General features: G+C 39.4%; 4 protein-coding genes across 12 annotated transcripts in view; all 4 read left to right on the top strand.

Annotated features, from left to right (window-relative positions):
* The first annotated feature begins 2,299 nt into the window (after nucleotides 1-2,299).
* On the top strand, nucleotides 2,300-7,183 carry LOC127508141 (nuclear factor 7, ovary-like). Of its 3 annotated transcripts, none has more exons than XM_051885820.1 (6): nucleotides 2,300-2,910; nucleotides 2,988-3,083; nucleotides 3,318-3,548; nucleotides 3,626-3,648; nucleotides 3,730-3,905; nucleotides 6,144-7,183. In XM_051885820.1, the coding sequence occupies exons 1-6, from the start codon at nucleotides 2,515-2,517 to the stop codon at nucleotides 6,632-6,634; spliced, it is 1,413 nt and encodes a 470-aa protein (XP_051741780.1). In that variant the 5' UTR covers nucleotides 2,300-2,514; the 3' UTR covers nucleotides 6,635-7,183. The 3 variants fall into 3 exon arrangements, with proteins under 3 accessions (XP_051741780.1, XP_051741782.1, XP_051741783.1); XM_051885822.1 differs by having other exon boundaries at nucleotides 2,306-2,910; nucleotides 3,730-3,848; XM_051885823.1 differs by having other exon boundaries at nucleotides 2,534-2,788.
* Nucleotides 7,184-16,155: 8,972 nt separating this feature from the next.
* On the top strand, nucleotides 16,156-31,541 carry LOC127508146 (nuclear factor 7, ovary-like). 5 transcript variants are annotated; one of them, XM_051885834.1, is made up of 6 exons: nucleotides 16,156-16,769; nucleotides 16,847-16,942; nucleotides 17,177-17,407; nucleotides 17,485-17,507; nucleotides 17,589-17,707; nucleotides 30,379-31,541. In XM_051885834.1, exons 1-6 carry the CDS (start codon nucleotides 16,374-16,376, stop codon nucleotides 30,864-30,866), a joined length of 1,353 nt encoding a protein of 450 aa, XP_051741794.1. In that variant the 5' UTR covers nucleotides 16,156-16,373; the 3' UTR covers nucleotides 30,867-31,541. The 5 variants fall into 5 exon arrangements, with proteins under 5 accessions (XP_051741794.1, XP_051741793.1, XP_051741791.1 ...); XM_051885833.1 differs by lacking the exon at nucleotides 17,589-17,707 and adding an exon at nucleotides 30,123-30,241 and having other exon boundaries at nucleotides 16,157-16,769; XM_051885831.1 differs by lacking the exons at nucleotides 17,485-17,507; nucleotides 17,589-17,707 and adding exons at nucleotides 30,019-30,041; nucleotides 30,123-30,241 and having other exon boundaries at nucleotides 16,157-16,769.
* A 6,713-nt stretch (nucleotides 31,542-38,254) lies between these two features.
* On the top strand, nucleotides 38,255-43,835 carry LOC127508144 (E3 ubiquitin-protein ligase TRIM35-like). The gene is made up of 6 exons (XM_051885827.1): nucleotides 38,255-38,874; nucleotides 39,110-39,205; nucleotides 39,440-39,670; nucleotides 39,748-39,770; nucleotides 39,852-39,970; nucleotides 42,770-43,835. Exons 1-6 carry the CDS (start codon nucleotides 38,479-38,481, stop codon nucleotides 43,273-43,275), a joined length of 1,371 nt encoding a protein of 456 aa, XP_051741787.1. The 5' UTR covers nucleotides 38,255-38,478; the 3' UTR covers nucleotides 43,276-43,835.
* Nucleotides 43,836-55,188: 11,353 nt separating this feature from the next.
* The window catches only part of LOC127508097 (TRIO and F-actin-binding protein-like), a 17,526-nt gene continuing 1,708 nt past the window's right edge, over nucleotides 55,189-71,006 (top strand). Inside the window, exons 1-17 of one of the 3 annotated variants that reach the window (XM_051885704.1) lie at nucleotides 55,189-55,381; nucleotides 58,713-58,858; nucleotides 59,099-59,286; nucleotides 59,481-61,758; nucleotides 62,078-62,183; nucleotides 64,035-64,094; nucleotides 64,171-64,239; nucleotides 66,971-67,027; nucleotides 67,114-67,182; nucleotides 67,261-67,350; nucleotides 67,441-67,550; nucleotides 67,632-68,058; nucleotides 68,503-68,740; nucleotides 69,073-69,175; nucleotides 69,297-69,456; nucleotides 69,579-69,689; nucleotides 70,239-70,325. In XM_051885704.1, the coding sequence (XP_051741664.1) occupies nucleotides 55,199-55,381; nucleotides 58,713-58,858; nucleotides 59,099-59,286; nucleotides 59,481-61,758; nucleotides 62,078-62,183; nucleotides 64,035-64,094; nucleotides 64,171-64,239; nucleotides 66,971-67,027; nucleotides 67,114-67,182; nucleotides 67,261-67,350; nucleotides 67,441-67,550; nucleotides 67,632-68,058; nucleotides 68,503-68,740; nucleotides 69,073-69,175; nucleotides 69,297-69,456; nucleotides 69,579-69,689; nucleotides 70,239-70,325 (4,482 nt within the window). In that variant the 5' untranslated portion in view covers nucleotides 55,189-55,198. Of the gene's footprint in view, nucleotides 55,382-58,712; nucleotides 58,859-59,098; nucleotides 59,287-59,480; nucleotides 61,759-62,077; nucleotides 62,184-64,034; nucleotides 64,095-64,170; nucleotides 64,240-64,694; nucleotides 64,921-66,970; nucleotides 67,028-67,113; nucleotides 67,183-67,260; nucleotides 67,351-67,440; nucleotides 67,551-67,631; nucleotides 68,059-68,502; nucleotides 68,741-69,072; nucleotides 69,176-69,296; nucleotides 69,457-69,578; nucleotides 69,690-70,238; nucleotides 70,326-71,006 lie in introns of those variants that run through there. The other 2 variants (XM_051885705.1, XM_051885706.1) reach the window with 2 other exon arrangements.

The raw sequence follows: 71,006 nt of genomic DNA on the forward strand, positions 1-71,006 counted from the left end.
ATTTCATCACAACATACCAGCAAAAATGAGATCAATAATGACTTTAAGACACAAGCATTTACTCAGTTTTCATGCATTCAGTGACCTCATGCTCTGTGAAGTGAATCAAGAGTTTAACCACATGTTTGTTGATCTTCAGGAGCTGAGAGTGTGAAGATCAGAAGCTCCAGAGCAGCTGCAGTGAGTTCTTCTGCTGACCGCAGTCATAGTGCCGTGTGTCACGTTCACTCGAGACAGACAGAAGTTCATATCCAAGATTAACAACCTCACCAATGAGAGAGACCAGCTCATATTCATGAATGAGAATCTGACTAGAGAGAGAGACCAGCTAAAACGGTATTTTGATATTCTTGGTAAAATGTTTCTCTGGTCATTTTAATAGTCGATACACAGCAGGAATATGATCTGGTTAGCTACAAAATAACCCCTAATGTAAAAACCATTTAAAATGTAAAATGTAAAGTGATGTGTACTTGCCATATAGCTTACTACTTGCATGTAAAGTTCCTGTTGTGTTGGGTTTAAGTGACTTCAATTAAAATAAATATAATTTAACCTCAAAGACAAGTGAGTCAAGTTAAAAATCCAAATGAACAACCTGACCAATCTAATTTGGAAAACTGCTGCATGTGATTGTGAGCGGAGGCTTATGCCACCTAAGATGTAGAGTATTGTACATTTTCACTGCCGGTTTTCCAAACAAATGAAAGAACAAGCAGAGATGTGCGTAAACAATCCTCTTTATTTGACACTTAATTAAAAATATTTAGTATAACATAAGTATAATCACATAAAAGACAATACTTTGGAAAGAAAATACACAAGGTGAATCTGCAGCTTTAAAGAAATTTTCATTAAAAAAACCTAAGCTCTTTTATTCTACAAGATAAACTTGTTACTTGAATGCTATGTAGTTTCACTGAGAATGAACTGAGCCATAGTTCAGAGGTGTTTATTCCTCTTCATGAGGAGTTTAGCTCCATCAATAAACAATAAATCAATAAATAAAGATAAACTTGTGTGGAATGATTGGACACTTTCCCATAGTGTTATTGAAGTGTTGGTAACTAGAGTAAATGTAAAAACTGAATCATATTGTGTTTAGCTTGACGTTACTCAAGAGCAAGTCAATTCAGTTGTCATAGTCACATTCAACAAAGTTAATATACTTTCTTTTTCAGATTTCAGAGAACCAAAAGGAAAAGAGGCAGTAGTCTGATGTAAGCCAGATTTTGAAAACCTGAACCGTTGGTCCGTTTGTAGTTACAGACTTCTATAAAGTAATGTTGTTTTTAAAGGTTGTAATGCTTTTGTTGACTCAGTTGCTGGAAAGGTGTCGTTTATGTTTTAAAGGTTTTCTCAAAAACAGAAATATGTTGACGTACCATTGAAGTGCAGCTGAACTATTAATGTTGTTCAGAACATTATTTTATGTTGATATTTCAGTTCAATCAATATCACATTTGTCACAGTTCCCTCTGTTCCTGGACTCCATTACCCATAATCCTTCGTGTTTCCACACCTGCACCTGGACTTCATCATCTGCACTCCCTTTATTATGGACTCACTCCCTGCACTCCTTGTCTGTTCTTATGTTAAACTAATATTAGTATATGTGTATTGGTTATGTTGATCTCCTTCTTTGTTAATAAATGCTTATCTTTTGTGGATATCCGTGAACGCCTCATCTGTACAACAACCAACCGTAACAACATTAACATTGACCAAACAATATTACCATTGATTGTTTTTGTTCATTTCAATATTACCATTGATTTGAGGTTGAAATCTCAACATTGCTTCAACAGTAACTGAGGGTGCAAGAGTGAAACTGAAGCAACATCCCTTTGTAACGGTAATTCAATGCAATTAGCATTGAGAAATCAACACTGACTCAACATTGTTTCAAAGATTACATGCTATCTGGGATACTATATACAAATCATGCAGTTAGGTAACAGTGTATTAATTTAAACAATGTATTAATTTAAGGTAGAAACAATGAGCTCATAGAAGTAATTACAGTTTTTTTTTTTTAAACTGCTTACACACAAAATCAATTTCTGAAAGCTGACACTCACACACCAGAACCACAAACCAAATCTGCAAAACCACACACTAATTCTCTGCCTTCGACTCAGTTTTCAATTTCATGAAACAGTTTTTGTAAAACACAATGCCATTTAATTTTGAATGCATTTTGTTAAAATTTAACCTGAAGAAATCCTGATATTGTTTGAACACACCCAAAGCTGATCAGAAACTCCACCCTCTTACAACACTAACCAAGAAGAGACTGACTCATTTCCACATTTCTGTCAAGCTGACCCAAGTCTCAACAAAACCAATAAAGAATCAGCAATCAGTGGAGAATGAAGAAAAATGCTTAAGAGAATTTTTGAGACATTTGTTTCTAAACAGACAGCAGATCTTTGTGATTCTCGTGGTTATTTCTGAAACTGTCGTTCAGGAAGTTAAAGTAAAGTTAATATCGCTGGAGCTCAAACAGTGAAAATGGCTTCAGCAGCTGAAGATGATTATATTTGTCCTGTATGTCAAGAAATCTTCAAGGCTCCTGTTCTTCTATCATGTAGTCACAGTGTCTGTAAAGAGTGTCTTCAACAGTTCTGGAGAACCAAGAAAACTCAGGAGTGTCCTGTCTGCAGGAGAAGATCCTCAAAAACTGAACCTCCTGCTAATCTTGCATTAAAAAACTTGTGTGAGTCGTTCCTGAAGGAGAGAAATGAGAGGCGTTCATCAGGATCTGAGGAGATCTGCAGTTTACACAGTGAGAAACTCAAACTCTTCTGTCTGGAGGACAAACAGCCTGTGTGTTTAGAGTGTATGAATTCACAAAAACACGACAATCATAAATTCAGAACCATCAGTGAAGTCGTTTCATTATATAAGGTAAGACAAATGTGTCTTGTTTCACATGTAAAGGGATAATTACTTTATGTATTTTCTGTGTTTTTGTTCTATTCTAGGAGGATCTCAATACAGCACTGAAGTCCTTACAGAAGAAACTTCAACACAATGAAGAAATGAAAGGAGAGTTTGAGAAAACAGTTCAACACATCAAGGTGAGGAAACAGAATCAGAGTCATTTTCATTACAGCTGTAGGATCACTATATACAGTTATGATCTGATATATTTAATATAATGGATTCCAGTTTATTATTTCTGTAAATGTCGAGCATCAATCTGCTTCTGGATCTGTTATATGTCAGTATCTGAGTTTATCTCTGGTATTAATGATGTGAAGTGTTGATGTGTGTCGATTGAGATGATTGAAGTGAATGTGATTTGATTTCAGTCTCAAGCTGAGCACACAGAGCGTCAGATTAAACAGCAGTTTGAGAAGCTTCATCAGTTTCTCAGAGATGAAGAAGAAGCTACAATCACTGCACTGAGGGAAGAAGAGGAGCAGAAGGAGCAGATGATGAAGGAGAAGCTGGAGGAGATGAACAGACACATCTCAGCTCTTTCACACACAATCAAAGACATGGAGGAGATGATGAAAGCCAATGACGTCTGCTTTCTGAAGGTCTGATTTCAGATCATTGGTTGATCATTGGTTCATTGATTGAGTTCTTGATGATAAATGGTGTGTTTGTTCTGCAGGAGTTTCCAGTCTCAAAGGAAAGGTGAGTGATCTGCTCCTGTCTCTGGTCTCTCTGGTTCTGATCCAAAGCCACTGCAGTTCTGACTCCTGAATGTTCTTTCAGAGTCCAGAGCTCACAGCCGGATCCACAGATGGCTTCTGGAGCTTTGATTCATGTGCCACGTTACTTGGGCAACCTGCCGTTCAGAGTCTGGAAGAAGATGCAGGACATCGTCCAAAACAGTGAGTCTGACTGCAGAAGATCTGAGCTGGAAATGATGGATGGGTGGAGAGCTAAAGGTGCTTCATGATAGATAGATAGGTAGATAGATAGATAGATAGATAGATAGATAGATTTAAATTTTTGTCAGTTGGAGTTTGAACAGTTTTGGCTCTTTTGAACATTCCATTTTGATCGTCATTTTTAGGAAAAGCGTGAGTCTGATCAGTTATAAAAGATAAGGTCTAAAGGTCTGAGCCAAGTTTGGTAATTGTTAGGAGGAGTTACAACTAGAAAATGTAGTCTCAGATTAATAGTATTAATTTCACAAGCCAACATAACTCAAACACAACAGACAGTAAGAATAAACTACACAGACTATATGAGGCAATAAAATGAAGATGATCAGATGCTGCTGAAGATCAGACACACACTTACAGTTTTTCCATCAACAACATAAATCTCATCAGATCTCATTGATTTATTGCTATTTTAACTTTCCCAAAGGATCAGTTTCTCTTGATGGACACAAATGTCTGAATCACACATTTAATGTTTGTAGTTGATGATGAAAATGAGTGTGAAACTACATTGAACAAAATTATAAATGCAACACTTTTGTTTTTGCCCCCATTTTTCAAGAGTTGAACTCAAAGATCTAAGACTTTTTCTATGTACACAAAAGGCCTATTTCTCTCAAGTATTGTTCACAAATCTGTCTAAATCTGTGTTAGTGAGCACTTCTCCTTTGCCGAGATAGTCCATCTACCTCACAGGTGTGGCATATCAAGATGCTGATTAGACAGCATGATTATTGCACAGGTGTGCCTTAGGCTGGCCACAATAAAAGGCCATTCTAAAATGTGCAGTTTTACTGTATTGGGGGGCCGAAAACCAGTCAGTATCTGGTCTGACCACCATTTGGCTCACACAATGCAACACATCTCCTTCGCATAGAGTTGATCAGGTTGTTGATTGTGACCTGTGGATTGTTGGTCCACTCCTCTTCAATGGCTGTGCGAAGTTGCTTGATATTGGCAGGAACTGGATCACGCTGTCGTATTCGCCGATCCAGAGCATCCCAAACATGCTCAATGGGTGACATGTCCGGTGAGTATGCTGGCCATGCAAGAACTGGGATGTTTTCAGCTTCCAGGAATTGTGTACAGATCCTTGCAACATGGGGCCGTGCATTATCATGCTGCAACATGAGGTGATGGTCGTGGATGAATGGCACAACAATGGGCCTCAGGATCTCGTCACGGTATCTCTGTGCATTCAAAATGCCATCAATAAAATGCACCTGTGTTTGTTGTCCATAACATACGGCAGCCCATACCATAACCCCACCGCCACCATGGGCCACTCGATCCACAGCGTTGACATCAGCAAACCGCTCACCCACACGACACCATACACGCTGTCTGCCATCTGCCCTGTACGGTGAAAACCGGGATTCATCCGTGAAGAGAACACCTCTCCAAAGTGCCGGACGCCATCGAATGTGAGCATTTGCCCACTCAAGTCGGTTACGACGACGAACTGCAGTCAGGTCGAGACCCCGATGAGGACGAAGAGCATGCAGATGAGCTTCCCTGAGACGGTTTCTGACAGTTTGTGCAGAAATTCTTTGGTTATGCAAACCGATTGTTGCAGCAGCTGTCCGGGTGGCTGGTCTCAGACGATCTTGGAGGTGAAGATACTGGATGTGGAGGTCCTGGACTGGTGTGGTTACACATGGTCTGCGAGGCCGGATGGATGTACTGCCAAATTCTCTAAAAAAACTCCTTTGGAGACGGCTTATGGTAGAGAAATGAACATTCAATTCATGGGCAACAGCTCTGGTGGACATTCCTGCAGTCAGCATGCCAATTGCACGCTCCCTCTAAACTTGCGACATCCGTGGCATTTTATTGTGGCCAGCCTAAGGCACACCTGTGCAATAATCATGCTGTCTAATCAGCATCTTGATATGCCACACCTGTGAGGTGGATGGATTATCTCAGCAAAGGAGAAGTGCTCACTAACACAGATTTAGACAGATTTGTGAACAATATTTGAGAGAAATAGGCCTTTTGTGTACATAGAAAAAGTCTTAGATCTTTGAGTTCAGCTCATGAAAAATGGGGGCAAAAACAAAAGTGTTGCGGTTATAATTTTGTTCAGTGTAATAACAGCACTGACAGTGATCAGAGGAACATGTCTGATGTGTTTGATCAACAGGACGAGTGTCATAATTCATAATAATCTGTGTTGGTTCACTCTTGATCATTATATGAACATCAGAATAAAAGCATCTGTTGATTGTGTCTCATCAGCTCCTGTCATTCTGGATCCAAACACTACGAATCCACGTCTCATCCTGTCTGATGATCTCAACTGTCTGAGATTCAATGGGAACAAACGACCTCTTCCTGATAATCCAGAGAGATTTGACCATTATGAGTGTGTTCTGGGTTCAGAGGGGTTTAACTCAGGAACACACTGCTGGGATGTGGAGGTTAAAGAGAGTAAATACTGGATTCTTGGAGTAACTACAGCATCAAACCAGAGGAAGGGACAGGATTTATTTGACACTGATGTTTGGTGTGTGACATATGGATGGACTGTAGGTTCTGGTTTTCTTGTTAAACGTAAACTTGATCGTGTAAGAGTGAATCTGGACTATGACAGAGGAACGGTGTCATTCTCTGATCCTGTAACTAACACACATCTACACACATTCACAACCACCTTCACTGACACACTCTTTCCATTCTTCAGTTGTTATGATGGATCTCTGAGGATCTTAGCGGTTAATAGTCAGTAATCGTTACTCCTGTAGGTCTGGATCTTCCTGCTTTCATCATGTTTAATCCAGATCACACGAGTAAGAGTGCTGTTGATCTGAATATCAGATCAGAATACAAGTACATTTATTCATCTTTTTAAAATGATGTGTCATGAATCTCCACCCATAACAGTATAGTAACTGCCTAGCAACCACCCAGAACACCCTAGCAACCATGTAGCAACACCCTGGAAAGCACACAAGAACACCCTATCAACTGTATAGTGATGTGTGTGTGTGTTTGTGTGTCTGAGAGACAGCATGGACTCAAAACCTTCACACTTAAATCATTCAGACTTTCAAAAGGATAGACTTTCTCAAGCCAACATGAAAGTCTACTTACATTATAATATCATATTTTTCTAGTATTGTACCACTGAAAGAGTTCATTCAACACTTTTTTTAGTTTTTGTTCTTGATGAATAATTGTTTATTTCTGTTCTAAGGTTGAAATGATCATTTGTTGATTTAAGTAAATGGATGTAAAAGGTTCTTGCTGATCCACAATAAAGTTCAATGAAATATAAACACTTAATCTGATCATTTGTTCTGAGGCATACCTTTTTGCCGGCATGGGCTGAAGATTATATGATTCAATTTTGGTGAAAATTGGACAAACCTTCTAGAAGTAGTTCAAAGAAATATGATTTTAAAGAATATCATAATGGCAGACAGGAAGATTGGCTGACTATGGCAAAATTGGCATCGATGTTCTCAACATGACCCACAGAATCAATTAAGATCAGTCTCATTACAATAGGCCACATTTATATAAAACTATTAGCATTTTTTAAAATACCATTATGACATGGTACCTTCAGAGCATCTGCCGATGGCACATACTGAGTTTTGTAATGGTACACCAATGCATTCATAAAATATAGAATTTTATATCTAATAATAATAATAATACATTTATTTTATATAGCGCCTTTAAAAGTGTTTTTCTCAAAGCGCTTTACAAGAAAACATATATTGTTCCGCCGGGTTCTTTATTTTAACGCTGTTACATGCACTCGTCTCACTGAACGTCTTTTTTTTCGTTTTTTTTTTATTCTGCTATTTATTCCATTCAATTTAAGGCGCAGACGTCACGTAAATCACGTAAATCATGTGTGGCAGTGAAGTGTCGAGCCAGACGTCACGCGTGATTCACGTGTAGCAGTAAAGTTGTTTTTTGTTGTTGTTGTTTTTTGCTAACACACTACTCACACGGCTCAGTGCAGTGTGTGAGCTAATTCACAATTTACTTGTCCTTCATTCACTCCTCTTATTGGACGTGATTTCTGCGTCTGACTTATAACATGACGTCTGCGTTTTTTTTTTTTTTTTTTGCAGTTTTTAGTGTGTCTTTCTTTTTCCCGGCTAACGTATACAATATACATTAATCATGTTGTCATGAGTCGGGTTTTATATTTTCCCTGTTTCTCTTTCTCCTATCATTACTGCTACTTAGACTCAGCTGTTCGTTATTGCAATCAGCGCTCGTGCTGATCATCTCCACACCTGTTCTTTCTCTACTCTGATTTTCTCTGCTACATGTGGGTTTCAATGAACCTGCCTTGATGGCACGCTTTTTGGAGAGTTTGAACTCCGATCTTAAGGATGAGATTTATGCCCGTGATTTTCCCATTGGCCTGGATCAACTGGTGGAGTTGGCCATCCGTCTTGACAATCGTTTTGAGCTGCGTCGCAGCGCACGGGGCGTGGTTACTGAGACACCTGCTCCCCAGACTACACCTGCTGTCTCCTTTGAAGCTGCGCAGTTTCCTGAGCCCATGCAGCTGGGAGGGATACAGATTTCTCCTGCTGAACGCCAACGTCGCATCCTTTACAGACTCTGCATGTACTGTACATCTTGTCGCTGTGTGCCCGCTAAAAGACGATGCTCGTCAGTAGATCGGGAAATACGCAACCGCTCTCTCCCCTTCTGGAAAGACTCGCACCACTTTCTCAGTCATTCTTCGCTGGCCTGGCTCTTCTGCTTCCTGCTCAACTCTCATCGATTCAGGAGCTGAGGGAAATTTCATTGATGAGACGTGGGCGCTGGAGAGGGGCATTCCTTTGCGTAATCTTAAGGATCCTTCCACTGTTTTGGCTCAAGATGGCAGTGTTCTATCAAAGGTCCATCGAGCCACCGTTCCGGTGAGTCTCACCATCTCTGGCAATCATCAAGAGATGATTTTTAATTTTTCCTTCTCCTGTCACACCTGTAGTTTAGGGCCATCCTTGGCTTGTGCAGCATAATCCTCAGATTAATTGGACTGAGGGGACAATTTTGTCATGGAAGTTGTCTTGTCATGTTAAGTGTTTAGTCTCTGCTGTCCTTGCTGTTTCTTCTGTGTCTGTGTTTCAGGAGGAACCCGGTGATTTGTCTGGAGTGCCGGAAGAGTACCATGATCTGCAGGCTGTGTTCAGCCGTTCCCGGGCTGCTTCTCTTCCTCCCCATCGACCATATGACTGCAGCATCTAGGCCCTTAGGGCACTTTGAATATCGGGTTTTACCGCTCAGGCTGGTCAATGCTCCCGCCATTATTCAAGCCCTTGTTAACAACGTTTTAAGAGACATGCTCAATATTTTCATTTTTGTGTGTCTGGACGTCATTTCTATCGTCTCTTCAGATGCATGTTCAACACGTCTGTCGTGTATTACAGCATCTCCTGGAGAATCGTCTCTTTGTAAAGGCAGAGAAGTGTGCTTTTCACGTCAGGTCTGTCACATTCCTAGGCTCGGTTGTGTCTGCAGAAGGAATCCGTATGGATCCTGCTAAGGTTCGTCCGGTCATTGAGTGGCTAATCCCTGAGTCTCGTACCGCACTCCAACGATTTTTGGGGTTTGCAAATTTTTATCGGTGTTTCATTTTATTCAGGTTGCCACCCCCTTGACTGCTCTCACCTCGACTAAGTCTCGTTTTGTCTGGTCAAAGTCCGCCCAAGATGCGTTCAATTACCTTAAGAGATCATTCACCTTCTTATTACACCTGATCCTAGAGACAATTTATCGTAGAGGTGGATGCCTCCGATGTGGGAGCAGTGCTGTCACAGCGCTCTCCACTTGATGAAAAGGTTCACCCGTGTTCGTTCTTTTCCCATAGACTCTCGCCTGCCGAACGTAATTATGACATAGGGAGCCGTGAACTTCTAGCTATTCGCTTGGCTCTTGGAGAGTGGCGCCACTGGCTAGAGGGGTCCTATGTATGTCTGGACAGATCACAGAAATCTCGAATACATTCGTTCAGCTAAGAGATTAAACACCCGCCAGGCTCGTTGGGCTCTTTTCTTTGGTCGTTTCGATTTTTCTATTTCCTTCAGACCCTCTCTTGCCAGTTTGGTTCGTCGGAGAGCGCCACGACCACGGAGACGATCTTACCAAGCAGCTGCGTGGTCGGGGCCGTTGTCCTTCCTGACATATGTGCATATTTAATATAAACATATTAATATATAATAATAATAATTTAGACATTTTTTGACGTTTATTTTTATTACACTCTTTGTAAAAGTATAAAATTACATAAAATGTATAAAAAGTCTACAACATATAACAAATGTCTCCGTAAGGAATCCTTGAGTGAAATTTGTGTTGCTTATAGGTATACTCATATAAACATTTTATTATTCATTTTTTCATTCAACATATTCTATGTTTTGAATAATAATCTGCCAGGATTCAATCAATCAATCCTGTAAAAAATATCACAGAAAAAACTTTAAGCAGCACAACTGTTTCCGACGTTGACAATACATTAAATAATCGTGTGACACAGAAGACTGGTGTAATAAAGCAGAAAATTCAGCATTGCATTTCAGAAATAAATATAAAATATATTAAAATAGAAAACCATTATTTTGAATTGTAATGATATTTCACAATATTAACCAGGCCCCGCCCCTTCAATAAATAAATAAATGTGTTGCGCTGCACAGCTTATTTTGATATTCTTCATGTTCTGCGTGGTCAGTTCACAGCAGTGATAGAAATTAATATTTTCCAACAAAAGTTATTTTTATTGCCGCTTTATGGGGATTTTTAATTTTATAAAGCCTTTTTTTTTATTTCTAGAAGTGTGCATTATCTTTTGCGTCAAATTCTTATATTTAATCAACAAGGTGAATTAGAATAATAAGACATTTGGGGCTGTTACCAAACCAATAAAATCATTATAAACAAAATTCATCTTTGCCATGCAGGAAACACAGAAGCTGCATCTGAAGAGGCATTTAGATGCATTTACACACTTTAATGCAGGACATGAATGTTTAACAGAAATAATGTTTTGATATTTTAATTCTAAAACTTTGAATAGCCTACTGATATTTGAAATATTTTTATTATTTTTTTTAAATTAAAATGTGCTTTAAATGTAAAATTAAAACCGCCAGTAGGAGGCAGCAAGTCACTATTAATAGTGATTGCTTATTTAAACGGTTGATTCATTCAGGGACAAAACACTGTCATGTTGCTCAGAGACGCAAAATAGTGTTGGGGCTCTGTTTGGAATTAACTATTTTTATTGGCGAAATAGAGCAAAAATAGGCAATAATATGGTGTCTATAACGTAAGTCTGTTAATATTAACGTCTTGTTTATTTAACTGTTGTATAAAATCAATATCACATTTGTGCGATATTATGAAATAAGTATATGGCTTACATTTTCTGTCCACATATCCTGAATTTTGGGAGCATTCTAAATGCATTTTATTAGACTGAACCATGCAGTGAAAGAAAACACTCTAAATGAAAACAGTCAGTAAAATACGATAACACGAGCAGTTCTAAATTTAATACAGCAATTGAATCTTTACATTTAATTTTCTTTTTCACTAGTTTCATGTTTCAAGTATATTTTAGTATATTCAAAACATTATTTTGGGGTGTTATAAAAGAAGAGGCAAGAAATCTTTCACCTGCACTCAGTGTGGAAACAGTTTCACAAACAAACATAATCTTGATTGTCACATGAGAGTTCATACTGGAGAGAAGCCGTTCACATGTGATCAATGTGGCAGAACATTTTTTTGGGTCATCAAACCTAAAGTCACACCTGACAGTTCATATGAAGGAGAAGCCACATTCATGTTCTGTGTGTGGAAAGAGTTTTTCAGTGCTGCAAAGTTTACATAAACATCAGAAAATTCACACTGGTGTGAGAGAGTACATGTGCTTTGAGTGTGAGAAGACTTTTACTACAGGGATTTAAAACGTCACCAGAGGATTCACACTGGAGAAAAACCTTACAAGTGTTCACACTGTGACAAGAGATTCAGTCTGTCAGAACATCTGAAAACACATGAGAAGATCCACAGCAGAGAGAAGCCGCACACGTGTGATCAGTGTGGAAAGAGTTTCACTATTAAAAGTAACCTGAAGCGACACATGAAGATCCATGCAGTGGAGAAACCACATCACCACAGACTGAGATCACAGTAAGTAGTTCATCTTTATGTGCTGAACAACAGAAGTTGCTTTTCCATCGTCAGGCTGAACAGTTCATAGATTGGGAAGGCACGGTTCCAGTTGTGTTTCCACTTGAGTCTGTTCTCGGTGTGGAATTCTTGGCAGGCTACCAGTTTCTCTGTAGCTGGCTAAGCAATTGTTAAAAGATCAAAAATCTGTTCAGTCATTTTTGTGCGGCTCGGTCCAAAGATCATCTGAGCTGACTTTGGACAAAAGTGGGCAAAATTTGTTGAAGTATCGAAAAAAACAACGTTTTTATTTGCTTCAATATGGCAGACAGTCACATTGTTAGAAAATGACAAATGAGATATCGTCAGAATTGGCATGAACCAAGGAACGTAATGACATCAAAAGCAAAAACATACATCTCTGGAACACTAGGTGGCGTTGTGTTCATTTTTCTCAGGTGTCTTCAGGACATGCTGTTGATGATCCCTACCAAATTTTGTGAAGATTTGTCACATTTTAAAAAAGATATGTGAATTTGACAGAATTCAAAATGCCAAACACCTGGTTTGTCCAATCCTGGCAAAATCGATATCCTCAGATTCAGCATGACACAAGGAATCCATATACATCAAGTTCATGATTTTCTAACAAACTGTTCAAAGTTATTAGCAAAAATAGTTTTAAAAATAGTCATAGTCATATCTCATGACCTGTAGGTGGCGCTGTTCCCAAATTTGGCATGGGACCTCAGATCATGGTTTCGAATAAGCATACCAATTTTCTAGGGGTGCAACGGTTCAGATTACTCACGGTTCAGTTTGTATCATGGTTTTAGGCTCACGGTTTCAGTACGGTTCGGTATGTGCTATGTTCAGGTAAAAAATACTACTGTCAAATAAAAATAAAGAAAACAAGAACAAATGAAGAGTTTGGTTCCAAAATGTGATAAACGCCATTTAAAAAAAAATTGAGTTCTTGCCAAAATCAGTATTGTATCTGGTCGGCATTGAAAAGTCATTCATTAATTTTACTCAAAATGCAATATTTGTCATGTTATTCTATCATGTTTTCTCCCTTTCTTTCTAAAGTCAAGTCAAGTCACCTTTATTTCTATAGCACTTCTTACAATGCAGATTATTGAATCATTCCATTGTAAAAATCAATAATTAGTTAGTTTATCTATATATCAGCACTGTAGAAATCAGTCATCGTCATCGTCCAGCTCAGTTGTGTTCACATACAATGGTGTCAATGCAGGCAGATCAAAAACATTTTTGAATATCAAACCAAAACGCGACAAACGCCACTCTCCCTTCTCTGCAGAATGCAATATATCCGCGTGATCCAGTGATCTTGACTTTGAGCTTCACTTTTCATTACACGTTGTCTCTCATTTGAAATCTCACATGATTTAAATGAACGAATCAATCTCTGAGAAAACTCGCTGTAAATAACTAACTTTGAATTAGCTAAAATTAGTCACTTTGAAATAGCTCTTAAATTTAGCACTTAATTAAAGCTTTGTAGTCTCACCAATAAGTCACAAAGACAATTCAAACATTTTCTTTGACTTTTACTGTGCTATGGATGTGAAAAACATAGTATTAGTATTTACAGATTTGGCCCAAATTTTCACAGATCTTTAAAAAGTAAATCCTTTTTGAAAATCACTCAATAATTTGCACAGTTATGGATGATGTTGCCACTGCTAAAACCATATAACATTTAACACCACTCAAAGAGACCACAGACTGTAACTCAACGAGAATCCAGTCATCTGAACTCGCAGGTATTGAATCATTTCATCACAACATACCAGCAAAAATGAGATCAATAATGACTTTAAGACACAAGCATTTACTCAGTTTTCATGCATTCAGTGACCTCATGCTCTGTGAAGTGAATCAAGAGTTTAACCACATGTTTGTTGATCTTCAGGAGCTGAGAGTGTGAAGATCAGAAGCTCCAGAGCAGCTGCAGTGAGTTCTTCTGCTGACCGCAGTCATAGTGCCGTGTGTCACGTTCACTCGAGACAGACAGAAGTTCATATCCAAGATTAACAACCTCACCAATGAGAGAGACCAGCTCATATTCATGAATGAGAATCTGACTAGAGAGAGAGACCAGCTAAAACGGTATTTTGATATTCTTGGTAAAATGTTTCTCTGGTCATTTTAATAGTCGATACACAGCAGGAATATGATCTGGTTAGCTACAAAATAACCCCTAATGTAAAAACCATTTAAAATGTAAAATGTAAAGTGATGTGTACTTGCCATATAGCTTACTACTTGCATGTAAAGTTCCTGTTGTGTTGGGTTTAAGTGACTTCAATTAAAATAAATATAATTTAACCTCAAAGACAAGTGAGTCAAGTTAAAAATCCAAATGAACAACCTGACCAATCTAATTTGGAAAACTGCTGCATGTGATTGTGAGCGGAGGCTTATGCCACCTAAGATGTAGAGTATTGTACATTTTCACTGCCGGTTTTCCAAACAAATGAAAGAACAAGCAGAGATGTGCGTAAACAATCCTCTTTATTTGACACTTAATTAAAAATATTTAGTATAACATAAGTATAATCACATAAAAGACAATACTTTGGAAAGAAAATACACAAGGTGAATCTGCAGCTTTAAAGAAATTTTCATTAAAAAAACCTAAGCTCTTTTATTCTACAAGATAAACTTGTTACTTGAATGCTATGTAGTTTCACTGAGAATGAACTGAGCCATAGTTCAGAGGTGTTTATTCCTCTTCATGAGGAGTTTAGCTCCATCAATAAACAATAAATCAATAAATAAAGATAAACTTGTGTGGAATGATTGGACACTTTCCCATAGTGTTATTGAAGTGTTGGTAACTAGAGTAAATGTAAAAACTGAATCATATTGTGTTTAGCTTGACGTTACTCAAGAGCAAGTCAATTCAGTTGTCATAGTCACATTCAACAAAGTTAATATACTTTCTTTTTCAGATTTCAGAGAACCAAAAGGAAAAGAGGCAGTAGTCTGATGTAAGCCAGATTTTGAAAACCTGAACCGTTGGTCCGTTTGTAGTTACAGACTTCTATAAAGTAATGTTGTTTTTAAAGGTTGTAATGCTTTTGTTGACTCAGTTGCTGGAAAGGTGTCGTTTATGTTTTAAAGGTTTTCTCAAAAACAGAAATATGTTGACGTACCATTGAAGTGCAGCTGAACTATTAATGTTGTTCAGAACATTATTTTATGTTGATATTTCAGTTCAATCAATATCACATTTGTCACAGTTCCCTCTGTTCCTGGACTCCATTACCCATAATCCTTCGTGTTTCCACACCTGCACCTGGACTTCATCATCTGCACTCCCTTTATTATGGACTCACTCCCTGCACTCCTTGTCTGTTCTTATGTTAAACTAATATTAGTATATGTGTATTGGTTATGTTGATCTCCTTCTTTGTTAATAAATGCTTATCTTTTGTGGATATCCGTGAACGCCTCATCTGTACAACAACCAACCGTAACAACATTAACATTGACCAAACAATATTACCATTGATTGTTTTTGTTCATTTCAATATTACCATTGATTTGAGGTTGAAATCTCAACATTGCTTCAACAGTAACTGAGGGTGCAAGAGTGAAACTGAAGCAACATCCCTTTGTAACGGTAATTCAATGCAATTAGCATTGAGAAATCAACACTGACTCAACATTGTTTCAAAGATTACATGCTATCTGGGATACTATATACAAATCATGCAGTTAGGTAACAGTGTATTAATTTAAACAATGTATTAATTTAAGGTAGAAACAATGAGCTCATAGAAGTAATTACAGTTTTTTTTTTTTAAACTGCTTACACACAAAATCAATTTCTGAAAGCTGACACTCACACACCAGAACCACAAACCAAATCTGCAAAACCACACACTAATTCTCTGCCTTCGACTCAGTTTTCAATTTCATGAAACAGTTTTTGTAAAACACAATGCCATTTAATTTTGAATGCATTTTGTTAAAATTTAACCTGAAGAAATCCTGATATTGTTTGAACACACCCAAAGCTGATCAGAAACTCCACCCTCTTACAACACTAACCAAGAAGAGACTGACTCATTTCCACATTTCTGTCAAGCTGACCCAAGTCTCAACAAAACCAATAAAGAATCAGCAATCAGTGGAGAATGAAGAAAAATGCTTAAGAGAATTTTTGAGACATTTGTTTCTAAACAGACAGCAGATCTTTGTGATTCTCGTGGTTATTTCTGAAACTGTCGTTCAGGAAGTTAAAGTAAAGTTTATATCGCTGGAGCTCAAACAGTGAAAATGGCTTCAGCAGCTGAAGATGATTATATTTGTCCTGTATGTCAAGAAATCTTCAAGGCTCCTGTTCTTCTATCATGTAGTCACAGTGTCTGTAAAGAGTGTCTTCAACAGTTCTGGAGAACCAAGAAAACTCAGGAGTGTCCTGTCTGCAGGAGAAGATCCTCAAAAACTGAACCTCCTGCTAATCTTGCATTAAAAAACTTGTGTGAGTCGTTCCTGAAGGAGAGAAATGAGAGGCGTTCATCAGGATCTGAGGAGATCTGCAGTTTACACAGTGAGAAACTCAAACTCTTCTGTCTGGAGGACAAACAGCCTGTGTGTTTAGAGTGTATGAATTCACAAAAACACGACAATCATAAATTCAGAACCATCAGTGAAGTCGTTTCATTATATAAGGTAAGACAAATGTGTCTTGTTTCACATGTAAAGGGATAATTACTTTATGTATTTTCTGTGTTTTTGTTCTATTCTAGGAGGATCTCAATACAGCACTGAAGTCCTTACAGAAGAAACTTCAACACAATGAAGAAATGAAAGGAGAGTTTGAGAAAACAGTTCAACACATCAAGGTGAGGAAACAGAATCAGAGTCATTTTCATTACAGCTGTAGGATCACTATATACAGTTATGATCTGATATATTTAATATAATGGATTCCAGTTTATTATTTCTGTAAATGTCGAGCATCAATCTGCTTCTGGATCCGTTATATGTCAGTATCTGAGTTTATCTCTGGTATTAATGATGTGAAGTGTTGATGTGTGTCGATTGAGATGATTGAAGTGAATGTGATCTGATTTCAGTCTCAAGCTGAGCACACAGAGCGTCAGATTAAACAGCAGTTTGAGAAGCTTCATCAGTTTCTCAGAGATGAAGAAGAAGCTACAATCACTGCACTGAGGGAAGAAGAGGAGCAGAAGGAGCAGATGATGAAGGAGAAGCTGGAGGAGATGAACAGACACATCTCAGCTCTTTCACACACAATCAAAGACATGGAGGAGATGATGAAAGCCAATGACGTCTGCTTTCTGAAGGTCTGATTTCAGATCATTGGTTGATCATTGGTTCATTGATTGAGTTCTTGATGATAAATGGTGTGTTTGTTCTGCAGGAGTTTCCAGTCTCAATGGAAAGGTGAGTGATCTGCTCCTGTCTCTGGTCTCTCTGGTTCTGATCCAAAGCCACTGCAGTTCTGACTCCTGAATGTTCTTCCAGAGTCCAGAGCTCACAGCCGGGTCCACAGATGGCTTCTGGAGCTTTGATTCATGTGCCACGTTACTTGGGCAACCTGCCGTTCAGAGTCTGGAAGAAGATGCAGGACATCGTCCAAAACAGTGAGTCTGACTGCAGAAGATCTGAACTGGAAATGATGGATGGGTGGAGAGTTAAAGATGCTTCATGACACAAACTGAAGCTTGTTTGGAGGAGTTACAATAAGAAAACTTAGTCTCATATTATTATTATTATTATTAATTTAATCAGTCAAACACAACAGACAGTAAGAATAAACTATTTTAAAGCAATACACAGACTATAAGATGCTACAATAAAATGAACCCACCGACTACAATAAAATGAAGATGATCAGATGCTGCTGAAGATCACTTACAGTTTGACCAGTGACGTGTCAGAAGCTATATCCATTCCGTTCATGTCACGGTCAGTCTCTGAAGTCAATCTCTCAGTCCGAGTGAAATGAGACAGTCGAACATAGTGGAAGACGAATACAACCAAGTCACGAGGACTACACCCACCTAAATGCTGTCCGATAATACAGCAGAACTGACCAAAGGAATGGGGGCCACATTGATTCTATTAAATTTTGTGAATGTGCAAGGTCCTTCCGAACTGGCAATGGTTGTGGGGGACCAGTCGTAACTGCCAACAGCAGACTGAACCACGGCCTTGCTGGCCAGCGGAATAACTGTCTGAAGTGTCTTAGGGTAAGAAGCACTGCCCACAGCTCCAAGACATTTATGTGAGATGTCCTCTGCTGCAGGGTCCAGCTGCCTCGTACACCCTGATGTTGCCACAGTCCTCCCTATCCGGTGAGGGACGCATCTGTTGTAACCACTCCCATTGGTCCGCCCCTTTGCAGAAATCGTTCCTGTCTCCAAAGCCTCAGGGAGACAGAACAACTGGCTGTCACCCAAACCGCGGTGTGTCGGTTGTGGACTGCTGACAACCGTCTGGCTATCAACCAGCGCTGAAATAGGCGAAGGTGTAAAAGCCCTAATTGAATGGCCAATGAAGCTGCCGTGAGAAGGCCCACTAGCCACAGGAAGCTGAGATAAGATAGTTTGCGTCGAACATGGAAATAAGGTAGCTTGCGTCGAAGTATAGCTCCCCGTATAGCCTTCCTCCTGCATGCTGTGAGGGTGCTGTGAGGGTGGCCCTCATCCCTCTGGAGTCTAGATGTAATCTAGACATCTAGATTACATCTAGAAAGCATATTGACTGGCATGGAGTGAGGCAGCTCTTCTGTAGGTTTACCCTCAGTCCTAAGGCAGTGACATGCTTTAGTAGGCGCTGTGTGTTGTTGGCCGCTTGTTGCGGTGATCTGGCACAAAGCAACCAGTCATCCAGGTATGGGAGAATCAACATGCCCTCACATTGTAGAGGTTTTAATGCTACTTAGACACATCGTGTGAATACAAGGGGCAAGAGGGAGAGGCCAAATGGTAGGACACAATATTGGTGTATCCTGCCCTGGAACGTGAACTGAAAAAACCTTCTGTGATGAGGTGCAATGGAGATGTGGAAATATGCATCCTTCAGGTCCACAGAAGTAAACCACATGCCATGTTCAATTGCTTGTAGGACATCTATGACATGCAGCATGTGCAAAGGAAGGTGTTTGAGACTCCTGTTCAGGTGCCTGAGATCCAAGATGGGCCTGAAACTTCAATCTTTCTTTCGAACGAAGAAGTATTTTGAATGAAATCCCCCCTGGGTGGATTTGGGGGTTACTAACTCTATTGCACCCTTTTCCAGTAGCCTCAGGACCTCGAGAGATAGAGCAAGAGCTTGACGAGGGTTCCAAACCACTGTGGACTGAGTACGTGTGCATAATGGGAGGCTGTGACGGAACTGAAGACAGTAGCCCTTCTCGAGTGTGTCGAAGAGCCACTTGTTGTCTGTAATCCCTCTCCAAAGCTGTAGTTGAGAAGCTGTAAAGTGTCCCATCACAGACCATGGACCAATGCCTCGCTTCTTGAGTCAGGACCAGGTCGAGCAGTCTGCTGTGCAGGACTGTAAGACTGTCCCTGCCTGTGTTGGAGCGGATTTGTGTGATTAACAGGCATTCGCTGTATGGATGGCCCATAATAATTTACAGTGCTGGGAACGAGACTCCACTGCACGAACCATGCGCTCAAGAGCTTCTTGAGCAGCTGGACCAAAACCTTGTGAAGGTACCAGTGGTAGCTGATGAAGATTGTTACAGCAAGCCTCTGAGAGTTTAGACTGTGCTAGCCAAACCTGCCCCCTAGCTTGTGTAATAAGCTCAAGAGCCTTTCCGCTAGAGAAAGCAATTGAACCCAAAGCCTGCAAGGAAGCATCAAGCAACTCTGATGTGGTATTGTTCGGTGGGTTAATGCTCATAGTAGAGTGAAGCACTAACAGAAGATGAGCCATGGAATTCCCTACACGACTCAAGCCTGAGACGGTGTTTTAAATCCTGACCAACAGATCATCCGTGCATCTACACTCCGGGCTAGGACAGTGAAGAATCTGTCTAAGGGCTTCATCTGGTGATACTACCAGTGAAGAAATTCATGGTTCAACTGGAGGCATGTTACCAAGGCAATTTTCCCAGGCCTCAGCCATTGCTGCTAGCGTGCGAGCCACGCAAATCTGGTCTGGATGAGGAAGCGGACTGAAACACAGAAGAAACAACATCTGTAAAGTTAGGACAGCTTGGCATTAGGAAATCCTCTTGCTGAGAATCTGAATAATAATCCTGCTCATCCTTATCTAATGAGTCAGAGGCCGAAAGAGACAAGGTGTCTGGTTCCCCTCTGGAAAAACTGGATGTCAACTCACACCTGGGAAAAGGAGAAGCCGATACATATGCCCTTGTTCCCTCGCTCACACTCCGATGAGTAGGGGGTATAGATAATAAAACTTTAATGCACTGAACTGTGTTTGCAAGCCCAGCTACTTGATGGGCCAATGTATCTGACTCTGAGGATGTATCTGACTCTCACCAAAAAAGCTGTGCAAGCTCAACTGAGATCTCTTTGCAAGAATGACAAAGAGACTGACCATGACGTGAATGGAACGGATATAGCTTCCGACACATCACTGGTCAAGGTTGCAGGTGACAAATTAATACGGGATTCTCGATATGGCTCATGAAACACAACTGCTTCCACTACGTTCGACCGTCTCTGGTGGTCTGAAACAGTGAAATAGAACAGCACTGACAGTGATCAGAGGAAAATGTCTGATGTGTTTGATAAACAGGACGCGTGTCAATTCATAATAATCTGTGTTGGTTCACTCTTGATCATTTAATGAACATCAGAATAAAAGCATCTGTTGATTGTGTCTCATCAGCTCCTGTCATTCTGGATCCAAACACGGCTCATCCACGTCTCGTCCTGTCTGATGATCTGACCAGTGTGAGATACAGCAGGATAAATCAACCTGTTCCTGATAATCCAGAGAGATTTGACCAGCATCTCTATGTTCTGGGTTCAGAGGGATTTAACTCAGGAACGCACTGCTGGGATGTGGAGGTTAAAGAGGGTTCATGGTGGACTGTTGGAGTAACTTCAGCATCAAACCAGAGGAAGGGACGTGATTTCTTTGACACTGATGTCTGGAGTGTGAGTTATGATGAGGATGGAGAGTGTGAATCATCTATGAATGAATTTTGTGTTAATCAGAAGCTTGATCGTGTGAGAGTGAATCTGGACTATGACAGAGGAACGGTGTCATTCTCTGATCCTGTAACTAACACACATCTACACACATTCACAACCACCTTCACTCACACACTCTTTCCATTCTTCAGTTGTTATGGTGACTCTCTGAGGATCTTAGCGGGAAATAGTCAGTAAACGTTACTCCTGTAGATCTGGATCTTCCAGATTTCATCATGTTTCCAATATTTATTGCAGATCACATGAGTAAGAGTGCTGTTGATCTGAATATCAGTACAGTGGCTGTGATTGGGCCGTGATGATCACATGACTGATATCCAGCACTACAGCAACACCCACACTCTCATATTGCTTTAATACAACAGATCAATAAACAAGAAGTTTTCATTTATATTCCACTTCACACAATTAGACTGATTAGAAAGCATTTTAGCATTCATGTTTTCAGGCAAATTACCATTTAACTGATTATTTCAGTCAAGTGTGGCTCTAATTTTCCCATGTTAATCAAATATAATTTTATCGTTCTAGTCACTTAACCAGTTAATTTTATACATGAAAAAATTTCAGTTTTGTTGTAAATGAATGTTTATTTCAGTTATAGAGGTTAAATGATCATTTGTTTGTTGAAATAATCCACAAAAGTGTTAATAAAATATGAATGCTTAGTATAGAAATACTTGATTCAGCCGTTACTACAAAACATATCTTAAATTAAGTCATGTTTTGTTTTTAAGACCAGTAATGTTTTCACACCAGTAATGTTTTTTTCTAAGGCATATTTATAAATGTTACTTAAATATCCTAATTAAACTAAGGCCTAATCCTGGCTTAAAAATGGTATTAAAAGTATTAAATTGGGGTCAAATTGAGCAACTGACTTGCCAAAATGGCTTCATTACATCATGACAGTCGACAATAATAAACATGGCAGAGGCCACAGAGAGAACAGCATTGAGTCTTGAATTTCAAATGAGCTTATTTAGTTGCGACAAGTTCATACATGTAAAATTTAAGTAATCATGTTCAACTAATGTGGTTTCATTACGTGTACATGCAACCAAATATTTCATTAGTAATCATTTTAAGGCTCAATCAGACTGAAAAGCCTTTGTGTAAACACCTTAATCGATCTGACTGAGCTCCAAATTTTGATTGGATTGGAAGGAGTGGTTTATTCCTGTTCTAATCCAAACAATAGGACGTGTAACCAAACATGAATGAACATTAGAAGGTATGTTGAACAGGGGAAAGAGGCCAGTAAAACAGTAGGAGGACAATATGTGTAAGATAAATCACATTACATGAAAGTGTCATTAACACTTTACATACTTTAAAAGAATTAATTTTCCTTAAGAAAAACAAACATTGTTGAACCTTTTTACAGATGGCATCAGTATAATCATCAAAGTTTAATTTATTGTCAATCAGTGTACCCAGATATCTATACCCATCTTTTTAAATTTAGACCACAATTTGCACACCAAGAAACAAAATCCTCCACCACAGGTCCATGAGATGTCTCCTCATTTGCTAGGAGGCTCACAATGACAGTGTCATCTGTGGACTTCAGTATATTGTCAAATGTGTTACTGCAATCATTAGTATATAAAATAAAAAGCAGAGGGGAAAGAACGCACCTTTGAGGGGAACCTGTAGAGCAGTGGTCGGGAACAGGCCCGCCAATTTGATAGCGGCTGGTTCTGAAATAGATCTTCGTCTCGTGGTGCAGTCTAATATTATCACCGCACTTGGACTACGTTAGAAATAGAACGGGGAATCCATTTACTGTCAGGAATTTGTTGTGTCGCGTCACGTCTGGTGTAGACACGGTGTTATATTCTTTGCAAACAGCGACAACTTCATTGCAGATAAGACACACTGGCTTTGTAGGCTACGTCAAATAATTGTTACAATAAGTTAGGTTCCATTGTGTAACAAAAAAATTATTCACAATATGGAAAGAGGAAATAAAACATAGTTGGTTAAGAGCATGACTCAAACACATATGTGTGTTTTAGTAAGGCGGTCTGTGTTGCAAGTTGGTTAATGAAGATGCTTGCCAGGTTTTGTGTCACTACTCTGCTTTATTAATTTATCCAGTGTAAAACCCGGTAAAAAATGTAAAATGGCTTTTTGTTAATGACTGTTCTACTACAGGATTTAACACAGAGTAACAGCTTACCAGTTACAAAAGACACTGTAACAGTCTTTCACAGGCAATTCTAGTTGCATTTTTCATCAATTAATTTAAATTATTCTTTGACTATGTTCTGGCCCACCATCTAGTGGCGAAAACTTTTTTGGGCCCGATGCCAAACTTACTTGCCGACCCCTACTGTAGAGGAACATAACTTAGAAGATAGCAAACCATTGACTCGCACACACTGAGTCTTGTTTGATAAAAAAATCTACTATCCACCTTACCAAATTAAGATCCAGGTTAAATAACTTTTCAGCTAACACATGTGGCCTAATTGTGTTGAACGCACATGAGAAATCAATAAAAGCCAGCCGCGCCCTTGTTTCCAAATGTTGAGCTACTAAATGCACAAGAGTAGTTATGACATCCCTGCCCTATACGCAAACTTAAAAAATCGAACTTATCTTCTACATGCTTCAATATTTCCACTCTCACAATTTTCTCAAATGTTTTCATCACCAGTGAGGTGAGGGCTACTAGTCTGAAATCATTTAAAACCTTTGGGGTCCTACATTTTGCCACAGGAACAACTGTGGCATGTTTCCAAATTTGCGGTTGGCATGCAGTGTGAGCGCTAACCGTGCCTGAGCATGGAACAGTTACTACTTTTGTGTGCGCTACTGTCATCATTATGACGGCAAACATCTTTATTACTAACATATATATATTAGGCAGTATCTTAACGAAAGAGCGTTAAGATACCGCTTCCTGTTCTTCCTTCCATTCTTCCTGTTTTCTTCCATTCAAAAAGTTGCATCGTATATAACGTAAGCGTACTTCGGCCCAGAGGTGCGTTTCCCAAAGCGAACTATGGTCGCAAGTTCCGTCATTACCAATAAAGTTCAATGGGACTTACGACCATAGTTGGCTAACAATGCTTTTGGGAAACGCAAAATCTGTACACTCCCCGTATGGATCTGTAACATAAGTCAAGAGTCTTATTTCCACGAGTATTACAAGTGATGTACTGATGCAAGTGGCTTAGTGTTTTATTGCAGTTACTATAATTAAAATCACCCATAACAAGGCACAGGGCATCAGGTGAGATAAACTAGTATGATGATAATATTTCTGAGATATACACGCGTAGGTTGCCAAATTTATGGACATGCAAAAGAAAGCCTTGTCTAGGCTCTGCTTCAGTATGGTTTGTGTCAAGGCATTCGTTAGTCTGGCTGTTTGACGAGAAAGAGATTGAATGTAGTTGCAATAAACGCGTTAAGAATCCACAGCAGCGAAGGACTGTTATTCTGCTGCGCTGAACTGCGGAAGAACCGTTGACGGCACTGTTTAATGTTTGGTCGACCAATCAGCGGAAAGGAGTGTTTCATTCCCGCCCACATGTAGAGATCAAATATTCAAGTTGTTGATTCATTTTCTACCCCTGAACGAAAAGCTGAATTCTTGTTTTTCCTTTTGTTTGAAAAAAATAAAAAAAACGAAAATGGTGCCGTTTTTTCATTTTCCAATTTCTGTATTAAATCAAAAAACGAATGACCAAAAGATACACTGACCCCTTACACACTTAATTAATTTCAAAGCCTTAAAATTCGCTCATTAAAACAACACACATATAGCGTGACTGTCCAAATTAGTCCGATTTAGCGATTCTTGATGAATAGCCTATCAATTGCTACCTAGCTAATTGCCGATACTTACCCACACAGCAGGAGACTCCTAGGCGGATCCGCATTCAAGTCGCCAAACCCGCGTGACTGTCACATTCGTTTTGGTGCCGCCCAGAGGATCAGCTCCACCTCCGGGCAGCGCCGTAAATTCTACTGTCAATCAGCGGATCCTGAGCGGACCCATGTCGGATCCGTGGACGTGCATGCGCCTTTACTGTAACAGTTGTATCAATTTGCGGGTCCCAAACGGACCTGCTGCGGAGGTAAGGTTTTAATCGCGGATGCGGAGTGGATGCGGAGTGGATGCGGCGCGGAGCCACGGGCGGGTCCGCGATCCGCCTTCTTTGCAGATCCGTCACTGAGCGCAAGTGGACGCCGATACGGGTCCGTTCGCGGATACGTTCTGGAAGCCGCGATACCTCCGCGGCCGATCTGCCACGGAATACTTTTGCTGTGTGGGTAATTTTACAGAGAGAAAAGTCATGAAACACATCTGTGGTTGAATATTATGTCAGAATTAAATAAACGAGAAAGAAGGGATTCTTTAATGAATTCATCCCACGAACATACACAACACAGCGCAGAGTAGCAGCGGCGGTGCTAAAGACACGCGGAGAGAGAGAGAGGGCTACATAAATGTTACATTAATACTCTGAGTGTGACACATATCAACACCAGCAGTGAAGAGCAATAAATAAAACACAAAAACAAAAGGCTTTAAAGGTATCTATTATCAATATATGTGATCTTGTGTTCTTTTTGATCAAATGTTTTCTAGCATTATACTTGAGGGACTGTCGATGCTATTACATTTTGTTAATATTTAACCTGAATAAATCCTGAAATGGACCTGTTTGAACCACATGATCATAAACTTTATCCTCTTACAATACCTACCAGGAAGAGACTGACTCATTTCACCTTCCTGTCAAACTGACTTGCGTCTCGACAAAAGCAATAAAGAATCAGTGGAGAATTTTTGAGACATTTGTTTCTAAACAGACAGCAGATCTTTGTGAATCTCGTGGATATTTATTTTTGAAATCGTCGTTCAGGAAGTGAAAGTAAAGTTTAGATTGCAGGAGCTCAAACAGTGAAAATGGCTTCAGCAGCTGAAGATGATTATATTTGTCCTGTATGTCATGAAATCTTCAAGGCTCCTGTTCTTCTATCATGTAGTCACAGTTTCTGTAAAGAGTGTCTTCAACAGTTCTGGAGAATCAAGAAAACTCAGAAGTGTCCTGTCTGCAGGAGAAGATCCTTAAAAAGCAAACCTCCAGTCAATCTGGCATTAAAAAACTTGTGTGAGTTGTTCCTGAAGGAGAGAAATGAGAGGAATTCATCAGGATCTGAGGAGATCTGCAGTTTACACAGTGAGAAACTCAAACTCTTCTGTCTGGAGGACAAACAGCCTGTGTGTGTAGAATGCTTTACTTCACAGAAACACGTCAATCACACAGTCAGACCCATCAGTGAAGTTGTTCCATCATATAAGGTAAGACAAGTGTCTTGTTACACATATACAGAATACTTAGTCATAAACACAGATATCACATTAGGGGTTTTTGCACCAGAGGAACATTTTCATAGTTCCTGTCCTATTCAAGTCAAGTCACCTTTATTTATATAGCGCTTTTTACAATGCAGATTGTGTCAAAGTAGCTTTACAGTGATAAGCGACAAATAAATTTGGCTGCACAGCAGCTCCAGAAGAAAATGGTGTCATTGTCCAGCTTAAGTAAAATCACTACTGATTCATTCCGTTGTAAAAATCATTAATTATTAATTGAGTTTATTTATCTATACAGCAGCTCTGATGTCATCGTCCAGCTCAGTTCTGTTCACATACAAGAGTGTCAGTGCAGGCAGATCAAAAACACTGCTGAATATCTAATGGTACTATTACTAGTACTATTGGTGGAAGTACCTGCTTTGGGGTATGTCCACACTGCAGGAACTTTGAACGATTTTAGTTTTAGGAATGCTTTTGGGAAGACTAAATTAGCTCCTACTTCAGAGTAGTGTCTAACCCAGCTCAATATGAACTACCAGTGTCGTAAGTGTATGTTGATTGGCTGAACGCATGCCATACGAAACACTGACACCCAATGTTTTTAAAAGCCATGTAAACACACAGTTTACATATACTTACACAAACTCCAGGAACATGGAAAACAGTGATAGGTAGTATTTACTGGTCATCACCGGTTCCCCCTCAGATGAAATCACGGAGGCTCCTAGAAACATCACAAACTTCCACCCCTCCAGCGATGTTCCTGCTCCCTAAAAAAGTAACTAATTGTGTTACTTGTTATGGAATGTAATGTGTTACATAATCACAACTTCAGAAGTGGGGATTTATAGCACGTGAAGGCAGCATTACTCCTGATTTCTCTCAACATGGGGGCAGGAGAGCTGTCAGTCAATACCTAGGAAACAAAGTAACTTGTGTTATTTATTTGAAAAAGTAACACATTTTGTTGCAAATTTAAAAGTAAAGCATTACTTCATTAGTTACATGAAAAAAAAAAAGATTACGTAACTCACGTTGTAATGCGTTACCCCCAACACTGCACATGACCTACACTGTGCTGTGAAAAAATATTTGCTGATTTCTTTTGTTTGTGTGTCTCATATTAAATAGTTTTAGATGTTCATATAAAATGATTCAACACCTATCACCCATGCAATCACCAATGCAATAACTGCAATAACTGCAGCTGAACACTTGTGATAACTGGAGATCAGTCTTTCACAGCGCTGTGGTGGATTTTAACCCACTTTTCTTTGCAGAACAGCTTTAGTTCAGCCATATTGGAGGGTTTTAAAGCATTAACTGCCTGTTTAAGGTCCTGCCACATCATCTCAATTGGGTTCAAGTCAGGACTTTGATGAGGACACTCCAAAACTTTAACTGTGCTTTTTTGAGCCTTTCAGAGGTGGATTTACTCCTGTGCTTTGAATCATTGTCTTGATGTTTGAGCTTCAACTGAAGATCAGAGATCCTCCTTTACGATTTTCTGAAAAGCAGAAAATAGAAGAAATGCAGTTCCTTCAGTGTTGTTCTTGGCTCTTTTTTGACTTCTTGGATGAGTATCTTCTTTGAAGGTTTGATACTGTGCCGAGTGTTTTCCATTTGGAGATAATGGCTCTCACTGCAGTTCTTTGAGTCCAAGAGCCTTTGAAATGTCTGTGAAGATGGATGTATTTCAATCACCTTCATTATTTCTGGTGTTACTTTCCCCTTTGTCATAGTGTGTTACTGTTTAAAACCTTTTAACCAACTTCATGCTGTTGAAAACGTCCTATTTAAAGGATTAGTTCACTTTCAAATAAAAATTTCCTGGTAATTTACTCACCCCCATGTCATCCAAGATGTTCATGTCTTTCTTTCTTCAGTCGAAAAGAAATTAAGGTTTTTGATGAAAACATTCCAGGATTATTTTCCTTATAGTGGACTTCAATGGCCTCCAAACGGTTAAAGCTTCAAAGAGCTTTAAACAATACCAGACGAGGAATAAGGGTCTTATCTAGCGAAACGATCGGTCATTTTCGAAAAAAATGTAAATGTATATGCTTTATATAAACAAATGATCGCCTTCCAAGTGCTTTCGCCAAAACCATACTTTCGTATTCTTCAAAAAGCTTATGCTGTATGTCCTACACCTTCCCTATTCTACTTACGGAAAAAATGGAACTGGTGCTGCGTTTGTTCTGTAAGTAGAATAGGGAAGGTGTAGGACATACAGCATAAGCTTTTTGAAGAATACGAAAGTATGGTTTTGGCGAAAGCACTTGGAAGGCGATCATTTGTTTATATAAAGCGCATACATTTACATTTTTTTTCGAAAATGACTGATCGTTTCTCTAGATAAGACCCTTATTCCTCGTATGGTATCGTTTAAAGCCCTTTGAAGCTGCACTGAAACTGTAATTTTGACCTTCAACCGTCTGGAGGCCATTGAAGTCCATTATAAGGAGAATAATCCTGGAATGTTTTCATCAAAAACCTTCATTTCTTTTCAACTGAAGAAAGAAAGACATGAACATCTTGGATGACATGGGGGTGAATAAATTATCAGGAAAAGTTTATTTGAAAGTGGACTAATCCTTTAACTGTTGATTTGATTGAACAGGGCTGCAGTGATCAGGACTGGTTGTGTTTGGTTCAACTGAACCACATTATAAACACAGTTCCATAGATTTGAGGAATTAGTTACTATATGGAGGCAAATACGTCAATATGCTTCAATAAATAACATTGTTTTATGGTAGGTTTTAATTTTTGAATCGGTTTAGTTTGAGATGTTCACAAAAACAGAAGAAATCAGGATGGGTGCAAATACTTTTGCACAGCATCATATGATCGTATATTATTTTTGTTCAATTCTAGGAGGAGCTCAATACAGCACTGAAGTCCTTACAAGAAAAACTTCAACACAATGAAGAAATGAAAGAAGAGTTTGAGAAAACAGTTCAACACATCAAGGTGAGGAAACAGAATCAGAGTCATTTTCATTACAGCTGTAGGATCACTATATACACTTATGATCTGATATATTTAATATAATGGATTCCAGTTTATTATTTCTGTATTTCTGTATTTCTTGATTTCAGTCTCAAGCTGAGCACACAGAGTGTCAGATTAAACAGCAGTTTGAGAAGCTTCATCAGTTTCTCAGAGATGAAGAAGAAGCTACAATCACTGCACTGAGGGAGGAAGAGGAGCAGAAGGAGCAGATGATGAAGGAGAAGCTGGAGGAGATGAACAGACACATCTCAGCTCTTTCACACACAATCAAAGACATGGAGGAGATGATGAAAGCCAATGACGTCTGCTTTCTGAAGGTCTGATTTCAGATCATTGGTTGATCATTGGTTCATTGATTGAGTTCTTGATGATAAATGGTGTGTTTGTTCTGCAGGAGTTTCCAGTCTCAAAGGAAAGGTGAGTGATCTGCTCCTGTCTCTGGTCTCTCTGGTTCTGATCCAAAGCCACTGTAGTTCTGACTCCTGAATGTTCTTTCAGAGTCCAGAGCTCACAGCCGGATCCACAGATGGCTTCTGGAGCTTTGATTCATGTGCCACGTTACTTGGGCAACCTGCCGTTCAGAGTCTGGAAGAAGATGCAGGACATTGTCCAAAACAGTGAGTCTGACTGCAGAAGATCTGAGCTGGAAATGATGGATGGGTGGAGAGTTAAAGATGCTAGATAGAGAGATAGATCACTCTTGATCATTATATGAACATCAGAATAAAAGCATCTGTTGATTGTGTCTCATCAGCTCCTGTGATTCTGGATCCAAACACTGCTGATCCACGTCTCGTCCTGTCTGATGATCTGACCAGTGTGAGATTCAGTGGGAAAAATCATCCTCTTCCTCATAATCCAGAGAGATTTACCTGCCATTACGGTGTTCTGGGTTCAGAGGGGTTTAACTCAGGAACACACTGCTGGGATGTGGAGGTTAAACAGAATACAGACTGGGAACTTGGAGTAACTACAGCAACAACCCAGAGGAAGGGAGAGGATTTCTCTGACACTGTCTGGAGTGTGTCAAACAATGCGTTTTCACCGTCTGGTTTATTTGTTAATCAGAATCTTGATCATGTGAGAGTGAATCTGGACTATGATGGAGGAACGGTGTCATTCTCTGATCCTGTAACTAACACACATCTACACACATTCACAACCACCTTCACTCACACACTCTTTCCATACTTCTGGTGTCATGATGGATCTCTGAGGATCTTAGCGGTCAATAGTCAGTAAACGTTACTCCTGTAGGTCTGGATCTTCCTTTTCCACATGTTTCCAATATTTAATCCAGATCACACGAGTAAGAGTGCTGTTGATCTGAATATCAGTACGGTGGCTGTGATTGGGCCGTGATGATCACATGACTGATATCCAGCACTACAGCAACACCCACACTCTCCTATTGCTTTAATACAACAGATCAATAAACAAGAAGTTTTCATTTATATTCCACCTCACACAATTAGACTGATTAGAAAGCATTTTAGCATTCATGTTTTCAGACTAATTGACATTTACCTGATGATTACCGTCAAGTGTGTGTGTTTGTTCATTTCAGAACTTTTCACATCATAATTATATATAATATCATAATGTTTTTCTTGTATTACATCAAATCACTGAAGCAGTAAATTCAGCATTTTCATTATGAGACTAAATGAATAATAATTTCAGTTCTAGAGGTGAAATGATCATTTGTAAATTGAAGTAAATGGATGTAAAAGGTTCTTGCTGATCCACAACAATGTTGAATAAATTATAAACACTTAATATAGAAATACTTGATTCAGCTGTTCATAAATCTGATTCTCAGAACAAATGACTCACTAAAATCTCTGACAAAGATTGACTAATATTGATAATCCCTTGAACTATGTTTTTTCTTTAAATAAATATTATGTGATTTCAGTATCATTTTCATAATGTGTTTCATAGTGACTCTTAATTCAATAATGCAGATATCTTCAACAGTCGGACACTGGAAGACTGAAACCAGTGTCATCTTCACCTGTTAGAGAAGTTTTTCACAGTTAACCCAGTCCTCTAGTCAGGAAAGTACAAAATAGGCCTTCACATTTAAAGGCTATTAACAAAAACACACATCCATATCAATGCAAAATCATTTCTTTTAGATAGCACCTGATTTGTAAAAACTTTCACAATCACATTTTTTCACGTTTCATTGATTCTCAGTGCTCTGTCGTCTTTGTCCTGCGTAATATTGGCATACAGGCAGTGCCGATGAATGAACAGTTCAAGCCATCAGATAAATCAGCTTTATAAGACAAGAAACTGACATCTAGACGGGCGATACGAGGCCCAAATAGACTATTCTGATTTGTGAAATATTTCACAGGACAGTTTTGGTCTGTTAACCCTTGCTTGAGTCTTTGAGTAAACAGCTTTACAGAGAATCTCTTAAGTATTCTTCAAGTTCATTTTATTAAGTACACTTAAGTAAAGTTCAAGTATATTTTTAAGTATTCTTTATGTAGTAAGGACACTAAATACTTGTAGCACATTCTTTAGTTTATGAAAATACTCTCAGTAAATACTCAGTATACTCAGTAAACTACTAGTTTAGTAGTTTTAAACTGCAGGAATACTTGTAAGATTTCTAAGAACTTTTACATCGTACATATATAAATATTTATAGATTATTTTTGCACTTAAAGTATACTACGTTCCTATTATCAATTTTTATACTTGAAATATACCTTTAACTGTACTTTAACTTTTTCTGTACTTTAAGCCCAGCCATCGGCTGCATTTTTGATCAATTTCACAAAACTTTCATGGCCCCCAGAATATTTTGTTGTATTAAAAATAAATTTTATTCTAGCTTCATGCATTCTTTTTTTATAAACACTCTAGTGTGGGTAAGTTTCATTAAAAAAGCAACATTTTTAACAAAAAGCTGAAAAAATCATGTTTTTGTCAAAGACTTCATCCAGATTCAGAACGGTGATCAAAACACAGATGGAGTAGATTGAGTCCATCAACACCCTCAAAGCTTCACAGTAAGTTTTCATTCAGTAACGTTAGGCAGTTCATTGTACTCAATTATTACTGAAAGAGTGAACTCAATAACTGAAATAGAACTCAAACTGAATAAGTTATAGCAATTTTATAGTTCCCAACATGATAATGGATAATCATTGATAATCATGATAAGTGGATAATCATTGATAATCATGATAAGTGGATAATCATTGTATAATTAAGTTATTAATTGAGTGATGATTGAGCCCAAGATCCTCCAGAATTCAGCCCAGAGCCAAGCTACTAGGCAAGGCACTTTTATTAATATAGCACATTTCATACACAATGGTAATTCAAAGTAGGGCTGCATGATATATCGAAATTTTCGAAATATCGCAAATGTACATATGGCAATATGTATATCGCAATGGAATGCGATACATGAATGATTTTAATAGGCTACTACAAAACGTTGCGAAAAGTCAAAGTTTTAGGTCAACACATATAGCAGTGAATAGACTGGGCACACGACTGTTACTTACGTGATGTTAAAAAGAGTTATTAACCGCAACAAGTTGCGGAAAACAACTCCTTTTGGTCTCAACTCCTAACCCTGTCTGCTGTCCGACACACACCCGAGAAATTCACTCACTGCCCTTGACCGAATAACTTTTGTAGCTTTATGATGAATCAATGTATATTTAATTAATGTGAAGACAATGCAGTGTTTTAGATTTACATTCAGTTTCTGTATCGTTTCTTGCTTGAATGGTATTCAATGGTATTCGCGAGGAAGATCTGTTTAGATCCGCTCTGACAGACAACAATGTTGAGTAGAGTTATCCCTAGCTGGAGCTCTGGGTAGAGTTAGTCCATGAAGATCTGACTGTAAGGTAAAAACATTACCCTTACAGACAAATCTTCATGGACTAACTCTGTCAGAGCTCCATCCAGGAATAACAAATGCTTACTTCCTAATTCTCCCAGCTCTTTCAACCATATAGCAAGATTTAAAATTCATTAAAAGTCAGAAATACTATAATCAATGATGTGAAATTTATAACATGTCATCCATATAATCATAGAATAGACTCAGAATGAGATCAGTTAATCAGGTCACTACATGATGATTATATCTTTTTCATCAAGAAGTTGTCATGGATGCTCTGAGAGTTGTTTAAGATCCAAGTGCAGTTTTATTTGGATATCCAGAATTGTTGTACACAGCCAGGCAAGAGTCATAACCCATAAATCCATCCAGAAAAACAAGAAAACAAAACCAGAGAAATGCTCAGAAGTACAAGTAACAAAATACAAAGCCTCCATGATGATGACAGAAACAAACCGGGTATAAACAGACAGACACAAATAACATAAGTGATGACGGCTGTGTGTAATGAACAATGATGAGACTGGGACAAAGGATTATGGGAGATGGAGTCTGTGATAGTGAGACAATAATCCGGGGTGGAGTGCCCTCTAGTGGCTAACCAGGCCACTCCAGAGGGTGATCATGACATTACCCCTTCTCTAAGGAGTGGATTCCAGAAGCTCCAAAAAGGCAACAAAAAAACAACAACAACAAATAACCATAGAAGTATGACGGCATAAAATGCTAAAATGTAGTTTATTGCTGCTCATTATACATCCAGTGGATGTGGTGTAGCATAATGACTGTGTAGGCCAGTGATCCTCCAGGGGGGTTGGAGATAACATTTTTGAGATAGCTTAAAATTAATTTAAATATATTAATATAATTCATTAATTGTATTATTAATATGTTAAATTAAATATTAACAATCACCACCTCTCTGTGTATTCTGCAATTGTTTCGGAGCAGCCCAAGCCGTGCTGTGTGAAATACAGACTGAACGGCGGCCCAAAACACCCAACCGCATTATGAACATAGCATATGCAAACTATCTCTCAGGTAGATAAAGAAAACCAGTGTCGCTAAAAAGTTTTGATGAATGACAATTGTAATGAAGGTAAAGACGATTACAGTGACATACAGGAGTTGTACATCAGGCATCCACGAGTCCATTATTATTGATGCGCAAACAAACCGTGTATGTGCGCTCGCGGCTCACTGATATTTCTGCATCAGTTGCTTTGTCTTTCCCGCGCACTCATCCGGCGCATTCTTTCTCTTCTCCGACCCTGAAGCTCTCTCGGTTATCTTAGTGTTAGCGTGGCACCGGTCCATGGGTTTTTACAAGTGCTGAATGTTCCCTCAGTGCAGCACATAGCTTGCAATATTGCATTTGTCTGTTACGTTCTTGTCCTTTTCTCTGAAAATAATGGGAGTTGAAAAAACCAGCATATGCTGGTTAAGGTAGGTTTTGAAGCTGGTATGCTGGTTTGAGCTGGTTTATGCTGGTCAAGTGCTGGTCCTATGCTGGTCCTATGCTGGTTCTGTAGTCGTCTCTAGACATACTATTTTACCCTTGGACTTTTTTCTCTGGTGCTGGAATGTCTTGCGGTGTTGGTAAAAAATAAAACTAACAACACTTAATTTTGGGTTAAAATGCATAATATTACCCAAATTTTATTAGTAATGCGTTATATTACTGCGTTACAGCAAAAAGTAATATATTACTGTAATATAATTACTTTTGTGATGTGTTACTCCCAACACTGGTAGCCAAAATAATTGTTGCTGATTGTGGAGTTGTTTAATCCTGTGCTGAGATCTTGAGATATTTAATGCCGTACAGTCTGATATTAATGACAACTGAGATCCCACAGTGAACATGGCTTACAGCGCAGATCATGTTCGTACAATCGTACAAGACTATTATAAATCATACAGTATGTACCCAGCTTAAGGCTGTGGCTGGAAGTCAGTTGTAGTTCTTGTGTTTTTGCATGTCTCTTTTCTTTTCTCTTTCTCTTTGTCACGATCACCAGTTTGGAGTGCCCTGGTTCACCACTAGAGGGCACTCCATCCCGAACTATTGTATCACTCTCAGAATTTCATTTCCCATGACCCTTTGTCCCGGACTCATCATCTCTTCATTGCACCCAGCTGTCATCATTTATGTTGTTAGTGTCTATTTATACCCAGTTTGTCTTGTTTTGTTTTCTTGATTTTTGTATGGACTGGATTTATGTTTTTTTTGACCCTTTGCCTGGCTGTGACTACGATTTTGGATTTCCCTTAATAAAGCTGCACTTGGATCTTACCTGCAAGTCTCAGAGCAACCGTGACATAAAACTCAATCACTACAGATCCAGCAGCAAGTGAGTTTGGAAGTCTTTTTGGACTTTGACAATATGAGTTTTCATTTTGTTCATCCTTCTACTAAGAAGGAATTAAAAGCAAGGCGTCAGGCATTGGCTGCCTTGCGTCAAGAGGGACTTGGGATCTCTGGGTTTTCCCAGATTTTTTGGACTTTGACTTAAATATCAAGAATCAGAAATTGAAATTTAACAATTGCTTGGATTACCCCTTACCGTCATGTGAAATGGGTGAACTTAAAACTCTGGGCTACAGGGGTTTTATTGACTGCCTGATCTATTGTCACCAGTTGACTCAAGTTCTCATGACTTCTGATTCTACAGTCAACATGGCTAACATACACGTACCTCAAGCCAACATGGCCACCACATCAGAATCTCCAGTTGGCAAGACATGGATGTCTTGCCAGAGTCTCCAGCCATCGTGGGAATTACGCCAGAGCCTTCAGCTGTCATGGATGACCCATCAGTGTTTCCGGTCATCATGGACGTTGTGTTTGAAGACAGGATGGCAATTCCAAGATATTTGAAAATGGCTTCTAATCTAGAAGAGACACAGATGACGTCTGTTCAAGCAGCTGGTATCTCAGTGGTGTTGTCGAGCATGGGGGTCTTGGAGGTGGTAACAAAGTCGACGATATTTCCCATCACTGACGAAGGATCTAATCCTAATCTCACTCCAGCCCAAGAATCCACTTCAGTGTCTTCTCCAGTCCCTGAGCCCGCCCCAGAGCCCGCCTGAGCCCGCTCCAGTCCCTGAGCCCGCCCCAGAGCCCGCTCCAGTCCCTGAGCCCGCCCCAGAGTCCGCCTGAGCCCGCTCCAGTCCCTGAGCCCGCCCCAGAGCCCGCTCCAGTCCCTGAGCCCGCCCCAGAGCCCGCTCCAGAGCCCGCTCCAGTCCCCGCTCCAGTCCCTGAGCCCGCTCCAGAGCCCGCTCCAGTCCCCGCTCCAGTCCCTGCTCCAGTCCCTGAGCCCGCTCCAGAGCCCGCCCCAGAGCCCTGAGCCCGCTCCAGAGCCCGCTCCAGTCCCTGAGCCCGCTCCAGAGCCCGCTCCAGTCCCTGAGCCCGCTCCAGAGCCCGCCCCAGAGCCCTGAGCCCGCTCCAGTCCCTGAGCCCGCTCCAGAGCCCGCTCCAGTCCCTGAGCCCGCCCCAGAGCCCGCTCCTGTCCCTGAGTCCATTCCAGAACCCTCAGCCGAGATGGCTGCCACACCTGAGCTTTCAGAAATTGTAGCACTGGCCATTATTGCCACAGCCATTTGGTGTGTGTGTGGGCTGTGCACACATCAGCTCCAGTCTATGAATTCACTTCAGAGTTTGCCTCTGTCCTAGAGCTCATCCTTGTGATCTATGAACTTCCTGTCTGCCCTGATACGATCACAGAGGTCATCCCTGAGTGCTCTTTCTGCCCTGATGTGACCACAGAGGTGGTTCCTGAGTTTCCTGTCTACCTCGACACGACCGTAGAGGTCGTTCCTGAACTGTGTGCCTGCCTCAACACGACCGTAGAGGTCTTTCCTAAAGTAACTGCCTGCCTCAATACAACCAGGTCACTGGAGGTCACTCTGGACAATGCCTTGAAGGGTGTTCCTGAGATCCCTGCCTGTCCTGTTGTGGCCCTAGTGGTCACCCCTAACTTCTCTGTGTTTAATGTTTCAGTTGGTTTGGGGGGGGGGGATTGGTAATGTCATGATCACCAGTTTGGAGTGCCCTGGTTAGCCACTAGAGGGCACCCCGGATTATTGTATCACTCTCAGAACTTCATTTCCTATGACCCTTTGTCCCGGACTCATCTCTTCATTGCACCCAGCTGTCATCATTTATGTTGTTAGTGTCTGTCTATTTATACCCAGTTTGTTTCTATCTGTGTCATCGTGTTTTAGCAATTGTTACATGCAGTTCTGAGCACTCTGTCTTGTTTTGTTTTCTTGCTTTTTGTATGGACTGGATTTATGTTTTTTTTTTTTTTTTTTTTACCCTTTGCCAGGCTGTGACTACGATTTTGGATTTCCCTTAATAAAGCTGCACTTAGATCTTACCCACAAGTCTCAGAGTAACCGTGACACTCTTTCCTTCAGTATTTCTGCTTGTTAAGAGCAGGTGTTCGTCACTAATGCTCAGTCATCACTTGATTAATCACTTAATTATGTAATTAACTTCAACACTGCTTCAGGGGCCGTTTACACAACACCAAGAAAGGGCCTTGAGTGTTTTTATGATCAATATTTGTCATGTTCTTTTTGATCAAATGTTTTCTAGCATTATACTTGATGGAGTGTCAATGCTATTTAATTTTGAATGCATTTTGTTAATATTAACCCTGAAGACATCCTGATAGTGACCTGTTTGAACACACCCATGTGATCATTAACTTCACCCTCTTACAACACTTACCAGGAAGAGACTGACTCATTTCCCCTTCCTGTCAAACTGACTCTCATGTCTCGACAAAAACCATAAAGAATCAGCAATCAGTGGAGAATGAAGAAAAATGCTTTATAGAAGGATTTTTGAAACGTTTGTTTCTAAAAAGACAGCAGATCTTTGTTATTCTTGTGGATATTCATTTTCGAAACCACCATTCAGAAAGTGAAAGTAAAGTTTATATTGCTGGAGCTTAAACAGTGAAAATGGCTTCAGCAGCTGAAGATGATTATATTTGTCCTGTATGTCATGAAATCTTCAAGGCTCCCGTTATTTTATCATGTAGTCACAGTTTCTGTAAAGAGTGTCTTCAACAGTTCTGGAGAATCAAGAAAACTCAGGAGTGTGCTGTCTGCAGGAGAAGATCCTCAAAAGATAAACCTCCATGTAATCTGGCATTAAAAAACTTGTGTGAGTCGTTCCTGAAGGAGAGAAATGAGAGGAGTTCATCAGGATCTGAGGAGATCTGCAGTTTACACAGTGAGAAACTCAAACTCTTCTGTCTGGAGGACAAACAGCCTGTGTGTTTAGTGTGCTTTACTTCACAACAACACGTCAATCACACATTCAGACCCATCAGTGAAGTCGTTTCATCATATAAGGTAAGATAAATGACTCTTGTTTCACATGTAAAGGGACAATTACTCAACCTTCTGTCCCTCTAGTGATGTCCCTGCTCCCTAAAACAGAAACCATGTTACTTAGTTACTTGTTATGGAAAGTAATGTGTTATGTTACGCAAATACATTCAAATATGTTTCCACATCATTATATGATCATATCACTGTCTTCTCTTCACTATAATCTGGTGTTTTATGTGTTTTTGTTCAATTCTAGGAGGAGCTCAATACAGCACTGAAGTCCTTACAGAAGAAACTTCAACACAATGAAGAAATGAAAGGAGAGTTTGAGAAAACAGTTCAACACATCAAGGTGAGGAAACAGAATCAGAGTCATTTTCATCACAGCTGTAGGATCACTATATACAGTTATGATCTGATATATTTAATATAATGGATTCCAGTTTATTATTTCTGTAAATGACGAGCATCAATCTGCTTCTGGATCCGTTATATGTCAGTATCTGAGTTTATCTCTGGTATTAATGATGTGAAGTGTTGATGTGTGTCGATTGAGATGATTGAAGTGAATGTGATTTGATTTCAGTCTCAAGCTGAGCACACAGAGCGTCAGATTAAACAGCAGTTTGAGAAGCTTCATCAGTTTCTCAGAGATGAAGAAGAAGCTACAATCACTGCACTGAGGGAGGAAGAGGAGCAGAAGAAGCAGATGATGAAGGAGAAGCTGGAGGAGATGAACAGACACATCTCAGCTCTTTCACACACAATCAAAGACATGGAGGAGATGATGAAAGCCAATGACGTCTGCTTTCTGAAGGTCTGATTTCAGATCATTGGTTGATCATTGGTTCATTGATTGAGTTCTTGATAATAAATGGTGTGTTTGTTCTGCAGGAGTTTCCAGTCTCAAAGGAAAGGTGAGTGATCTGCTCCTGTCTCTGGTCTCTCTGGTTCTGATCCAAAGCCACTGCAGTTCTGACTCCTGAATGTTCTTCCAGAGTCCAGAGCTCACAGCCGGATCCACAGATGGCTTCTGGAGCTTTGATTCATGTGCCACGTTACTTGGGCAACCTGCCGTTCAGAGTCTGGAAGAAGATGCAGGACATCGTCCAAAACAGTGAGTCTGACTGAAGAAGATCTGAGCTGGAAATGATGGATGGGTGGAGAGTTAAAGATGCTTCATGATAGATAGATAGATAGATAGAAAGAAAGAATGCAGATTGTGTCAAAGCAGCTTTACAGTTTGGGTTCCTTGCTGCTGTCGCCTTTGGCTGGCTTAGTTAGGGACACTTGATATTCAACAATGTTTTTGATCTGCCTGCATTGACACCATTGTATGAGAACTGAACTGAGCTGGACGATGACATCACTGTTTTCTTCAGTGCTGATATATAGATAAATTAATTATTTATTTTCAGTTATCACTGACACAATCTGCATTGTAATAAGCGCTATATAAATAAACGTGACTTGACTTGACTTGACTCGGTAATAGGTAAATAATTTTGGCTGCACAGCAGCTCCTTAAGAAAATGGTGTCATTGTCCAGCTTAAGTAAATTCAGTATTGATTCATTCAGTTGTAAAAATCAATAGTTACTAATTTAGTTAATTTATCCATATATCAGCGTCCAACATGCCAGGTTAAAGAGATGCATTTTTAGTCTAGATTTAAACTGACAGAGTGTGTCTGTTTCCCGAACAATGCTAGGAAGATTGTTCCAGAGTTTAGGTGCCAAATAGGAGAAGGATCTACCACCTGCGGTTGATTTTGATATTCTAGGTATTATCAGCTGGCCTGAATTCTGAGATCGCAATAGACGTGAAGGACTATAATGTGTTAAGAGCTCGCTCAGGTACTGGGGAACTAAACCATTTAGTGCTTTGTAAGTAATTAGCAAGATTTTAAAATCTATACGATGTTTAACAGGAAGCCAATGCAGTGTTGACAGAACTGGGCTAATATGGTCATACTTCCTAGTTCTAGTAAGAACTCTAGCTGCTGCATTTTGTACGAGCTGTAGTTTATTTATCAGGCGAGCAGAACAACCACCCAGTAGAGCGTTACAGTAATCTAGCCTTGAGGTCATGAACGCATGAACTAACTGTTCTGCATTTTTCATTGAGAGCATATGTCGTAGTTTAGATATATTTTTAAGATGGAAGAATGCGGTTTTACAGATGCTAGAAACATCTTCAAATGAAAGATTGGTATCAAAGAGCACACCCAGGTTCCTAACTGACGACGAAGACTTAACAGAGCAGTCATCAAGTGTTAGACAGTATTCTAGGTTATTACGTGAAGAAGTTTTTGGTCCAAAAATTAGAATCTCTGGTTTTTTCTGAATTTAGTAGTAGGAAATTACTGGTCATCCAATTTTTTATATCAGCTATGCATTCCGTTAATTTTGTGAATTGGTAAGTTTCGTCAGGGCGCGAAGAAATATAGAGCTGAGTATCATCAGTGTAACAGTGAAAACTAACGCCATGCTTCCTAATGATATCTCCCAAGGGTAGCATGTACAGAGTGAACAGCAACGGTCCTAGTACTGAGCCTTGCGGTACTCCATATTGAACTTGTGATCGATATGACATCTCTTCGTTTACTACTACAAACTGATAACGGTCAGATAAGTATGATTTGAACCATGACAATGCAATTCCACTAATGCCAACATAATTTTCGAGTCTATTTAAAAGAATGTTGTGATCAATAGTGTCAAATGCAGCACTAAGATCCAGTAACACTAATAGAGAGATACAACCACGATCTGATGATAAGAGCAAATCATTAGTAACTCTAATGAGAGCAGTCTCAGTACTATGGTATGGTCTAAATTCTGACTGGAAATCCTCCTTTCATCTACAGCATAAATCACATCAGATCTAATTGATTTATTGTTATTTTAACTTTCCCAAAGTTTCAGTTTCTCTTGATGGACACAAATGTCTGAATCACACATTTAATGTTTGTAGCTGATGATGAAAATGAGTGTGAAATAACAGCACTGACAGTGATCAGAGGAAAATGTCTGATGTGTTTGATCAACAGGATGAGTGTCATAATAGGTCGTTTGCACATGACGTCACATGGTGGTGTGAAATGCAGATAGAGGGCAGGAAGCGATTTTCTACATACACTGTAAACCTAAACAGTATAACTAACTTATAATGGAAAGTACATTTTACTGAAAAGGTGCCAAAAAGTTTAACTATTATTCTTGAGTTCATGCAACATCTATCAGAGATTTAAGTTAACACTAAATATTTTTTTTAGATTTTACAACTCCACTAAAGTTTAGCATTCAGGGAACTTGAAAAAATAGATTCAACCATGATCAAATATTTTAATGTCAAACATACGCCCTCTAGTGGTGGTTTTTTTTACCAAAATGTGAAGTCACATTTTGGTATATTTTAAGTAAATAGATTTTTTGATATATTTTAAGTAAACTGAACTGTTTCATAGTTTTGAGTTTTATGAACCTATTCCTTTTAATTTAGATTAACTTAAGTTTAACTGAAGTGGCCTGCGGGCCGGCAGTTTGAGACCACTGGTTTAAGGGATTATATCAAAGACTTTATATATTATATAGACATATAATATAGACAATCCCATATTTATATAGACATTCCCAGAAATTATCCCTTAAAGTCTCATACTTGAGGTGTTTTATGCAACCATATGTTGTGATTTTCTGTCTATACCTCTCTTGTAATAGTGTCTAAACCAGTACATTAAGCACTTTCCTCCATCTCATCCATTCTGCTTTTCACTTCCTGCCCTCCATCTGGATTTCACATGTCACCAGGACCATGTGATTGCAAAAAAGCTATTCATAATAATCTGTGTTGGTTCACTCTTGATCATTATATGAACATCAGAATAAAATCATCCGTTGATTGTGTCTCATCAGCTTCTGTCATTCTGGATCCAAACACTGCAAATCCATGGCTCATCCTGTCTGATGATCTGACCAGTGTGAGATACAGCGGGATCAATCAACCTCTTCCTGATAATCCAGAGAGAATTGACCATTATCCCTGTGTTCTGGGTTCAGAGGGGTTTAACTCAGGAACACACTGCTGGGATGTGGAGGTTAAAGAGAGTTCAGAGTGGACTCTTGGAGTAACTACAGCATCAAACCAGAGGAAGGGGTGGGGTTTCTACAACACCGATGTCTGGAGTGTGGAGTATGATGTGGATGGAGAGTGTGAATCATCTATGAATGAATTTTGTGTTAATCAGAAGCTTGATCGTGTAAGAGTGTATCTGCACTATGACGGAGGAACGGTGTCATTCTCTGATCCTGTAACTAACACACATCTACACACATTCACAACCACCTTCACTCACACACTCTTTCCATTCTTCAGTTGTTATGATGGATCTCTGAGGATCTTAGCAGTTAATAGTCAGTAATTGTTACTCCTGTAGGTCTGGATCTTCCTGCTTTCATCATGTTTCCAATATTTAATCCAGATCACATGAGTAACAATGCTGTTGATCTGTATATCAGTACGATTGGGCCGTGATGATCACATGACTGATATCAGCACTACAGCAACACACACACTCTCATATTGCTTTAATACAACAGATCAATAAACAAGAAGTTTTCATTTATGTTCCACTTCACACAATTAGACCGATTGGAGAGCATTTTATTATTCATTTACCTGATTATTTCAGTCAAGTGTGTTACGACCTTGTCTTTTCCTTCGTCACCTGGTGGTGGCATGTCAAATTGGATAATTTATGGGTGGAGAGTATAAATATCTGGCTGATCTACTCAACCGTACTTCCTCTGGTAGAACGTGTTTCTCCAGAGAAGTCATTTGCTCCAACCTGCTTTCATTTTGTTCTTCCCAACCTTTCTTACCCATTGGATTCTTATTTTCTTTTGTTTATTTAATTCCCTAGACATTGTGCTATTTTGTTTGGAACAGATAATTTTGTAATAAACATGGCAATTCAAAGAACTCATTTGTTTGTGTGATCCTCTTTATGTGGCGGTCAAGAACGAGCTGGCCGTGACATAAATTGGGGGCTCGTCCGGGATCCTTTGGAGTAGGAAATGTTGGTGAGTATTTAACTATTTTTGTGAATGGTCACCTTTTTGAATGAGAACTCTGGTTAGGAAGAGTGTATCCAGCTGGGTTGTGTATACAATCCTTCCGACGGAACACTGGTTGTTGTTTTGTTTATTATTTTTCCTTTTTTATTTTTGAGGGTTATTCTGGGTGGAGATATAAATCTCTGTTGGGGGTACGCTTTCGGACTTTCAGTTTGACTGATCGGCACTGAGTTTAGTGTTTAATGCCGCCCCGAGCCTGGTATATCCTTGAAGACTAGATAGGAATTAGTTAGTGATTTATTTCAGGTAGGAGCTGGAGTGTCTCAGTTCATGGAGGTGAACCTATTCAGCAAAACTTGTGAATAATTATTTGTTTTTTAGTGCGCTCTTTTTTTTTTTTTTTCCCGCGAACCTACAACGTGTTTTCGACTTGTGGTAAGTCTTTGAAGTTTTCGTGAATGAGTAGGTTACGTAACGGACTGACGTAGATGAAGCAGTGGCTTATGGGAGGTGTAGTTCTAGTAATCACGAGCGTTCATTTCTGAACTTTTCACATCATAATTATATATAATATCATAATGTTTTTCTTGTATTACATCAAATCAATGAAGCAGTAAATTCTACATTTTCAATGTTTGTTCATTATGAGACTAAATGAATAATTATTTCAGAGGTGAAATCATTTGTTCAAGTAACTGGATGTAAAAGGTTCTTGCTGATCCACAACAATGTTGAATAAATTGTAAATACTTAATATAGAAATACTTGATTCAGCTGTTCATAAATCTGATTCTCAAAAAAAGAAAAAAAAAAAAAAAAAATTATATATATATATATATAATAATTTCAGTATCATTTTCATAATGAAAAGTTACATTTTTACAAAAATTATTTATACGTCAAGTTCATTTTATTAAGTACACTGGAAGTTCAAGTATATTTTTAAGTATTCTTTATGTAGTAAGTATACTAATATCAGTGTACTAGCAGGTATATTGATAGTTTACTACTTGTAGCACATTTTTTAGTTTATGAAAGTACTCTTTGAAGTATACTAGCAGTCAACTGAAATATGAATATCTGAAGTCAATTTATTAAAAGAAAAAAACAGACCCTCTGCTTTTAAACACACACACAAAAAAAAAACATTTTATTTTAGATTCATGCGTTTATTTTTTTTATCAACACTCTAATATGGGTAAGTTTCATTAAAAAAAAGCAACATTTTGAACAAACAGTTGAGAAAGACTGCATCCGGATCAGATTCAGAACAATGATAAAACATAGAGTAGATCGAGTCCATCAACAGTCGTTTCTTCTTCCTGCGTTCAACATTTCATTTAGTAATGTTAGGAAGTTTTGATTTATATGCTGTTTGATGGTCTCGTTATTTTATATGTGCGTCAGCAATGCTTCTGTCACTCGTTTCTGCTTCTTCTTCATCTGTGTTTTGATCTGGAGATTCAGTACTCTTTCAGAAGATGCATAGTAGCGCCCCCTACTGTATAACAGTGAAAACATGGATTTCAATTCTAACCATGGTGGGAAAGAGTAAAGTGGATTTGAAGTAAATTGCTATGTACACTACCAGTGGATTAAACAAAAATTCACATACTCAGAATTAGGAAAATATCTGTTTTCTTTATAAATCAATATTTTCAAACAACATAAATTTATAATACATTATATAAAACAATGTGGAAAAAGCTGAATCAAGAGATTAAACAGAACTACAAGCCAAGTATACTTAGAATGCTTAACTACCTCAATCAACAAGTATAGGCCTAATATACTTAGACCTTTCTGTCAGTGTAATTTTAAGTATATTTCTGAGAAGTACATTAAAAGAAGACAAAGTAAACTTTCTTATTTTTTAGTGCACACTTGAATAAACTTGTTTTTGTGAGGGTTTACTGAATGAGCACTTTACTATTCAATTCAATTCACATTTATTTGTATAGCACTTTTCACGATACATATTGTTTCAAAGCAGCTTTACAGAGAATGCATGTCAACATTACAATTTGGAGAATTAAGTTAGCTAACAATGTAACAATTTAGGCAATTAATTTACAATCACTGTTAGCAATTTAATTGAAGGTAGACGCAATGAGCTCCTGGAAAAATGAATTACAGTGGGTACGGAAAGTATTCAGACCCCTTAAATTTTTTACTCTTTGTTATATTGCAGCCATTTGCTAAAATCATTTAAGTTCATTTTTTTCCTCATTAATGTACGCACAGCACCCCATATTGACAGAAAAACACAGAATTGTTGACATTTTTGCAGATTTATTAAAAAAGAAAAACTGAAATATCACATGGTCCTAAGTATTCAGACCCTTTGCTCAGTATTTAGTAGAAGCACCCTTTTGATCTAATACAGCCATGAGTCTTTTTGGGAAAGATGCAACAAGTTTTTCACACCTGGATTTGGGGATCCTCTGCCATTCCTCCTTGCAGATCCTCTCCAGTTCTGTCAGGTTGGATGGTAAACGTTGGTGGACAGCCATTTTTAGGTCTCTCCAGAGATGCTCAATTGGGTTTAAGTCAGTGCTCTGGCTGGGCCATTCAAGAACAGTCACGGAGTTGCTGTGAAGCCACTCCTTCGTTATTTTAGCTGTGTGCTTAGGGTCATTGTCTTGTTGGAAGGTAAACCTTCGGCCCAGTCTGAGGTCCTGAGCACTCTGGAGAAGGTTTTCGTCCAGGATATCCCTGTACTTGGCCGCATTCATCTTTCCCTCGATTGCAACCAGTCGTCCTGTCCCTGCAGCTGAAAAACACCCCCACAGCATGATGCTGCCACCACCATGCTTCACTGTTGGGACTGTATTGGACAGGTGATGAGCAGTGCCTGGTTTTCTCCACACATACCGCTTAGAATTAAGGCCAAAAAGTTCTATCTTGGTCTCATCAGACCAGAGAATCTTATTTCTCACCATCTTGGAGTCCTCCATGCGGGCTTTCATGTGTCTTGCACTGAGGAGAGGCTTCCGTCGGGCCACTCTGCCATAAAGCCCCGACTGGTGGAGGGCTGCAGTGATGGTTGACTTTCTACAACTTTCTCCCATCTCCCGACTGCATCTCTGGAGCTCAGCCACAGTGATCTTTGGGTTCTTCTTTACCTCTCTCACCAAGGCTCTTCTCCCCCGATAGCTCAGTTTGGCCGGACGGCCAGCTCTAGGAAGGGTTCTGGTCGTCCCAAACGTCTTCCATTTAAGGATTATGGAGGCCACTGTGCTCTTAGGAACCTTAAGTGCAGCAGAATTTTTTTTGTAACCTTGGCCAGATCTGTGCCTTGCCACAATTCTGTCTCTGAGCTCTTCAGGCAGTTCCTTTGACCTCATGATTCTCATTTGCTCTGACATGCACTGTGAGCTGTAAGGTCTTATATAGACAGGTGTGTGGCTTTCCTAATCAAGTCCAATCAGTATAATCAAACACAGCTGAACTCAAATGAAGGTGTAGAACCATCTCAAGGATGATCAGAAGAAATGGACAGCACCTGAGTTAAATATATGAGCGTCACAGCAAAGGGTCTGAATACTTAGGACCATGTGATATTTCAGTTTTTCTTTTTTAATAAATCTGCAAAAATGTCAACAATTCTGTGTTTTTCTGTCAATATGGGGTGCTGTGTGTACATTAATGAGGAAAAAAATGAACTTAAATGATTTTAGCAAATGGCTGCAATATAACAAAGAGTGAAAAATTTAAGGGGGTCTGAATACTTTCCGTACCCACTGTACGTATTAATAATTAGGATATATCGAAATTTGGGAATGTGCATGTTGATCCAGATGTTGCGTCATCTGAAGTCCTCGCAGGAGTTGGCACCGTCTCTTCAAAGGTGTTGGTCATCTGAGGTCTTCTTAAGAGGCTGGATCTAAACTGAAGCTGATTCATTATCAGAAAGGCTATTCCAGAGTTTAGGAGCCAAATGTAAAAACGCTCTCCCTCCTTTAGAGGGCTTAGCTACTTAGTTAGGTACAAACAGAAGTCCAGAGTTTTGTGATCTTAAAGGCGTGAAGGATTGTAGGGCGATAGAAGATCGGTTAAGTACACAGGAGCTAAACCATTTAGAGCCTTATAGGTCATTAGCAGTACTTTATAATCGATACCGAACTTAATATGTAACCAGTGTAGAGATGATAAAATTGGTGTTATATGATCATATTTTCTTGACCTGGTAAGAACTCTAGCAGCTGCATTTTGTACTAATTGTAGCTTGTTTATTGAGGAAGCAGGGCAACCAGCTAGTAATGCATTACAGTAATCTAGTCTAGACATCAGGAAAGCATGAACTAACTTTTCTGTCTGTATTATTTTTTTTAACTGGTTTAATACAATCTAAATCAGTGTTTAGTCAATGTTTTATTCTTTGCTTTGATTGTCATTTTTATTATCCATTTGTTGTTGTTATTTTGATTCTTTATTTTATTCTTTTTAAGTAAAATACTTTGAATTACTATTGTGTTTGAACATGCTATATACTGTAAATAAACTTGTGTTGCCTAAAATCTTGTTTGTCATCACACATTCAGACACATTTGGTTTCTCCTCATTTTTTAAACATTGTATGATATTTTAGTATATTAAGGTTTAATGCCTGATAGTGTATGACAAGTTTTGTTTTTGTTTCAGTTTCTCCATGTGTGAATCAAACAGCTGCTGAAGTGAGCCGATCATCTTTTCATAGAGGCTTATGAATCTGTTGATGTGACAGATTCTGTACAGCATCGGTGGAAGATTTTTTTATTTTATTCCATGACTATCTGACATGTTGAAGTTTCTTTTTAGGGAAAAGTTGTGTAACCTTCTTATAGTTATGTGTTATTAGTATGAAAGTTATTTCACATCAATAAAAAAAGACTATAAAACTATAAAAAAAAAGACTATATTACAATAAAAAAGAGAAACTAATCGCAGATGAATGATCATTTTACACAAAAGGACAAATAATATACATTGGACTGATGTGAAATTCTTTTCCAACATTCATGTTCAATAGATGATGTAATATAAACACAGAGTGAATCTTCAGCTGCTGCCATCAGACTGCCAGAAAAACAAGGAAGTTCATCACTCTAATGTCGACATTAACAAATGAAATAACATTTACATGAAGTATAGTTTAATTAATCAATTAATTAATTGCTGTTTAATTTAATATTTGTACTCTGAAAAAAAGAAAGAAAAAGAACTTGTCATTAAGTGCATTTTATATTGGACTATTTAGTATTTAGTTTGACTAAATTGAAATAACACTCCCCACAGAACAAAAATGAGAATAAACAATTTTGTTTAATTGGTATTTTTGCTTGACACCAGAGTGACTGCTGTGCTGAGTTTGCTTTTCACCAAACATAGCGTTTGGAGTTCAGTCCAAAAAAGTCAGTTTTGGTCTCATCAGAACAACCCGATAACAACGGATCTTAGGACTGGGTCCTTTTCCACTGTGGATCCCCCTATACCAAAACACAGCCGTGCACTTTGTGCAACAGATGTCAAGCCTGAGCCCGCCAAGAGGCCAGCGCCATAGCTGAAGCCTGAGCCCAGTATCGTCCCAGTGCCTGAACCATTCAAGTTTGACCATGTGCATGAGCTGGCAACATCGTCTGTTCCAGAGGGATCACTAGTGATGTATGAGGGGATAGCGTAGAGCCCTGTCCTTTCAGCCAAGGCAGTTATAAGTGCGCTGAACTCAGCAGCTCTAATAGGGTTTGAGTAGATTTGCACCATACAAAGAGTTGTTGATGTCTCTGATGTTCCCGTCCTGCCTCCCACTCTCACTTCTTCTACTTGTTCCGAGTCAGCCAAGAGGGCCATCCCTAAGAAATCTGTCGTGTATCAGCCAGGAAGCCCTTCATCATGGTGCTTGGTGTTTTGTGGATCTGCCTCAGGTTGATGGTTCATCAGCTTGACCCTGGACTGTCGACCCATGTGGTCCTCCTAGAACCTCTGAGGCCATCACTCCACCATGGCTCCTCGCCCCTCAGCTCCACCTGGGACCATCGTCCCTCCAGCTCCGCCTTGGTCAGTTGTTGTTTTGCCATCGCCATGCACTTACAGGCCTTCGTCTATGACTCGTCCCTCCACCCCTTTGGCTCCATTGGGCTCAGTGAAGACAGGGCTCTGTTAATTCTAAATAAGAGCTTCTGTAGACGTCTGATAGAAATAAAGTCAATCTAGTTAGTTATAAGTGAATCTGGTAATGCTGTTTGTTGAGTTTAATCCTCCTCTGCTGAGATCTTGAGAGATTTAATGTCTTATTTATCTTCAGTTGATTTCATCTAAGGCTGTGGCTGAAGTCAATTGTAGATATTTTTCTTTCCTTCAGTGATTCTGCTTGTTAACAGCAGGTGTTCATCACTAATGCCAAGTCATCACTCAATTAATCACTTAATTATCTCATTAACTTCAACACTGCTTTAGCATTACTTTTTTAACATTCTGAATGTGGATTATATAAACAAATACCCAGTTTCACGGACAAGGCTTAAGCTAGTCCCAGACTATAATGTATATTTGAGCTGTTTTAACTGACAGCATATCTTAAAATATGTCAGTGCCATTGTTTTGTTTCAAGATTCACACCAGTTATGTTTTTTCTAAGGCACGTTTATAAAAGCTACTTAAATGTCCGAATTGAACTAAGGCCTAATCCTGCCTTAATCTAAACCCTGTCTATGAAACCAGCAGTGGGTTACACAAAACTACCCAACGCTGTCAAAATAACCCAACAGTCAGAACCCAGCAGTCTGGGTAAAAAAAATTACCCAACCAATTTTAGAGTGTTGTATCATTTCATCTGTCAAACATTTAAGTTTCAGACCATCAAACGAATACAGTTGCAATGCTATCATACTAACAGAGCATTCCCATTGAAATCACTGTGGGCACAGGAGCTTTATTAAGCTATGAAAGCAATGTTGCTTCATGTTTTAGCCCTGGTTGTGCCTGGTTCTTTTGGCAGGACAGTGTAGATGAGTGTAGATCCAGTGTTTGCCATGTTTGTAGAAGGCTAACGTTAGTATTGTCAGTAAGATTGACCAAAAACTACAATAATAATAATAATAATAATAATAATAACCCAGTAAAATGACCCAACTGGCTAAACCCAGTGATTGGGTTAAAATAATAACCCAGATTTTTTATAGTGTATATTTTGTTCTTTTCTTACTCTTGAGAAGAATGATAACTTTACCTGATCTGGTTCTGATCTTATTCCATATTTTAATTTCAGAGATGCCAGAGATAAGCTTCAGTCCAGATGATCCAGTGATCCGGATTCTTCTGATGGGCAGAAACGGTTCTGGGAAAAGCTCATCTGGAAACACTATACTGGGAGAAAAAAAGTTTAAAGTCCAAAAAACGTAAGAAGAAAAATGAAGCTGAAGTTTTTGAGGAAGTAACTCAGATCGGAGAGAATGGTGACAGAATGTGGAAGAAAGTTTCACTGTCAGTAACAAGAGAGAATCACACAGGCAGGAGTATGAAACATGAGGGAACGTTACTGCATGTTATCGTGATTGAAAAATTAACAGCTTTCAGTTGTTTATGTAAATGAGCTATAATAATATTAAATATATTAATTGTGAGCTTGAAACAATTAATTAGCAGAAGTTATCATACCACCACCTGCACGTGACGTCATTAACAGGGTTAATTTAGGGTTAGGTTAAATGCATGGTTGCAAGTTTCTAATTTATTGATTTAATTAAACCTGTTAATTTGCAAACATTATTTTGTTGTGTTCTGTTGACATAATAATGTTGATTATTATATCAACTTAATATTGAGTGTAAATTAAACAAAAAATTAAGTTGTAGTAACTTAATGAAATTGTCTTGAAAACTTTGGAAATTGGGCAGTGGATTTCAAGTTCACAGCATGCTTTGCATAGGACTGAATAAAGAGAATAAATGTTGAAATTAAGTGTTATTTTATGTGTTAATTAGTGAAGGGAAAGACCTGTTAGTGTTTAATGCTGTTATGTTTGACATTTAAAAAGTTTTTGTGGTTACTGAAGAGTAGACGACATGAATGTAGTAAACAATACATTGACCCTATAAGCAATAGCATTTAGCATGTTATGATATAGATTTGTTTCAAACATTCCGACACGCAAAGTGAAGCTGGAAAGAAAGTGAGGCATTGTTTTTCGTTTGATCATGTGCTTCTCTGAAAACAATACGCTCTCTGGCACGGAGCTTCATTAAAAAACTGTGCTGCGAACTCCATACACGCTTTGAAGCTTCAGTGTCACATCAACTCTACCCTTTAACTCTTTATAGTTTGTTGGATGAACACAATTTCAAAGTTACCAAAGCTCAAAATATGGATGCAAACGATTGTGTTAATTTTTTTTGTTGAGTCAACACATTATTTTTTAGCTGATTGAAATTAAAAACAATTTGGAATATCGTTGCCCCAAAAAGGTTGATTCATTGAAATCAATTTAATGCAATGCTGTTGAAATGTTTAGTGCATTAAACTTGAAATGTCATGTTTTTCAACAAATCAAAATAAACCTTTTTAGGCAAAGAGTTTCCATACATTTTTAAGTTCAATCAACTTGTTGGCTGAATTCAGGGTGATTAGGACACTTTTTGCCATTGAATTGACTTGTGTCCCAATCAACCTGAATTCACCCTATAGGCTTACAGTGTTCAGTGATGCATTGTATGGTGGTGTGTTACGTTGTTGTATGGGAAACGTGCCCCCAGCTCAGTTCTCAGCAGTGTCAGTACAGTCAAATCAGTAATATTGTTGAATACTCTTAAAGTTCTCTTCTGGCCAACAAACAAACAATGCATGATTATGATTCAGGCGCCATCACAAGTCAGAATTATATTTGTCATGTTCAGATTAATTAAGAGCATCTACAAATGCTGTAAAATAACACTGCTCTTAAAAAGGCAAGCATTTATTGAGAATATTGAGTAATTAAACAACACATTGATGTGATTTGATGTTTCTGCTGTAGTTTCAGGAGAGTCTCCAGCTGAAGATCCAGATGAGACTGATGTGGTTCCTGAGAGGAAAAACCAGATCAGACTGGTTCTGTTGGGAAAAACTGGATCTGGGAAAAGTGCCACTGGAAACACCATCATCGGCAGAAACGTGTTTGAATCCTCAGCCGGTTCAAAGTCTCAGACCAAACAGTGTCAGTCAGAATCTACAGTGAGGATGGGTAAAGAGATCTCAGTGATTGACACACCTGGACTTTATGGTACTGAACTCAATAATGAGGAGGTTATAAAAGAAATAGTGAAATGCATAACATACACCTCTCCTGGACCACACGCTTTTATTATTGTGATTAAAGTGGATCGATTCACTGAGGAGGAGGAAAACACAGTGGAGAAACTCAAAGAAGTGTTTGGAGAGAAAATAGTCAAACACACCATGATCATCTTCACTCACAAAGATCAGTTAGAGAAAAAAAATAAAAGCACTAAAGACATTCTACAGCACTGTGATCCAGATCTTCAAAAACCAATGACATGTTTGAGGAAACAGAGAAACACATTCAGGAGATTCAGAAAGTCAAACTACATGAGAAAGTGAGGCAGTACAAACTGAAGAACAAACGGGTCACTCGAACAGAATGGAAGATTTACTGGAGTTTAACAGAGGAGTCACGAGATGACAGTCAGGTTGAGAGTATTAATCTAATATGCAAATATGCTTCAACTGTCCATCTGGAGAGAAAATTCACAACAAACCCTGAATTCATTCCTATAGAAGAAATAAAGTCTATAATAATTAGGTTCATGCAGAAACTTGCAAAAGAGAGTATGTGTATAACGCAGTGAGAAAAGTCACTCACTGAAGCACCAGCAACCTTTTTCTTAAAACTTCATCTTGTAAGAATAATTGTTTGAAATCCTATATTGTGTGACCCTGATAGAAGAGAAGTGGATTAGTTATATCTGCATGGGTTCTTTAAGAAAACGGTCAGGTGACTAATAAAACCGTTGTTAAGCTAAGCCCCGCCTCCTGCACCAGATCGGGAAGCCTGATGAAACAGAAATGTTAATTTAAAAGGAAAATAAAAGCTTATTTTTTTATTTTTTTTTATTTTTTTTCAATAGTTTTCTACCAATTTGATTTTGTCTTTCTGGTCACTGGACACGCTTTCAAAATTTGTTTTGCTGTTTTGTCTCATTTCATTGCTGAATAACGACAATTGTGTTAATGGATCCATGTTTTTTGTGAGTGTGTTTTAATCAATGTCAAATTGAGTTAAATGCTGGTTTAAATGAACTGAATTTAGTTGATATGTTGTTTATTTAATGTCTAAGTTGAAAGAGAAGGGTAATATTTGAGCTAAAGCCCAGTATAGGTAATTTGTTTATAAAGGTACACATGTGTAATATGTAGTATTTTCATGTTTCTATTTTTTGTTAACTTTGTGTATATTGTTTCATTGGTGAATTATCTATTTTGCAGAAAGGACTTTTGATTGATTAAAAAGGATAAAACATTGTGTCACTTCATGGACTTTTATTTTATATTTCTTGTGTCTTGATGATTCTGGTTTCAGTTCTTGTGATTTACTGGCTGCCGGTAAAGTCCATATGCGAGTCTAGTTCAGGCGGAAAAGCATTCTCACCTTTGTTAAGCTTGTGGTGTTCCAGGACAAAAATGACCCGCCTACAAAAAACTGCTTATAAATCTCTTGTTACACGCTATTACCACCAAATATTGGGTTCAATCTTCATGCACCTCAGTGTTTTTAAGTGAATTGGCAAGACTGAACTTCTTCACTCAAACACTGAGGAGCATGAGCTCAGATCAATGAGACCTGTGATCAGCCAGATCCAAAAAGAAACACTAAACCTGTGCTAACTGAAGATGACAAAAACATTGAATTGCTGAGGTGTTGCGTTCATACATTTGAATGCATTTTCTTAAGCAAAGATCTTTCTCATGTGAAGTGAGCAGTATGTGTTGTGAAGGAGTGTGTGTGTGTGTGTGATGTTGTGCAGCAGCTGCGGCGCGTCTCTGATATTTAATACACACAACAGATGGACACACACATGCAGCATCACTGTCTGCTATTGTTTAACTAGCCAATGGGACGAGTGTGTGTGTGAGAGAGAGTTTAGACACGCGGTGTGTTCATCTCAAACTCAATCCACTCTCATCTGCTGCTCAGGTAACATACATTCACTCTCACTGTCTGTCTCTTCATGTGCTTGTTTTCTGCTGTTATGTGCGTGTTTGAATCTTGAATCTCACGATTAAAGATTACCCACGATGCCTCTGGCTGCCGCTGATGAGCCCATCTGCCCGAAGTTCCAGCCCAACATCTTCGACTCCACCCGCTGCCACGACTGCTTACGACAGAAACACCTGCACAACACCTGCAGCAGTGGCGAGCTCGTGCCCGAGCCGCGCGCATCTGCCGCGCACAGTGACGAGAAAGACACCAGCGCCAAGGTGAGACAGACAGACAGACAGAGGGTGTGACTGCATCAGGAAGAACTACACACAGATGCTCAAAGCTGCTGAGCAGAAACTCATGCAATTTACTGCACAACAGTGAAACTCTGCAGGGTGTGTTTGGGTTTCTCACAGTATCGTCTATAATAAGGACAGATGCAGTGTGTGATGATGCTGTAATAAGTTAGAGTAATTAATTCAAGTAATAAGGAGAGAGGATGATGCGCACGCACCTTCTCATTAATAATGAATGAAGGCAGATCGTTTTCTTCTCTCTGGCACCAGAGTAACACAATACATTCACAGAGAGACGTTAACTGCTAAAACCAGCTGAAAACTAAAACTGCCTTAACATACTGACAGAAACATATTAATAACCTTAAAAAGGAAAATATTTGAGTAGCTTTAGTCTAACAAATTTGTGTAGAGTCTTGTGAATGGGCAGCAGGCCATTGCTATCGGGTTGCTAAAGTGATCTGAGTGGTGTTTACCAGGTTGCTAGGGTGTTTTGGGTATTTGCTAGGTTCTGTTGGATTGTTGCTTAGGTCAGTGTTCACTTTTGGTGTGAATGGACCTTTACATTTGCCAAAAACTTTTTTTTTCTTAAAAACAAACAAACAAACAAGCAAGCCCAGCCCAGGTGAGAAAGAGTAACATAACAGTTACTTTCTATAAAAAGTAACTACATAACACAATTCATTACTTTTTAGGGAGTAACGCAATATTGTAACGCATTACTTTCTATAATAAGTAACTAAGTAATGCAATAAGTTACTTTTTAGGGAGTAACACAATATTGTAACACATTACTTTCTATAATAAGTAACTAAGTAATGCAATAAGTTACTTTTTAGGGAGTAACACAATATTGTAACGCATTACATTCTATAATAAGTAACTAAGTAATGCAATTAGTTACTTTTTAGGGAGTAACACAATATTGTAACACATTACTAAGTAATGCAATAAGTTACTTTTTAGGGAGTAACACAATATTGTAACGCATTACTTTCGATAATAAGTAACTAAGTAATGCAAAAAGTTACTTTTTAGGGAGTAACACAATATTGTAACACATTACTTTCTATAATAAGTAAATAAGTAATGCAATTAGTTACTTTTTAGGGAGTGACACAATATTGTAACGCATTACTTTCTATAATAAGTAAATAAGTAATGCAATTAGTTACTTTTTAGGGAGTAACAATATTGTAACACATTACTTTTTTATAATAAGTAACTAAGTAATGCAATAAGTTACTTTTTAGGGAGTAACAATATTGTAACACATTACTTTCTATAATAAGTAACTAAGTAATGCAAAAAGTTACTTTTTATGGAGTAACACAATATTGTAACACATTACTTTCTATAATAAGCAACTAAGTAATGCAAAAAGTTACTTTTTAGGGAGTAACACAATATTGTAACACATTACATTCTATAATAAGTAACTAAGTAATGCAATTAGTTACTTTTTAGGGAGTAACACAATATTGTAACACATTACTTTCTATAATAAGTAACTAAGTAATGCAATAAGTTACTTTTTAGGGAGTAACACAATATTGTAACACATTACTTTCGATAATAAGTAACTAAGTAATGCAATTAGTTACTTTTTAGGGAGTAACACAATATTGTAACACATTACTTTCTATAATAAGTAAGTAATGCGATTAGTTACTTTTTAGGGAGTAACACAATATTGTAACACATTACTTTCTATAATAAGTAAGTAATGCGATTAGTTACTTTTTAGGGAGTAACACAATATTGTAAAGCATTACTTTCTATAATAAGTAACTAAGTAATGCAATAAGTTACTTTTTAGGGAGTAACACAATATTGTAACACATTACTTTCGATAATAAGTAAATAAGTAATGCAATTAGTTACTTTTTAGGGAGTAACACAATATTGTAACGCATTACTTTCTATAATAAGTAACTAAGTAATGCAATTAGTTACTTTTTAGGGAGTAACACAATATTGTAAAGCATTACTTTCTATAATAAGTAAGTAATGCGATTAGTTACTTTTTAGGGAGTAACACAATATTGTAACGCATTACTTTCGATAATAAGTAACTAAGTAATGCAATTAGTAACTTTTTTAGGGAGTAACACAATATTGTAACATTACTTTCTATAAAAAGTAACCAGGGAGTAACACAATATTGTAATGTTACTTCTATAAAAAGTAACTAATGCAATTAGTTACTTTTTTGGGGAGTAACGCAATATTATAACGCATTATTTTTTAAAAGTAACTTTCCCCAACGATGGGCAAGGTGTTCTGGGTAAATGCTACATTCTACTGGGTGGTTTCTAGGGTGTTTTGGGTAATTAAGTTCTTTTGGGTGGTTGCTAGGTGCTATTGTTTGGTTGCTAACATGTTAATTGTTAGGTTCTATTGGGTGGTTGCTAAGGTGTTTTGGGTAATAGCTAGGTTCTGTCAGGTGGTTGCTAATGTGTTAATTGTTAGGTTCTACTGGGTGGTTGCTAAGGTGTTTTGGGTAATAGCTAGGTTCTATTGGGTGGTTACTAGGGTGTTTTGGGTGGTTGCCAGGGTGTTCTGTGTGGTTGCTAGGTGTTTTCTTCCTTTCTGGCATGAAAACAGTCCCACACCCTCTTCTGGTCTGTAGATTTGACTTGAGTTCCTCCTTCAATGTGTATCTGTAGGATTTTTTTTTTTCATGCTCAAATTTAAAACTTAGTACTAGAGGTTTCAGCACAGCACTATCAGCTCTAGTGATGACTGATCTAACATTACTAATGAAGCTCACTTTGATCCACTAGAACTGTAAAATAGTTAGATAAAAATGAAAAGAGATATGATGTAATCACGTTTATTATCTCAGAAGCGCTTGTTCATCCGTATTTGATGAATACTGATATTTCAGCTGCCGATTCTTCACTCATCTAAAATAATGATGAGCAGAAAAGCCACAAACCAGACCGAGTTACAGCTGTGAAACCCTAAACCAGTACAGTGTGTGTGTGTGTGTGTGTGTGTGTCTGTGATACTGCATGTGAAGTTGCTTCATTTCCTCAGAAATCTCCAGTTAACAGGACTGAAACATGATCTCATCTTAATTTATTAGGAGTAATACATGTCTATCAGTGATAAAGAACTGTGCGATGTCTTCAAAAATTTAAACAACCCCTTACATTACTAATGCAGAAACACTGGTTTAATATAAGATGGATTCACAGTAGATGCAGCATCATTCTGTTCTCATGCCTTAAAGTTCCATGAGAAAATCATAATGTAGCTGTAATGTGCTGCTTTCTGATTGGTTGTGTGTGTTCTGTCCACCAATCAGGAGGACTCAGATGTGCTGTCAGTGGTCAGCAGCTACTGTGATGTCAGCAGAGGGGGGCGGGGCTTTGAGGACAGCTCCCTCTGCATCTTGAGTCCCGACTGTGACCTGTATCTGTGTGACGGAGACGACGACCAAAGCTCGGACAGGTAAGACTGCTAAAGAGCCGTTGCATGTTATTCAGTCTTGAAATTAGATTGGCATGCTGAGTCTATGCTGTTGTTATGTTATTTATCCTGTATTATAAGTAGTTTTAAAACTTTGCATTGCATACTTTGCTCTAAGAATGTGTTTTGGGGACTTTGGGGGATAAAATCCATTTGTACTCTGTAGGTTGTGAGTGTGTTGAGTCCTGGCATCATTCTTTCCAAATACAACTTTCATCCCAGTCAGGGTGACGATTCTGTATACAGCAGCTCTGCCGGTCCAGAGCAATACTCCAGGCTCCTTCATCATCCTTCATCCTACCATAGAATGACCCGCTTGGATCCGCCACCTCACCGGACAAGCCCCCGTGGCTGGACGGAGGTGTCTCAGAGTCGCAGTGATGGTTTTGGGCAGTTCGGTTTTTCTCACGGTGAGGAAAACACCAATATCTAGTTACCAGTTGAGCAGCTTGTGGTGTTGTTCAGATAGTTAGAGTGGCAGTTTGAGGTGTCAGTTGGTGTCGGGTTCCACTGGGCTTTTCCTGAGTGCTGCGTCACGGTGCATGAGTGCAGTGTATCATTTCACATATTAACACAGGTCACGATCTTGTCTCTCTGTCCGCAGGCAGCGTGAAGGAACGGAGGGAACGAGAGAGTGGATATTTCTCTCTGGGAAGGGCTGCCGGTAGCAGAGCTCTCCGTGATCAGAGTCCCCCTGCTCCTTATCGGCATTCTGAAAGAGGGCATCCCCTGCCTAGCAACAAAAGCCCAGAACCCAAAGCCGCCATTCCATTTCGGAACCCAGATCTGGGCCTCCCCTCGGAAAGGAGAACCTCTGAGTTTCAGAATCCCGAGCAGCTCGCAGAAGACTATCCTCCCCAGTATCCTCCAGATCCGCTGGATCTCAGCGTGGAGGTTGAGGCCCTTGCTGGTCCCCGAGCGCTGAGTCCCACCCCTTTCAAACAAGCTGAATCGATCGGTGCCTCCAGTCGAAGAGGTGGACGAAATGCCCACACGTCTCCCTTACGGCAGCCGGGAACGCTCAACTCTTCCCAAAGAGGCTCTGGCCTCTCGCGTTCCTCCTCTCCCTCCCGTAGTACCTCCCCATTCAGACGGGCTGAGTCCAGCTCCTCTCTCAACACGGTCGGCTTTCGGTCTAGCATTGTTTCACGTGGACAAGATCGGGCAACGGTCAGTCCAGCACGAAACAGTTACTCCGGAGGCCTGCAGAAAAACCTCAAATCATTTGTGAGTACTGCAGGCACCGTCAGTAATGTTAGTAAGTCTCTGTCTTACATGGATCTGAGAGGCTCTTTACGGAAACCCGATACCAACAGCTCCTTCATTGGGTCTACAGAAAACCGTGGAAGCTTGTCCCCTTCCAAACGGACTTATGATGGTCCTGCTGTTAGGAAAACTGAAATGAAAAGCCCTTCATACGAGCGTGGTCATGACAGACAGAGTTCCTCCCCCTCAGTGGGCCGCTATGATTCAAGAAACCAGTCCCCTTCCAGACAGAGTTATGATAGTCCTGCTGTTAGGAAAACCGAAACGAAAAGCCCTTCATACGAGCGTGGTCATGACAGACAGAGTTCCTCCCCCTCAGTGGGCCGCTATGATTCAAGAAACCAGTCCCCTTCCAGACAGAGTTATGATAGTCCTGCTGTTAGGAAAACCGAAACGAAAAGCCCTTCATACGAGCGTGGTCATGACAGACAGAGTTCCTCCCCCTCAGTGGGCCGCTATGATTCAAGAAGCCAGTCCCCTTCCAGACGAAGTTATGGTGGTCCTGCTGTTAGGAAAACAGAGACGAAAGGCCCTTTGTATGAGAGCAGTCATGACAGACAGTTTTCTTCCTCCTCCTCAAAGGGCCACTATGATTCAAGAAGCCAGTCCCCTAAAGGGAGACTAGACACAAATGGCTCATCAAGTCAGATTCGGGAGGGTAGACGCAGTGCGTCTCCGGTCAGGAAGGGCTACGGAACGCCCAGCCAATCAGACAGAGGATCTATGTCTAATGGGTGGAGTCATGCCAGAAACAGCCCCTCCCCATCCAGGAAAAGTTATGAAATGCAAAGCCAAACCACTGTGAAGAAACCAGAAGCAAAGAGCTCCCTTCACAGCTACAACCGAGACAGCAGACACTCTTCCCCAATTAGAGGTCGACACCAAAACCCTGGCTCATCATCGCTTCGTAAGTCCGAAATGAGCCAGTCCTCATCAAACCGTGGCCCCAAGAGCCGCAGTCCCTCCCCCTTAAGGTGGGCAAATGACAACCCTAGCCAATCTCTTCCCCGCAAGGCAGAGAGTGGACGTAGTCCCTCTGTGTCTACACTGAGGTGTGACATTGCAGACCACATCCCTCTCAAGAACACTATGAGTGACAGAACTGGCTCCACCTCTTATGTAAGAAACTCCACAAGTAACCAATCACAGCATGATTCAAACCCTTCATCAGGCCGCTGGAGAGGCTCCACCCACTCTCTCAACAGCCAATCAGTCTCACGTAACTCCTCCCCATCACGACACAGTGGTGAGAAGAAACAAATCAGCTCCTTTCCAAAATCTGTCCCTGTTGCTTGGGAAACGCCACAAGACGGAAGCAAGAGGAGCAGCATGAGGCAGGTCCAAGAGGTGCAAAGCTCAATGCCTAACAACCGACGAGCACCGAGCCGACACAGAAGCCCCTCCCCTCCAGTCGAAAGACACACGTCTTCCCAAAGCTCCATGGACTCAGAGTCAAGTCATCTTTCTGCCGGGTCATCGGGTCTTAACCGGGAAGAATATGCCATGATGGCTGACCTTCCCAAGGTCAAAACAGTCTTCCATAGGGAGAGCCCAAGCCACCTGGGGAAGATCGAGAGCTGTCAGAAACGAGAACTTTCCCGCTACAAACCAGCCAGGTGGACAGAAAATGTTCGCTGTTCAACATGCGGTCTTCTCAATATAACACAATGTAAAAAAGAGTAGCAAAGCCAGGGCGTTTTTAGCAATGTTATCATAAATTCAGGATTAAACTGTAAATAATTCATAACACAGCAGTGAGAGCTCAAGGGCAGCTATCAAATTGGACCAAGTTTGAAATAAACTTGCATGTAACGGCCAGAGAATAAGGTTTTGAATCAGATTTCATATGGGTTTAGTCATATCTTCAGATGAGGGTCACACATGGTCACGAGCTAGCGACCCGGGTTAGCTGAATCTGTTTTTGTGTTTTTCTAGTCATTCCCAGAGCAAATCTCCTCACTCGGAATGGGACGAACTAGAGGATGAAAGAGACAGTGGTACACTATCGAGGGCTCACTCGTCCAGCTCCCTACACACACAGGTAAATACACGTCCTGTAACATTCACATGTCAATACTGAATATGATAGGCTAAGAATAAGTGATGTAAACCTATTTCTAATGGCCTGTTCACACCATAGATGATAACTATAATAATAACTATAATGTTTTATTAATTTTAATAATTGTTCTATCTCTACAAAAACAGTCAAGTCTAAACCACAACTATAATGATAATGTCACAGAGGAACAATTTCATTGGAATCACTTTCAGAGCAAATTTTCTGATGCCGATGACTGATAAAAACATTGACAGCCAATCATAATCCATCCTGCTTTAAAGAGATTGAGTATTTAGATACACTTAGATAAACACTTAGATAAACACAATGATATTGTCTGCTGGCGTGTACGTAAATATAGTTATTGTTATGGTTTTCATTATAATTATTGTTACAGATATCATTAGTTAGTTATCATTATAGTTATCATTACAGTTATTGTTATAGTTATCATTACAGTTATGGTTAGTTAGCTTTATAGTTATCGTTATAGTTAGTGTTATTGTTATCATTACAGGTATCGTTATAGTTATTACATTTATCGTTAAATATCTTTATAGTTATTGTTATAGTTATCATTTAGTTGTCATTGTAGTTATCGTTATAGTTATTGTTTTGTTATCAGTACAGTTATCATTAGTTTTCTTTATAGTTATCATTATCATTATTGTCATCCTTACAGTTATTGTTATAGTTACAACATGTTCTCCAACCAATACCTTTCATTTTAATGCATTGTTCCCCTTTATCTGCGTCATATTTTGGGTTTTGCGTAGCTCAACTGGCAGAGCATTGCAATATATAACAATATGCAATCATGTGATCATGCGATTGTGGGTTCGATCTCAGGGAACGCATGTGCTCATGAAGTGTACATTATGCACTATAAATAAGGGTAGGTTTAGGGGTGGGGTGGGTGTAGTCGTTAATAAAAAAAATGAGTTTTTCTAAATGGAAATAGGACAAATGGTGTAAAACGCCCACACATTGCATTTAAATGAACACGCATTTTGATTAGTAACGACAGTCAGACGTAACACGACACTGTCATTATTTTTACGCCAGCTAGAGGGCGCAGGACTTTAAAACGTAAATATAGGTCGTAATAAGGTGCTTTTTTGAGGTCAGTAATTGTTTTTGAGGTAATTATTGTTACAGATATCGTTAGTTAGTTATCATTATAGTTATCATTGCAGTTATTGTTATAGTTATCATTACAGTTATGGTTAGTTATCTTTATAGTTATTGTTATAGTTATCATTACAGTTGTCGTTATAGTTATTGCAGTTATCGTTAGTTATCTTTGTAGCTACCATTATGGTTATTGTTATTGTCATCATTATAGTTATCGTTATAGTTATTGTTTTGTTATCAGTACAGTTATCATTATCATTATTGTCATCCTTACAGTTGTCAATATAGTTATCATGACAGTTATCGTTATAGTTAGTGTTATTGTTTTCATTACTTTTATCGTTTTAGTTATCATTACAGTTAGTATTATTGTTGTCATTGTAGTTATGTTATCATAATAATTGCCATCGTTGTTATCGTTCTTGGTGTTACAGGCTTAAAAGTGATTTAGGTCAGTAAGAAGTAATACATATATGGATTTTGCACTCATAGTGTACCAGAAACGATATATACCACCCACCCTCGTACTTTCGAATGGTTAAACCCAGCCAGCATGAGCAGGGTGGAGGACTGAGAGTATCTTATCCTCAAAGACATCAAAAACCAAACACTCAGTGTTTACACACACGTCTGCAGAGGTCCAAGAGCATTAACCTGTGTGTATTTCATCCATGTACTAACGCTGGTCTTTGACAGACAGCGAGCAGCCCGGCCGTGGAGCGGATACACCCGTCCAGATCATCAGGACAGAAGCAGGTACAGTCACAGATCCTGTCGGCCTGCAGGAACACTTGAGATTCATCGCTGATCAGTGTGTGTGTTTGTTCTGCAGAAAACACACAGACCGTCAGTGTATTTCTCCTGCAGCGTGGAGCAGACGGATGAAGAACCAATGCAGCAGGCACGTCACTCACACTTAAAGGGATAGATCTCCCAGAAATAAAAACTCTGTCTTCATTTACTCAACACTGTCGCTCCAAACCCGTCTGGAGCACAAAGGAGATGTTAGGCAGAATGGCAGCTTCACTTTCATTGCATCTTTGAACAGAATTGATTAGAGATCTTTGTGTCATACGGGTTTGGAACAACATGAGGGCGAGTAAGTTTTACTTTTTAATTTAACATTTATGTGTTTGTTTGATTTCATCTTTTAATATTGATATTTTTCCTTATTTGTCTTAACTTTATATTAACATTTAGTTATGTTGAAGCAGGCTCTTAAGTGTTGAGTTTAGTAATGTGTTAAACCCACAGCAGGTTTACTGTGAGATTATTGTTCGCGCGGTTCTGATTGGTTGTTGTACTGCGCCGGGCGTTTTGATTGGTTGCTATGCTTCGCTGGGCGGTTCTGATTGGCCGTTCGCTTCCGCTGAACTCTAATCGGGATCCGCCCCGGCAACGCTGACTGCAGCGCGAGTTCCGTCAAACTTAAGCTGCGATCTATCGATAAAATTAGTAAAAGTATTATTAAACATGACGATCTTCAGCTTGAGTGAAACTCGGCAGCGCTAAAGCCTCTCAGATGCGGTTTGTTTAATGTGTGTTTGTGTTTGTGCTGCGGCTGGATTTGAACATCATGACGGTCAGTTTCACTTTAATTCACTTTAATAACCGTGTAAACACGACGCTAGTTCAGTTCTGTGTTCATTCATACTTCAGATCGTGTGTGTTTACACACTGTTTGTGTGTGTATGTGGTACGTACGTGAGCAAACACAACTTGTTTTTTTTAATGTGTGTGTGTTTGTGCGCGCGCGACACACCCGCGCACACAGCGCACGCGCATCACTGAGGCTGATTTGAGCTGGTTTGTTGTTCATGTGAAAACACACAAACTCAGATAAACTCTGATATTATGAGTGCATTGATCACCTGCATCAGAGTTTAGTTCACACACCATCACTAGTGTGTGTGTGTGTGTGTGTGTGTGTGTGTGCGTGCTTTGCAGGGCATGTGATCATGTTCATTGTGTAACACCTAGAGTATTTGAGCAGTGTGTGTTTTTGAGTGTGTGTTTTCTTTCTGTAGAGCTCTATGAAATCCATTTCTTTTTCCCATTTTCTGAACTCTGATTTATTGGATAAATATGTTAGTAATCAAAAAGTACATCTTCATTCATTGAAATTGTCAACTTCTACAGTTGAGCATCAATTTAATAAAAAATTAAAAAATGAAATGCATATATATATATATATATATAAATTCCTCATGTTTCGTTTGAATTGTTAATAAAAACGCATGTCAGATGAACTGAATTTATAAAACTTTAAACACTTAATAATGTATTAAATTATTTTACAATAATACGGCCCAAGACATTTTTTCAGAAATGTTGTGTTTTAATTTTTCTGGATTTATGATTTACAAACACACATTTATTATCAAACATATTGGTAATCAAATGAAGGCATGATTTATTTAATCTTTTACAATTTAATCAAATGAAAAGTAAATTCTTTTTATAACAACTTATTCAAAATGTATAAAAAATGAAATGCGTATGTTTTTTTTTTTTCAAATTCCGTTATATTTTTTTCCCCAAATTCCTTGTGTTCTGTTTACGTTTTTAATAATCGAAAAGCATGTCTGATGAATTGAATTCACAAAACTTTAACAACTTAATAATTTATTAAAAGGGCCCTATGAAATGTTTTATTTTTTCCCAAATTGTGTTTTATTTATTTTTCCCGATTTTCTGAAATCCAGTTTATTGGTTAAATACGTTAGTAATCAAAAACTCTGTCTTATTTAATTGAAATTATGCAACTTATACAATTGAACAACAATTTATTAAAAAAAAAAAGAAATGCGTGTGTATATATATATATATATTTTTTTTTTTTTTTCCTCAAATTCTGTTGTATTTTCCCAAAATTTCTTGTTACCGTTTATATTTTGTTTGGATTCCATTTACATTTTTAATAATCAAAAAGCATGTCAGATGAATTGAATTCATAAAACTTAAACAACTTAATTTTTTATTTTTTTTTCCAGAAATTCTGTGTTGTTTTAATTTTTCTGGATTTGTGATTTACAAACACAAATTTATTATCAAAAACAAATGAAAAGTAAACGATTTAAAATGCCGCACAACAGAGATTTACTGTTAAAATTAAGTTTATTATTATTATATTACTATTATTACTTCGAAAGGTACATTCAGCTGTACGATAGTTTCACAGTTTCATCCAAAATTTGCCAAATTCCGTGAAATTCCACGTTAAATTCCATTATTATGACTGAATTCCATGATTCCGTCCGTGTTTTCCACATCGCCCTCGAAGGCACTGAATCATCGTGACGAATCATTTGATATTGATTCATCGTATGAATCATAGACACTCACTGACTCTTTATTGAAGCTCAGCTGCTAAACTGACTCATTCTGAATGTGTTCGTCGTCATTAATAGAGTAACGATAAGATCAGCTATTATTTTTATTTTGGTGGAAAATATGGTTGATTTTGCTGTTGCATTAGGCTTTTTTTAATTCTTTCACCATCAGTGTGTGTTGTTTCCTGTGCTGTTGTGTTCCTGACACACACAGATGGTGACACTGATGTGTGTGTGTGTGTGTGTGTGTGAAGGATGACGCATTAATCTCCTCTGATAAACCTGTCTGTCTGTCTGTAGCCTGACCTGCTGAACTTTAAGAAGGGATGGATGTCTAAACTGGACGAGAGTGGAGAGGTGAGACGCGTCTGTCTGTCATGATGATGTTGAACTGTGTGTCATCACGACTGACTGTGTGTGTGTGTGTGTGTGTGTGTGTGCAGTGGAGGAAACACTGGTTTGTGCTGACAGATGCTGGCCTGAAGTACTACAGAGACTCTGCGGCGGAGGAGGTGAGAGTCACATGACACACACTAACACTACAGTGGATTTAGAATGATAGTGAGTGAGAGTCGGCTCTGTTTGCTCAGAGAGACGAGGTGGATGGAGAGATCGACCTGAAGTCATGTGTGAAGGTGTCGGAGTTCGACGTGGAGAAGAACTACGGCTTCCAGATACAGGTCAGTTGAGACGGCGTGTGCCATCCTGTCCGGACCTGCTGCATTCCTCCTCATCTGATCTCTGAGCGCTCTCTCTTCCTCCTCCTGCAGACGAGAGACGCCATGTTCACGCTCTCGGCCATGACGGCGGGGATACGCAGGAACTGGATCGAGATTTTGAGGAAGAACGTTCGACCCGGCAGCTCTCCAGACCTCACACAGTCAGTCCAACACACACGCACACACACACACACACACACGTCAGATATAATCAACAGATTAAGATGTGTTTCCTCCTGCAGGCTGCCCAACAGCAGCATTGATAAGGAGAACGCTCGTCAATCATCTTCCCTCCGGCTGCGCAGCCAATCAGAGGCCTCCTCCACCACCGCAAACCCCGCCCACAGCAAATTCGACTACGTCGAGCTGTCACCCGTAGCCACGCCTTCTACTCCTGTCTCCGCCAATCAGAGAGAGTCCGGGGAGGGGCAGGTGAGAGAGCACAGCCAATGGCAGGAGGAGCGGCGGCGCGACGACGCCCACAACCAGTGGGAGGCGGTGCTGTCGCGAAAGGGGGCGGGCCAGCTGTCGGAACAGAAGCGGATAGAGGAGGAGATCGAGAAGAAGTGGGCGGAGTTTGAGCGGCTGCCACTCAAAGAGATGAGGTCACTCCCACCGATGGGCTCGCGGTCGGGCCCGTCAGCCAATCAGGCTCTGGAGAGGGAGGTAGTGCGTGAATAAAGTCTATCTGCTCTCATGAATGACTTTATGAGAACTGAATAGAACACAGAGACACTCGTTAACCCTCGTATAACGCGTTCGGCTCGTTTTGGTGAGAAAAAAAAAAAAGTTTTACAAATATGTAGGTTTCATATGTAAGCTGTTTTTGAGCCATTACAAGTTCAAAGGAAGTTGATTAAAGTCCATTGATTTCAGTTTGGATTGAAATCTGTGTTTTATTTGAAAGCTAATGGTCAAAACTGATGTTGTTTTTATGCGTTATAAGGGTTAACATGGCGATCTCCTGAACAAATGAGCTTTATAAAGTTGTTATGGAGCTTATTCGTTCTGATCTCTGTGTGTTTGTGTGTGCATGAGCGTGTTTTCACACTTCCTGTCCAGTACACTTGCACTTCCTGCAGAAGGCTTTACCTCTGTGCCTCTCTCCTGTAGGTGGCGTCTCTGAGGCAGCAGCTGGCGGAGCTGAGGGCGGGGCGGGAGGGGTGGGCGGGGTCAGAGCGGAGGGCGTGCTGCGGGGCGGAGTCTCGCTGCGGGGAGAGTCTGCAGCAGATGGAGCGCGTCCACAAGGAGGCGCTGGAGCAGCAGGAGCAGAGGCACGCGCAGCAGATCAGCGCGCTGGAGAGAGAGAGAGACGCGCTGCTGAGGGAGGAGACGGACGCCACTGCACGAGGTACTGGGCGGAGCTTCACTGCCGCCACTCCCATTCGTCGTTGTCCAAACATGTGACTGTAGAGAGCGCAATCGGCCGTTCTGGAAGGAAAAACACCATTTGTTTTCTCCACAGAAGAAGTGATTTTTAACTATAACTATATCATATAATGTCTTTGAAAATCCTTATGGGGAAAAATGAATGGAAAAAATATCCGGAACCAACGGCGCTGAAAAAGGGGGCGGCACTAATGAGCTTGTTTGCAGTGCAGAATGGCTGTTTGTGGTGATGGGCAACATGTTGAATGTTTGCATGCGAATGATGTACACACACGTGTGTGTTTGTGTTGTCAGTGATGGAGGCGTTACAGAAAGCGCACAGAGAAGAGCTGGAAAAAACCGCACAACGCAAAGAGACACATGGGATGGACACACACACGCTTAACAAACAACAACAGTGAGTACACACACACTAAACAGTGACAATTATGAGGCAGAAACGGGCTTCCGTATGGAACAGATACACTGGTGTTAAAGAGGACGTGTGTGTGTGTGTGTGTGTGTGTGTGTGTGTGCAGGGCAGAGGTGGCGTCTCTGCGGCGGGAGCTCCAGAGTCTGTCGGAGCGATTCTCTCAGAAGTGTCTGGAGCTGAAGCGAGCGCAGCAGCACCACGAACACACAGAACAACAGATGAGCCAGAAAGACAGACAGATGGAGCAGCTGAAGAGAGACAACCAGGTGACCTTCAGTTTGGTCACATTAACCTCATACAGGAGACTCAGATTTGATTTGAAGCTCTGCTGAATCCCTGTGACGTGTGGTATGTAGAGGATCATATAAACATGTCTGTGTGTCTGTAGGACTTACAGGCTCGTCTGTCGGAGGAGGTGAAGGTCATTCGCTCTCTGGTCACAGGTCAAGGGTCAGACGCAGGGACTGACGGCAGTGAGAGGTCATGGTGTGAGATGCAGGTGAGACGTTTGATCAGTATCATGTGTTTCTGTCTGTTCTGACCCACAAACACAGGTATATTTCACACAGTTTTTATTGTTTTGTCACATGAATGTTTGTCTTTAGAAAAGTGTAATGCCGTTTTCTTTCATCACACCTCTGTAGATACAAACTGTCAACTCATTTGTTGCGTAATTTGAGTCTCTCTTACCAGCTACCGATTTACAAATGAGTGTTTGAACAGCCATTCTCTTCAGCCAATCAGACGTGAGATTTAATCCAGCCAGTCATGATGCGTCTTGCTCAATGCTAGGACTCAACACGTATAGCTTTGCTTGTCTGCTCAGACAGGACGGGGTTTCATCATCAGTCATGCAGTTTAATGAGTGAAGATTTTTCAAAACAATCTTCATTCTTATTTGTGAAAAATCTGTAGCTTTTATTGATCTTTTTAACCTCTGCATCATCAAATGCGTCATTAGATATTAAGCCTTTATTGGAAATCAGCAAAGTTGTTTTTCAAGATGCATGACTGTGTGTGTGTGTGTGTGTGTGTGTGTGTGTCGCAGGTGCTGCTGCGGGTGCGAGAGAACGAACTGCAGTACCTTCACCAAGAGCTCAACAGCCTCCGCAACCAGATGCACTTCCTCACCACGGTAACACACCTAAACCTGTGTGTGTGTGTGTGTGTGTGTGTGTAATAGGGTTGCAAAATTCCAGGAATTTTCAAAGCTGGAAACTTTCCATGGGAATTAACGGGAATATATGGGATTGATAATAAGTGAGTATCAAATCATCATATTAAGCCGCGGTCACACTAGACTTTGAACGTGCGAAATTTCTTCGGATGCTGTAACGGTCGTGATGTGACGTCATTCAACACATAACTTAAAGTAATACATTCAAAATGTAAAAATATAGAACCTGCTGCAAAAATATCATTCTTTTAATTCAGAGGTCATGCCGTGACGAATCGATCTTCTACTGGTCGCACGTCTTCACGTGATGCGAATTCGCAGGTCAGAGTTCACCAAACTTGACCTTTGGAACGCAGCGAAAGGCGAATTTTTCCCGCGAGCTTGAGTTTCCGGTCTGACGCATTCGCATGCGTTTGAATGGAAGTCAATGGAACGAAAAGTGCAGTGTGATTTCTGAAGGATCATGTGACACTGAAATAAATAACGCATAACAATTGCTGCAATAAAAATCGATTTATTTTACATATTTACTAAATTAGAATTAATTGAATGCGAAAAATAAATAACTTATTTAATGTTATGACCAAACAAAATGTTTATATTCATGTTTTTATATGATACATTTTATATAAATTTCCC

Source organism: Ctenopharyngodon idella, chromosome 3, assembly GCF_019924925.1.
Source record: "Ctenopharyngodon idella isolate HZGC_01 chromosome 3, HZGC01, whole genome shotgun sequence".
In the NCBI taxonomy this organism is placed as follows: Eukaryota; Metazoa; Chordata; class Actinopteri; order Cypriniformes; family Xenocyprididae; genus Ctenopharyngodon; species Ctenopharyngodon idella.

Bases quoted from the DNA above. Each gene is read 5' to 3' on its own strand.
- LOC127508141 (XM_051885820.1), top strand. From the start codon at position 2,515: ATGGCTTCAGCAGCTGAAGATGATTATATTTGTCCTGTATGTCAAGAA. The intron at 3,549-3,625 runs GTCTGATTTCAG...TTTGTTCTGCAG, and splicing joins ATGACGTCTGCTTTCTGAAG to GAGTTTCCAGTCTCAAAGGA. The intron at 3,906-6,143 runs GTGCTTCATGAT...GTGTCTCATCAG, and splicing joins GGATGGGTGGAGAGCTAAAG to CTCCTGTCATTCTGGATCCA.
- LOC127508146 (XM_051885830.1), top strand. From the start codon at position 16,374: ATGGCTTCAGCAGCTGAAGATGATTATATTTGTCCTGTATGTCAAGAA. The intron at 16,770-16,846 runs GTAAGACAAATG...GTTCTATTCTAG, and splicing joins AAGTCGTTTCATTATATAAG to GAGGATCTCAATACAGCACT. The intron at 17,708-20,933 runs GTGAGTCTGACT...GTGTCTCATCAG, and splicing joins GCAGGACATCGTCCAAAACA to CTCCTGTCATTCTGGATCCA.
- LOC127508144 (XM_051885827.1), top strand. From the start codon at position 38,479: ATGGCTTCAGCAGCTGAAGATGATTATATTTGTCCTGTATGTCATGAA. The intron at 38,875-39,109 runs GTAAGATAAATG...GTTCAATTCTAG, and splicing joins AAGTCGTTTCATCATATAAG to GAGGAGCTCAATACAGCACT. The intron at 39,206-39,439 runs GTGAGGAAACAG...ATTTGATTTCAG, and splicing joins AAACAGTTCAACACATCAAG to TCTCAAGCTGAGCACACAGA.